Below are 72,089 nucleotides of genomic sequence, written 5' to 3'. Positions count from 1 at the left end.
TGCAACTCATGTAACATATTGTTTTCTGTGACAAAGGTTGGAGTATTGGATGAAGAAAAAATTCTACCACTTGGTAAAGATATAACCGCTATTGGTGTTTGCAGCTCAAAAGATGGGATTTTGGAGATCAAATCATGTGAAGACCTACCCTATTTCTTGTAAGGAAGGTTTACAGAATAGTTTTCTTAATAAATTGATAAAGCATGACACTCAGCTCTTGTTCTAAAATTTGGGTGATCTTTTATTTCCGAATTGATTTATTTTGTTGAAATTTGTGAGTGTTAATTTTTCACTTTGGTAGGTCTGATATGACCAAGGATCAAATGCTGGTAGAGCTTGCCTTCAAAACAAAAATTCTGATGTGGAGTGGAGTTTTATTTGGTTCAGTTGCAGTTGGTGTCCTTGGATATGCTGTTGTGAGGTAAACTAGTTTCATCTCTCAAACACTTGAACTTTTTTTGTGGATATCATGCCTTCAAGATCTCACTGTGACACTCTATTTTCTTCTTTGTCCTTTTCGCTCTCATAGACTGTAGTTGACGTGAAGTCTAGGTAGGGACAAAATCCTTAATTGTTTCATATAGTATTTTATGATTCTGCTTACCGAGCATGAGTTAGGGTTGTAGGAACCTTCTATTGAGTGGTTACCTCTTAAATAATCAAGTCATCCACATCTGCTCCCAGATTGATGGATTCCTTTCCCTACTTCATCTGCAATTTATCTCGCGGCTGCATCAAATGAGTCAACTTATAAATACTATGACATGAACTTATAACCCTACTGGGTAGAAGGCTGGTTGGTTGATTTGGATTACAGTTGTTGTCATTTCGTGTATGCAATTATTTGATGCATATTACTTTAGGGAAGTTGTGCGATACAGACTAGTGTACTTGTATTCTATTGAATTGAAGGAAGTATAGTTTTATCTCTGATGCAATTGATGTTTGAGTAGGACCATCATCACGTGCCAAAAAGAATAATGCAGCTAGCTACCTTTAAGCATGAAAGAATCATGATGGGTGCATATTTCAGATGAGCGGAACCTTGAAATTGGCTTACATATTCTAGACTACACTATCCCAGGAAACCTAAGACTGAAAAAACAGAAAAAAGGGGAGATATGCTTGTTTGAAAGGAAAACAGGGTGAAAAAGTATTTACTGTAGTGGTCGCATTTTCTCATTGGTATTTATATGTTTTAGGAACTGGAATCGATGGAAGCTGTGGAGACACCAGAGGCAGGCTCAGCAACAAAGGGATGCTGCAAGCAATGACGATGATGTGCAGGTTAGTGCTGATGAGGAATCTGGAGATGTTCCCGATGGTCAGTTGTGTGTGATATGCCTTACGAGGAGGAAGCGCGCAGCATTTGTTCCGTGTGGACACCTGGTATGTTGCCAGCGCTGTGCCTTGTCAGTTGAACGTGATTTAGCACCCAAGTGTCCTTTATGTAGGCAGACAATTCATAGTTCTGTAAGGATATATGATTCTTGACGAGCAAATAGTTACGAGTTATTTTGAGTAGCTGATGCTGGGAAGGTGGTTGTGCATTTGTAAAGCATGTGATGAAAACTACATTGGACTGTCTCATGGGAGGATGGTCGTTGATATTCCGAGGGGATTAGATACTAGAATTTAACATGCATATTTTTCGTGTCTGTACATACATTTTTTGCTGACTCATTATTGTACCCTTAAAGACAATATTCATTACAATGCTAGGGAGTCATTTTGCTAAAAAAGCTTTGAGTTCTAAGCACTCAGTTATTTCATCAAAACACACAATAATTACACATCTATATTCTTATAGGTACATGACCACCTTGCCTAGAATCAAATTCTTAAGGAATTTGATAATTTTTTTGACTTGTTGCCTTTGCAAATGCACTATCTGAACCTGTGTCAAAGCACAGCTAATGAAAGATTCTTCCAGGCTCTAGATTTACCGGTAGACTTTTGACTCTGTTTGTGCTTAAAAGCCTTGTGCATCTCATGTGTTGTGATCTATCTTCCATAATGAACAAAATGAAACAGGATCTCCTTTCCACCACAGTCCAACACAGCCATCCTTCTCATCAACTCTCATCTCCCAGTTGTTGTCATACTTCTTCAACAATGCACGAGCTCTATCAATAGCATCATCTCCAAACATCTCCCATACGAAACCAACACTCCTCATTCTTTCACACCATTTCTCCTTTGTCTCATTCATCTCTCCCATGTTTGTCAAAGCCTTTGCTGCTTCTCCTTCCATCATCCTCCTTCCCTCGCTCTCACGTCCTTTGTATGCTACACTGGTAGAGTCCAAGAACTTCCACAAGTACTCCACTCGCCTTGAGAATCTTGTTGTGAAGTCCCCGCAACTGTTGCAGCTGCAATCCATGTTGTTCTCACTCAAAACCAGTCCTTTTGGCTCCAAACTCTTTAGTCTTCTCAACAACTCTGTCCTGTCGTCTGGATTGTTGTGTTTCAAGTTATGGAGTCTGAACTGTGCACAAATAACCAAGATTTCATCTGGGGATGTATTTATCACTTGCGAATCAAGATTCTGAAGTGGGTAATTCTCCAGTCTGTTGATTTGTAGATTGATGTTAATCGCCTTGGCAAAGGCAAGTAGTTGCACTGAAAAGTTGTAACCACCTGGACCAACTACAAATGGACTATTTCTTTGTTGATCATCTTCTATTGTAGGTGTTATAACTGTCAGACGAACCAATGGTGGTGGACCTCCTGCTCGATGGGTCAACTCCTCGAGCAATGTTGGCCATTGAACACCATGAGAAACTCCAATATCAACAATGTGTAGGTTCCGGGATGAATCATGTTTCCCTAGAATTTGGAGTATAGAAGAGTTTGCAATGCTATTGGGTATGCGGAACCAGGGACTGATCTCATTGAAGTTGATCAGTGAGTTCTTGAAGAACTTCGGATTTGTTGAAGCAAAAGTAGCAGCAGAAGCAGAAGATAGTGAAGTTGGGCATGGAGTAGAAAGATAATACGTCAGCGCCTGGAGTCCACGAGCAGCCAACCGATGGTTGGCATCTCCGTTTAGTGAGGAGAGCTCGCGCAGAACGTACAACAAGTGCTGCACACGGTTCAGATTTCCTGCTGTAATTGCAGCAGCACAAGGGTTAAGTAACTGCTCTGCCCATCTTCCTTCTCTGTTGTTACCATTATTTCCTGTACTAGACTTGTGTGTTGCTTTCTTGTGTCCTGTTGTTCTTCTTGTATCTGCATCATTGATCCTACGGTTCTGATTCTTCCGGGACGCCTTGGGATTGTAACCAGAATCATTCCCTTTCCTCTTCTTGGATGAATCCAATGGCGGAAGATGACTTGAAATGACCGGCTCCAGAGAGACAGTGCTCGCGGTTGTGACAGGGAAGCTAGTATCGAAGCACGGTAAACTATTATCGTTATTGTTATTGATATGTATTTCTTGGTTTATGCTCTCATTAGGAGCCCACCATGAGTCCTCGTAAATATCATCGAGGCTATATGACTCATCGAGTAAATCATCGATGCTATATGACTCATCATCGAGTAACGACGGAAAGTATGATAAGGGACTATCCAGCCACTCTGAGATGGGATCAGAAGTAGTTTCATCAATGGTCATTGTATCACAGATTGAGGAAGAAGGGTGGTGGGGAAGTTTGATCATTGACTTAATAGGAAGTATATGCAAAGATATTTTTGTTAATTGTTGTAATGGCTCAAGTTTCAAAGTGCTAAAGCTATAATAGTTCAAAATGGAATCAAAAGGGATTTTGCTTTGGGAAGAGACACAGCATGGCATATTTAAAGGGCAGAAGTGTAGTACTGTTATTTTGGAAGTTATGGTGTTTCATTGGGATTCCTTTAATAGCCTAATCATTGACACTAAGTGAGCGTTTGGACACGTAATTTTTCATCACGTGATTCGAAATCATGAGATAGAAATCAACGTTTGAACATATAATATAATTTCATGATTTCAAATCGTGAGATGAAATCTCAAATTCTCCAAAAAGCTTGATGTGAGAATCTTATATCACGATTTTATACTTTTCAAATATAAAAATCGACCATATTATTTTGTAAAAGAAAAAAAATCTTGTCATTTTATGTCTATTAATCATTTATTTCATACGTAAATAAAATTTGTAGTTGATATTATTACTCTTCAAAGTTAAGATAATTTATATCGGTTATAACTATTACTCTCAATGATCAAATTTATAGTTGATATTATTACTCTTTCAACATTTAAACCATTTATATTAAGAAATGTCTGCACAATGTGATGAGATTGTTTGTAATATTTGGAAGGATATGTTCAATTTTACTCTCTCTTTTATTTATTGAAGTAAAGTTTAGTCAATAAAGTTGTATCTTTTTAGAACAACTTTGCGATAGTGTATCATTTTTTTGGTATGAACTAAGATTGTAATAAGAATTGAGATAATTGTCATAGATTTCTCAACTTATGAAGTTTTATGTTTATGAGCATAACGAATTTCATCATTTAAAGAAAATGATTTTCCTAATGGAACCAAGAAAAACAAGTTGCTTAATAAGTGGCATTACAAGTAGGGGTGTACATGATCGGGTTGGTTCGGGTTTTTCAAATATCAAATCAAATCATTTGTGTTGGATTTTTAAATTTATAAATCAAATCAAACAAATAAAACTCGGGTTTTTTAACTTCGGATTTTTTCGGGTTTCTTCGAATTTTTTGGGGTTTTTTGGATTTTTGGGTTTTTCGATAAAGTTTTCATACAAACATATAATTTACTTATACTTCAAATATTTCTTTACTCCTACCAAAATGCAACTATCCGAGTTATTTCTCAAGAAAATAACAAAAAATATGATATGATTAATGACACTAAAATATCCAACAAAAAATAATAATAAAATCGCGTAAAAAAATATTGCAAATTAATAAGTCATAATGAAATTGATCATTATTTAAAGGACTAAATCATGCTAAAATAAGTTTAGTAAGTATTAATTACATGACTAAATATTAAAAGAAGTAAAATTAGATCATGTATTTTAATTGTCTAAATCTATATAAAACTAAAAAACAAAAATTCAATATTATTGTCATTCATAGTGTTGAATTGATTTTCTTTTGCATTAGTATTAAATTAATTTTTATTTAAACTTTGTTATAATTACCAACATGTATGGACTATAATCTTTATTATATTATTAAGAATTCTAACTTACAAACATCAAATAAATATATTAAAATATAAAAACTATGAAAAAGTATAAAAGATATTTTAAAATTATATCAAAATTTTACGTATAAAATAAAATTTTAAAATTATATATATAATGTCGGATTGGTTTGGTCTCGGGTTGATTTTTTTACTTGAAACCAAACCAACCTATATATAGTTGGATTTTTTTTTTGCAACACCAAATCAAGTCGAACCAAACAACTAGTCGTTTTTGTTTTTTTTTTATTTGACTCGATTACAATTTGGTTCGATTTTCGATTCGATTTTATACACCCTAATTACAAATTTATTGTCTCCTCATCACCATCTATTTCTCAAATCCCCACTCCTTGATAATCCCACCCCAGCCCCCATAAACTTTCACTTTTTATCCCGTTTCGTCTCCATAATATTTTGCTAGATAAAATGTTAGTGAAAAAACTTACAAGATAATAAAATTGCAAGATTACAATTGAAAATAAAATGAAGAAAGTAATCTCTTCAGGCTGAGACGCGGATATCTCGCTCTCTTTAAGGAGATTCAAGGCCACTGCAGCAAATGTTTTCACCGGTCCAGCAGTAGTCCTCTTTTATGACTTGTCCCCTCCAGGATACAACAACCTTCACAAAGTATAACTCAATTACTCTGGACAAGAGTTGAGTCCAAAGCTCCACAAAAAAGAACACCTCCCTTCAACTAATAAGAACTCTCTTTTAGACTAACTCTTTCACTCTTTGTTTTCTCTTGTGTGTTGTGTGTCTTAACCAAATGAAGACCACCACTATTTATACTACAAGAAGTCTTCCTAGCAATGAATAGGAAGATAATGGAGATAGTAAATAGTGAAGATAATGGTCTTAGGAGTTTCATAGGTTACAATGGGAGTTACATAGGTTACATAGGTTACAATGGGAGTTACATAGGTTACATAAGTTACAATGGGAGTTACATATGTTACAAAGAGTAATGGAGGAATTAAGAATGAAATACATTGATGGATAACCAATGCTAATGGATGATGTAGAAGTCATCCATTCCAATATTCATTCTTATAACTCCAAAATAAAGCAATTTAATATGTTAAATATTAATATTAAAATGCTAATAACCTAACATAAAATATAAATGCACATGGAATAAAATTTTCTTGCTTACTTAACAAATACTAAAATACAAGTAAAATTTTTTTTACTTATTTTAGAAAAAGTTATTTTACGTGAAAAATATTTTTCTTTATATCGAACACATCCTTATTTATTTCCTTGTAAACAATATACAATAAGTAAACAAAAGATTATTATTTCAAGAACATTTATATAGTATATTTAGATAACCACTTAAGTTTGAAGTAATGTAGGATGGTTGGGGATAAGAGGTGAGTTGGGGATGCGGGTGAGGGGTTGGTGGAGACGTGGAGTGTTCGGTGTAGGGAGACCATGAACATAGAATGACACTTGTTGAACTGATTCTTTTTCTATTTTTATAAACAAATATATCTTTTTTAAACTTTAATTTTTTTTGAGAAAATATTTTGAAAAAATAATACAACATAAGTTCGTAGGAGTCATTCGATAGCTGATTTAGATGTAAGTTATGTAGGTATTAAATTTTACATACACAAAAATGCTATGTTTTGTAGCTGATTAAGAGGTAAATCATTCATGTATACGATTAATAAGATATTTGATTTACATATTAAAAATCTGCATAACTAATACATGCATAAATAAGTTATAATGAATCTATATATTATTTTTCATAATTAATTTCTATATAAAATAATATATAAATTCACTAATAATTTATTTCTACGTTACTAATATCTACGCTACCAAACAACCCTAAATTTTTGTTATTTGCATCTCTGATTGACTTATTCTGTGGAGGTGTCACAAATGTTGGAGTTTTACTAGACACATTTTTTCTTTCAAGAACTTGGGATTGTGAAAGGTTTGAGTTTCAAATTTCAATAAGAAGATGGCATTCTCTTTTTCTAATAAATAAATAAATTATTTTATTCAATGTTAGATATTTGTTATAAAGCTCAATTAAGTAGATTTCTATTTGGAAAAAAAAATTATTAAGAATTTTTTTATATTTAAAATTCGATTTTAAAATTTTTAATTAAGAAAAGAATAATTTCATCCATAACAGAAGACGTCAACCTCTTCATCATTGTGATTAAAATATTTATGAATTTTTGTCTTACGAGTGTCTTCATCTTATAGGTAATTTGATGATGCATTTTGGCACTTTCGAAGAACCAAATGACTAACAAACGAACTAGTAGTTGTCAATTCCGATTTGGTCTATGCTTTTTTTTAGAAAAATATATATGATCAAATTCCTCAAAAATAGAGAATGAAGAAAGTAGTGCATATATATTTTATTTTCATATGAGAGGTAGAGAGTTGTATTTTTGATAAATTTTTTGTTGATTCATGTTTTTTATAAGAATATACTTTATATAATTTCATAAAGTGAATTTTAAGAAGAATAAAATGTACATAAATCTTATTTTTATTTAGAAATAGAAAATCTATTACCTATAGATTTTTGTTCCGTTATAAAAATATACGACGTATATTTTCATAAAAGTAAAAGTTGAGAAAGATAAAGTGTAAATAAATATTAGGGAAAATGCACAAGTACCCCCTCAGCCTATGTTCGAAATCTCAGAGACACTAAGGTTCTATTACTCCTAAACTTATTTTATAAGTAATTTTCTACCCCTTTTCGTCCTATGTGGCACTAACTTGAAACAAAAAGTCAACCAGCGTTGGACCCATAAGATATTGCCATGTAGGCCAAAAAGGGGCATAAAATTACTTATAAAATAAGTTTAGGGGTAATAAAAACTTAGTATAGTATAAGTGTGTCTCAGAGATTTCGGGGGTAAATTAAGGGAATACTTGTGCATTATTCCTAAATTTTACTTTTATTTAGAGATAGAATCCATTTTTAACAACCCTCAACTGGTCTAAGCTTGTTTTGCAAAAAATATATTAGGTGTAATTTTATCAATATAGTTCAAAAATAGAGTATACTCATATCTTACTCTTATTTTATAGGCAGAGAATCTATTTAATAGACTCTTGGCTAATTTATATTTTTTGTTTCTTAAATAAAACAATACATACATGAGCTCACTCCTCTTAATTTATGTAAAGATACGTGATTGAGTGAGTATAAAGGTTAATAACGAACTCCAAAATAAAACATAAACGTTTTTGGCTAAATCATCTCATTTTAGTAATATAGGAAATTTAAGGTCAAATTACTAGAACTAAATTAAAAATGCATCATTTCTTTATGTATTTTTAGTTTAACACGACGTTTATCATATACAATTATAGTTTATGATATTGCATTTATCATACACAATTATAGTTTAAAAAAATTATAATTCATAATTATAGTTATGATTTTAAGTGCTTATCTCTCATCTCTCCCTCTTTTCTTTCTCTATGTCCTTTCTCGCTTGCATCTATCTTCTTCTCTATGTATTTTCAGTCTAACACGACATTTCAAGTTTCAAAAGAAGTGTATTTTGCTTTGTTGTGCTTACCAATTATATCCTACTAAATATAAGTTTGAGATTTGTACTAGGTAAGCGATATTGGAAACCTCTCTTCATCTTTTTCTCCTTTTCGATTTCATACTCAGACTCTCACTCTACTAAACGAAAAAGAGATGTAGCGCTGATATAATATTGTAGTAATCGTACTCTCAAAAAGTATGTATACACAACACATGATACAGAGTCAATAGTACACAAAGAACAAATACACTTGATAAAATTGTATTCATTAATATAAAACTATATTCATTGATACAATTTGATGTAATTATATTCGTTAATACACTTGATATAATTGTGCTCATTTATAAAAATCAGTTATATTAAATATATTCGTGGTACTATAATATAATCTTCTATCTCGTCTCTCACTTTAAATCTCGCTCATTTTCTCTTTCCTCTTCCAATCTTGCTCACGTTTTTTCTCCCTCTTCGAGAATTGAGTCTGCCACTTGGGCTGTAATCATTACAAGTGTTATGTAGGATCCAAAAACAATACTGTGTATTACATGTCCAATTATATGCATGATTTTATTTTTTTAATTGCACGTTGCTCTATTCAGAGGTAAAAAAAAACCTTATCTTTAAAAAGTGACCGACAGATGCAATCTGTGTTGATTTATGATTGGACATTTTCTAGAAAAAAGGTTAATCATAGGTCCTATCGTATGAAAAATGACTCATACAAATATTTTCATAATTTATTTTTACTTACTCATCAGTATAATATACGTGACTTTAAGGGGTAATAAATAATTTTTATCTCATCACTTTTTTAATACGGAAAAGGACCTAAAATATTTTTGAAGTATTGAAAATGGTACATAATTATCCCCATCCACCTATTAGCCCCCCAGATATTCTTCACATCCACCTTTGGGTCCAAATTTACCCCTTCATTAACGGACAAAAATTTAAAAAAATTAAATAATAATTTTTAATTACGTGGCACTTAACCATTGGTTATAATTTAATTATTTAAAATAATTTTAAACCCACCCATTTTAACTAAACCCGCCCCACTTGACCCAATTTTTTATTTAAAAAAACCATCTACCCTAAAACCTTATTCCTCCAATTTTCACAACTTCCACTTGCGACTCCATTGTCGTCTTCTTCTTCATCCTGCAACTTGAAGAAAATTTGAAATAATTTGGCTACAAATTATTGGAAGAATCAGAGTTGACATCCTGTGAAAACTGGGAGCATGAAACTGAAAACTGGGTATCCTTAAGCAATGGAGAAATTTTATTTTTTAGGGTAGATGGTTTTTTTTTTAAATTGGGTCAAGTGGGGCGGGTTTTGTTAAAATGGGTGGGTTTAAAATTATTTTAAATAATTAAATTACAATCAATGGTTGAGTGCCACGTAATTAAAAATTATTATTTAATTTTTTTTTTAATTTTGGTCCGTTAATGAAGGGGTAAATTTGGACCCAAAGGTGGATGTGAAGGGTATTTGGGGGCTAATAGATGGATGGGGTAATTGTGTCCCACTTTCAATACTTCGAAAATATTTTAGGCCCTTTTCCATTTTTAATATAATTAGTTTATTATGTTGAGTAAATTATCTTTTAATTTTCTCAAATAAGTAAAGGTGAACCAAAGAATATCCTTCATTGATTTTTTGATCTAATTTTTTATTTATTTAATTCAAGAATACTCTTACAACTAACATCCTAAATTTGATGATTTTTTCTCCTTTTTTTAAAAAAAAATAATAAATCGTTATGTAGTCAGCAGTAGTTTATTATGATTGATCATATATAATTACTTCATTTAAAAATCAAACCCATCAATTTCTTTAATCAAAACCTACCCCTAATAATCTGACCCAGTTTTTTGAAAAAATCTAAACTAATCATTTACTTGATATTGGGATGCTATTCACGTGAGCAAAAGGTCTTTCGAAAATAGTTATTCTCGATCTCTACCAAGTAATGATAAGTTTTACATACGCCTCCTCAAATTCTATTTAATGAAATTTCACCGAATATGTTCTTGTTGTTATTTTTGCATCATAAAATTACGAAATCATTTGATAGTTAATTTGAAGATAAGTTACGCCAGATATTAAATTTATACAGAGGTAAGTTATAATTAATATAATATTTTGATACAAACTAGCATAATCAATATATATATATATATATATATATATATAAGAAATTTTATGTATTATTTTATGCTAGAAACAGAATGTGAGAATAATAAGTAATAACTAATACAAAGACTAATTAATACTCTCTGTGCAATTTGTCACGTAGTCTAGTTGTTTTAAAGTGTCTAACGAAAATGATTATTAGCCATAAAATAATGAGAGGATAATTATTTTAGCACAAACAACACTATAAGAGAATATTTGTCTCTACCATAATATTTGTCTTTTTCCATTTAATTAATAAAACTACTTCTTATCAATCATAATAAATATTTAAATTATGATGAGCAGATCCATTCTATATCTTAGATTGTAAAAAAACTGTAGGAGTATAATTTCTGAATATGTGACATAATCAATTATATATCTTTTTTGCAATTCGATACGATTAGGATCGTCTCAACAAATTTAAGAATTTAAAATCACATTTTATAAAAGAATACAATTAAAATATTTATTTATTCTCAAAATCATTATTTACTTGTTTTCAGATCAAATTTAAGGGTCTAAAATCACATTTTATAAAGGGATACAATTAAAATATTTATTTGTTCTCAAAATCATTATTTACTTGTTTTCAGATCAAATTTAAGGGTCTAAAATCACATTTTATGAAGGGATACAATTAAAATATTTATTTGTTCTCAAAATCATTATTTACTTGTTTTCGGATCAACTTTAAGTTGATGAATGCTTTTATATGATATAATATTAAAATATTATTTTCTAATTAAATAATGTTATGTTTTTTTAAATTATAATTTAATTAATTTATTACTTTCTTGAAAATAATAATAGTATTTTGAGGATCATTACATGTTCTTTAACACATTAAATTATATGTCCAATTGATAAGGAGTTTCATATGATATAATTCTTCATGTTTAAATAGTGCTTAGTCTCTTATTATATTTAATTGTTTTTTTTTTTTTGCTTTTTTAGCCAAATAATAATGTTTTTTTCTTTCATTAGATCGTGTGTCTAATTGATGGGGGATCTCATATGATATAACTAATGGTTAGTTTCATATTTAAATAATATTAGGTTTTTTTATTGTAAATTAATTAATTAATTTTAGCCAAATAATAACTTAGCCTCTATGTATATACCAAGTGATCGGTTATTGACAAATAATTTAGTTAGTTGAGTAGATAATATATATATATATATATATTTTGAATAATTGACATGAGTCAGATTATTATATATGAAATCTATAATTCATTAACATAGAGTATTGTCGATAATAAATAGTGAAGTGGTTGAACTTTTACACAAAAATAAGAAATAAATTGAAGTTGTTTTTAGACAAAAATTAATTTAAGAAAATATAGAAGAGTTTGTGATCTTAACATATATATATATATATATATATATATATATATATATATATATATATATATCTTTTAATTTCGTGATTTTAAATACGTCATGTCAAAAGTTAAAATTAACAAATTACCTAAATATGATGACACATTATTATTTCTTAAGCGAATTGAAAAATAAATAAATAGGACAAATATATTGAAATAAAAATAACTGATTATATCAATCTAATGTAATTTTATTACAGCAAATTTAAAAATATGTCATGCATATATTGATTTGGTGTAAACACCCGATGCGCGATAAATTTTACCCCTTGTCAGAATACTATTAGTTCTTCTCTTTTTTTTTCACAGGAAAGCTGGTAACTATGGTTTTTAGTTTACTTTTTATTCTCGCGGTGAAGTCAGAAATTCATTAAGAATATACAAAATTTAATATATATTAATCTCTTTATTTTATAAAAAAAATGGTCTGGTTTGACTTGGCACAGAGTTTTAAGAATATAAAGAAGACTTTTGAATTTTGTGGTCTTAAATTAAAGTTAGATCAAATGTACAAAATTTCCCTTTGATCTTGTGGCCTTAAACATGCTACGTGAAAAGCTGAAATTAAAATGTTACTCCCTATGTCCCATTTTATGTGGAACTTTTCATTTTTCGAGGAGAAAAGACATAAAGTCACCCCTAAAGTTGTCCGGTATTTTCATAAAGACATCTTAACTTTGGAAGTGTCCGATCACCCCATGAAGCTATTTAATATCTTTGTAAATGGGTCATTTTGACCCATTTTCTCGCCTGGGTTGTAATCACGCAAATGGGGCACGTGACCCAATTTTTTTACTGCCATAACCAGCTATAAAGTGACAGGTGTCATTGTAACGACCTGTTAGTCGTTTTGAGCAGTAGAGTTTATTTCGGGTAATTACAGTCTGAGTCGACGGATCCCACGACGGACCGTCATGGGCACGACGGACCGTCAAGGGGGTCTCGTTCCAAAACACTTAGAATTCTGAAATTTGGGTACTGAAATCGACTCTCTGAACTTCGTGACGGAATGGCAGGACGGGCCGTCGCAGGCAGGACGGGCCGTTACAAATCCTTTAATGAAATTTAGTCTCTGAACTTTGTGACGGAAGCAGCAGAACGGACCGTCGCAGGCACGACGGGCCGTCACAGACTGCGTAATCCCAGGCTGGGTCGGATTTCTGTTTAATATTTTAAGGGGCGTTTTGGACTATTCCTGCTATAATTATAAAGTTAGTGGTTGAATGTTAATAATTCAATTACTTGGGGGTTAAAGGAGATAACCTTGAATTAATTAGTGGGCTACTTTTACCATCTTTGATACTTAATTATATGCTAATTAGGATAAAAGAAAAAGGGTTGGAATAAGAAAAATAGAAAGAACAGAGAGAGGGAGAAACGATCGATCAAGAGAAGACAACGAAGAGGAAAGCAAAGCATTGAAAAAGTAGATTTCTTGACTTCAATTTTTCGGTGGAGGTAGGTTATGGTTTATGTTATTCGTAGTAAACTCTTAATAGCGAATGATATGTATTGGGTAGTGTTGTAAACTCTTCTATATGCTTAATTGTATGCTTGCATGAATGTGATTATATAATTGTGATAAAGTAAGCATGATGAAGCTATTGAATCTTAAATCTTGAAAAACCCTAATCTACTTTGTTAATGATGATGCCTTGGTATAAAAGAAGGCTTGATGAACGAAAGTAGTGAGATTAGGGGATCGGGTGCCACGTTCCTCACGTTCCGACACCAGGATAGTATATGGATCGGGTGCCACGTTCCGGTATCAGGATAGTATATGAGGATCGGAGTGTCACGTTCCGACACCAGGATAGTATATGGATCGGGTGCCACGTTCCGGTACTAGGATAGTATATGAGGATCGGAGTGTCACGTTCCGACACCAGGATAGTATATGGATCGGGTGTCACGTTCCGACACCAGGATAGTATGATGAGGATCGGAGTGTCACGTTCCGACACCAGGATAGTATATGAGGATCGGAGTGTCACGTTCCGACACCAGGATTAGTAAAGAGAATGAATCTTGAAATATGTTAATATACTCAATTTAATGAACCTAATTCCAAAATGAGTATGATGGGGAGGCGTGAGTCCTCATTGATGTGCTTGGTGTTGTGACCAAGGGTTATGGTAATTGTAAATGCCGCATGTTGAGTATTGTAGTTGATTTTATGATATTATCTGATATATACTATTTTCTATTTTGAGTTGGCCAATGATATCTACTCAATACCTGTGTTTTGTACTGACCCCTACTTGTATGTTTCTTCCTTTGTTATTTGTGGAGTACAGCAAACGTACCATCGTCTTCAACTCAATCGCAACTCTAGCCAGTCTTCATTACACCGTATTTCAGGGTGAGCTAACGCTTCTAGCTTGGACTGGATCTTCTTCTTCATGTCTTGATGCCTTGAAGTTCCGACATGGACTAGTTTTTTATTTATTCTAAGTTTTCTAGATACTTTTGGAATTAGTAATTTGAGGATAGATGTTCTTGTGATGATGACTTCCAGATTTTGGGGATAATGATAAATTTTGAGTTTTAGAAGTTATTATTGAGTTTTAAGTCTTCCGCATTTTATTCTGTTTACTATGTTCGAAAATGTTGGGGTTAGATCGGTTGGTTCTCTCACATAGTAGAATAAGTGTGGGTGCCACTCGCGGCCCGTTTTGGATCGTGACAGTCATTATATTTCTTTAATATTAATTATTTAATTAATTTACATCATCTTCCCCATTATCTTCTTCACCCAAATTCAAAAATCCAATTACCTTTTCTTCATCTTCTTCAACTTAGAAGATCCATTTATTTCATCCATTTTTATCACTTTTTTTTCTTGTCTCTTGCTTTTCTTTGTTTCTTTTTCTTCTTTTATCTTTTATCTTTTTTTAAAAAAAAAAAAAAGTCCATTGATTAGAGAATACTATGAAACTCCATCTTTTTTTTTGTCTCATTACCTTGCTTTAGTAAATTGAGAGTTGAATTGATTTTATTTAGTGATCTTTTGATGACGAAAATAGTGTTGTAACATGGAAGCATCATGGAGGCTAGATTGAAGGTGACTATGACTGCTACTTTTGGAGGATTTACAACAAAGAACAAAAGATTTGAATAATGAAGATTTAAGAAAAAAGAGGAAAAAATGATAATAAAGTTAATAAAAATAAAAATAATAAAATGAAAATGAAACTAAAAATTAAAAATTAAAAAAATTTAATATGTGTCAAACGACTATTGGTGCGTGATTGCACCTCTTTTCTTGCAATTGGGGTTGGGTAAGAAATGAGATATTTATAACACTCTTAAATTGTTCAATGGGGAAATAGGACACCTACAAAGTTAATGTCTCTTTTTGAAAATTCGAGACAACTTCAGTGATAACTTTATGTCTTTTCTCTTTTTCGAGAGTCAAATAGTTTAACTTTGACTTGACATTTGCATATGGAATTTTCAAATTTTTTGAAATGAAATTTATATATTTGTAAATTATGTAAAGATTACTATAACTCACAATAATTGATAATTCAAAATAAAAGGATCTATGAAAAAATTACGGTCAAAGATACATTTGTTTGAATCTCAAAATGTGAAAAGTGTTACATAAAATGGAACGCATGGAGTACTAAAAAAGGAAAATAGTCGTTCTTTTTGAAACAGACTAAGAAGGAAAGGAGTTTATTCTTTTTAAAACGTAGGGAACAATATATATATATATATATATATATATATATATATATATATATATATATAGTTTTTGATATATATTTCATACAATTTTTTATATACATATAATAAAATTTTTTGATAAATAGTATCTGATTAACCACCTTGGACTATATCTAGCTGCCCTCCACCCTCAACTCTCCAAGGAACCATGAAAGATGATACACTGATATTTATTTATTTTAATATTAAATTAAAACATCAAATGTATATGTTAGTGGATATAAATTGGAAAAGGTGTGAATTGTTTTTTTTTAGCTCAAATAATCACTATTATCTATCACTAATTACCCACTAATTTCTTGTTCCACAATAAAATTATTTCACTATTTTGTTATTTAATCCATAAAACAATTCTAGACCTTTCGTTGTACAGAAAAATATTGTAATATATGTAGTAAGATAAGTATAATATGTGATAGTGAAAGTATAAACAAATTTTGTAATTAAAGGTATAACGGGTTACTAAAATTTATGTAGAATATCAAAATTAATATTTTAAATAAATGGTCATGAAAGTTCCACGTATATATTTATTATTAAAATATGTGTTGGTGATAATACAAACAAATTACATAATTAAGGGTAAAATTAGTTGCTAAATTATAATAGTTTTTTTTTGGAAACAACTAAGATAAAACACTATGTATAAATTAGAACAGAGAAAAAAAAATATGGACCGTGTGATTATAGATTTCTCAAATAATATCTGGAGAAAAATTTTGGAAATAGTGTTTGTCCATATATTTTGTCATTATTTGATAAATATTTTTGATAAATATCTCAAATTTTCAAATACTAGTTTCTTATATTATTTGGGTCAAATCTCATTATTTGAGATCTTTTAAAAATTGAAATTTCACCTCAAACTTTTATCTTTTACAAAAATACCCTTTATAGTTGTTGATTATGTTGTATTACATAATTTTGTACGTTAATTCCACAGTGGTGATGAAATATTCGGTGAATGTCAAATGATGATATGGTTATTGATGAAATGATAAACAATCGCTCAAGATAACAAAGTTATATGTTTTGTCTACTTCACGATGTATGAGATGATGCTTGTTGCACTCACTCCAAATTATCACATTGCTCTAGTGTCATGGACACTATTTATTATTGTTGTAACAAAGATCCAATTGACTTGTAATACAAATTTATGGTTAGTTTTGATATTTTTAAAACTTATGAGTGTAAATCATATTTTCTAAAAAGTGAAATATATTTTTTTAAATACTATGGCCAAACAAATGGTGAAATTTTACATAAATTTCCACCCAAATAATATTTACCAAGAATAATTAGAAATCTATGACAAAACGCTAGCTATATATACCAATGCTAGTAGCCTAGTACGTATGGCAAAAGAAAATAAAGGGATGAATAAAAAGGTAGAAAAGAAATAAAATATTGAGTGATTTTTTATTTAAATAATTTTGAATAAATAAAATTGTTCGATATTTATATTAATAAATAAAGAAAATATGTATTAATAGTAGAAACACCTTCATTATAGGATATAAAACAAAGTGTGTGTTTTGGTACCAAAGAAAGTTTCTTTTTAAAAAAGTGATTTTTATATTTATATATTTATTGTTATTTGGTATGGAAATAAAATATTTAGGTATAATATAAACAAACATATGAAAAATAAAGTTGGGCAATATCAGATAAGGGTTTGAGAATAAGTATTATTTGCGGAATTTTTTCTTCTCTGTATATTTTTTTGATTTTTTTGTTATTAATTTTTCATTTGATATTTGATATTCATAATGAAATCTGATAAAATTCGAAATAACATTGTTTATTTTTATCTCATTTTTTTTGTTATTAATTTTTCATTTAATATTTGATATTCATAATGAAATCTGTAGGACTCGAATACAACACCTTTGATTAAGAAAAACAAGTTATTTACTACGTTAAGGATGTCACATTATCATCTTCTTATTTCCTTTTCTATGCTTTTTTTTTTGTTTAATTTCCTCCTCTTTCATTTTCGTGGTCTTGTTCTGTTAAATTATCGTAATATTATTCTATTAGAAATTTATTTTCTGAATAAGCGGTTTTATATAGGCTTTCTTCTTTGTTTTACAGTTACATCATCTATCTCAATTTATATAATATTAAAATGTTACTTTTCTATAATTGAAAATAATTATACTTTAAAACTTTTATTTTACCTGTCACCAGAGCATTAAAAATCACAAATTTCAATAGTCTTACTTACTTTCTTAAATTTTATGTCAAATCAAACAGTTTCACGTAAATCAAGGTAGACGAAGTTGTATACTAGGTAGCATTGCCATACATTAAAACTAGAGACTTCTTTGTTTAGGTAGCATGCAAGTTATTCATTAGAATTAAGCTCAAAATAACATTGTATTGCTAGAAAGAAGGATCAAAGGCAAGAGAATTGCAAGTTCTAGCTAGTGCCTCCAAGCACACCCTTGAGCTTCTTGATTTGTGCTTCATCAAGGAATGTTGTAGCCTCAACCAACTTAGTTGTCAAGTAGAATGTTTGTTAGTTTCCTCAATACTACTACTTGTAAACCAATTCAAATTTTCAAGTTCCAAAATACTATCTTCCTCTTTTCTTTGTTCAATTGTATTGCAATAAAATGTTGTAATTACTATAAGATTACCAACAACATTTTCACCTCAGTCTCAAACAAATCGAGATTGGCTATATCGATCCTTATTGTCCCATTTAAGCTCAATCATGTAATTACAAGTATTAGATTAACAATATATATATAAATGAATAAACCATTGCATAAACATGCATGTTTTATATGACAAAGGGTGCATTGAGTTAAGTGGTCCTAAAAGGCACATGGTTAGAGAAAGTGACTACACTAAAAGAAGATAGAATGACAACTAAAAACCCCAAATTGGTACTCCCTCCATCTCAACTACCTGCCACTGTTTGACTTGACACAAAATCTACGAAAGAAAGACATTTTATGAAGTTTATGGTCTCATTTCACTTGAGGTAAAATAAGAATTCTAAAGTTATTAAATTATTTCCAATATATGGGAAGATTACATTCTTTTTGAGACAGACTTAAAAGAAAAATGCGTCACATAAATTGGGACATAAGAAAAATTGGGACATAAGAAGTATAATTTCTTATATGCCTTCAATTAGCTAAAATCGATGGCAATAGGCAAGCTATTGGAACAGGAAAAAGTGGACTAGAGTAACTCCCCTTCCACAAAGGCTTTCAGTAGTGCAAGATATGGTCACTAGTGCCTCGTCATTGACACAAATGTCTATTCTACTGCAACAGAATTCTAAAATGGATTTAGCATTGGTAGAGAGTTAATGTGTGTCCTTACCATGGAAGAACTAGGACAGGCTCATAATGCAGCTTTCGATATCTACTTTGGGAGTCCATTTAGCTGGATTCACGTTACATAAGGCCCGTTATAAGAGGAAGTGACCCCCTAGCGTAGAATCCGAAACCTCTGATTAAAAGTGAAAGGATTCGATCCATCGTACCACAATCCTTGACAAATGGATATTGAACAAAGGATGCAACACAAGGACTTTCCATGGGGTTAGCACAATGTAGTACTCGATATCTAACTTTAGGAGCTCTTTTAACTGAGCACAATCAAATCCCAATATAGAGATGAAAGTTACAAACAAATTTGAAATTACACACCAATGAAAGAGGATTGTTAACTTTACAGAATTAAAGGGTGGCAATTGTGAGAGTTGAAAGGAACTCACAACTTCTCATACGAATATAACAGATATCCAAGTCTGAACTTTGAAGAGCTGGTGAATAGTACATAAGGAGACTACTGAAGCACAAAGCATCGATATAGAAATCATACGAGTAGTTATATACTGAACAATCTACAGAATAACAATCTGACTAATCATTGATGTTGGGTTTCTATCTTACATACTATCTATTTACTCATGTATGGAGGAGGCTTTGAAGCTTTGAAGCGTTGTAGCGCAAACAACCAGGAGTTCTCAGCCCCACGCCATGGAGCATGCATAATTGACCACCAACTTACCATCAAAACCAAAGTTCTGCGAAAAAGGAGAGAAAATAGATAATATGTCAATAATACGATGTGAAAACAAAGTTAACAGTCTAATCAAGTTTAGTAACTAGACCAGCTCAAGAAAAGGAATGAATAGTCAATGACATCAGCAAGGAGAGAAGAGACGAGGCAAAAATAGGAAAACTCAAAAAGAAACATATAATTTTCTACCGATTGTCCATAAATGCATCGAGAGCTCATGTATGATGCTGAGTTGTTAAAATTTGTTTTACTTCAAATAGCAAAGAGAACCCAAGGCAAACAACAACTAAGTGCCTTCAAAAAAGAATGATATATTGGTCTCTCTTTGACTGTCTAGAGATTGTGGACTGTTGGTCGAAGAAGATATTTGGTTCATACTGTAGTTTATAACAAATACTTGAAAAAATACAAGTTGTGACTTTCTTTGATTTTTGAATCTTCAAAGATTGTCAATAAAGGAAATTTTATCATGCGTCAAAAAATGTATGTTGTGAAAAGAGAGGGAACAAATAAATTATGTTGCTCGGACTCTTCAAAAATGTTAAAGGGCGCATGTGGGATTCTCCAAAAGTAGTGTATTTTTGGAGAACCGGACACGGGTGTGGCATAGAAAGAGAAGAGTCCACGCAACTTAGCACATAAGTGTCATGAGAAAACAATTATTTTTTTACAAAAACAAAAACTTCAAATGAAAGTAAAATGTAAGATCACCAAAGGACATCCATCCTAAGAACACCAGTACAAAACTAAAGCCTGGTGATAAGAAAGGGAACAGTATCCATCTTCCAGTCAAAGAAAATAAGGAAAAGAAAAAAAACACTATATCCATCTTCCAGTAAAGTGGTTGTCAAACGAAGGTAAAATGTCTGGTCAGTAAAAGACATACATCTTGAATAATTACATGCAAAAATAATATAAGCATGAAACTTACATTGTATAGATCAATTACCAACTCATCTGGATTTGGTGAGAAGGCGCTGTTGACATACACAAACTAGAGGGGAAACAATATATCAGTAATCACAACTCTATTGCACAGTGCTTCAGAATTTCAACAATTTAGAGCAATTCTTTCTTCTGTATGTTAGAATTTCAAAAAAGATAAAGGGCTTACCAATGTCTCCCTATGGAGTTGACGGCGCAAAAAATCTATTACTTTGATGAATTTGTCAGTACCTGCAATCTATGTTGGTGTTTATATACAATTTGATAATTAGATAAACGCATGACAAGGAAAAAGAGGACAGAAAATTGAAAAACCTATTTTTCAAATCTAGGAAGTACAGCTTTGTATCTTTGATTGGATGCAATAACATCTAGAAAATTACTCCAAATCTATAGTAGGGGAGTATCTCAAGCCTGGTTCCAGCGTATAAAAGTAGAAAACATTAATAAACTAGATATCTTAAAAACCCCAGGCATTGTTCAAGTGGCAAAGGTCGATGGACTTGGTACTGAGGTAACAGGTTCAAGATCTACTGCATGTGAACTAAGCTTTTCGTATTAGGTGGATAAGGTTAAGAGGGGTGGACCTATTATCCCCGAGTTTCGAAGGCTGCGATTGGTCCTAAGGGCTGGCTCCGATTTCTCAGTCAATAAAAAAACAATATATCTTATCTGGTCAAATGTTGTCAAACATTTTGGGACCGATGAGAGGTATAATATTGCATTAGGCTAGCCAAATATGACAATAAAGAGAGTGTGCAGAGTCTGTGCCAAAGATGGCTCAAATGTCTTGTAAAACTCTATACTTGAAAACATAGCAATTATAAATGTGCAAATTTAAAAGCATAAATTAATTATGACTAGTTACCGCAGCAATTAATTTTAAACAAATTATAATTTTTTAATTTATTATAAAAAAAAGAAATGTTGGTGTTGCCCTTTCTTCTCCCAAGAAAGCCCTCTCTTCTCCCAAAAAAAAACCTTTAGCCTTCCCTGTTCCTTTTCAAGAAAAAAAAGTTTACTCTCTTCTTTTTCAAGAACAAGATATTGAATATATTCTTCTCTCCCATGGAGCCCTCACCTCCTCTCTATTCTTGTACAAGAATTCTTTTCTATGGATCAATCAAACATTGTGACAACTTCGTTGGAGAAAAGTCATCTAACTTTCACCGGCCTTGAATTAGTATTTTCTTCCCCATTTTTTTCGACTCTGGTCAAAGCATCCGGATCGGATTGACCGAATCCGACCCGCACCCCGCACCCGTCAAGACGGGTTCGGCTCCAAAACTGAAGAGTCCGCGCAACATAGTTCATCAAAGGATCGCAAACTATAAGTGTCCGGATAATATCATTCCAAAGTGTGCAAAAACAGGATAGTTGACAACTTTTTTCCCCAAAATTTTCTTCACAAATCTACTTGAAGTCCATATGGTTGGGAGGACCAGAGTTCTCAAGTTTTTCCTTTGTACATACGTAGTTTGGAAAGACAACAAGGCCGTTGCAAATTTTATCTCGACCAGTTTCACCAAATTTCTTACATTGATGAATTTTCTTATCAAGTTCATCAAATGATCTTTGACTAATGCAAAATTGATCTTTCTTAAAAGTTGTTGAAGTAATATTATAGTAATTAGTAGCTAAAAAGTACCAACTATAAATCAATTTAGAGGATAGGAGAGAAATTACTTAAAGCATATGTGTTAAACTTGAACATGTCACTAAACATCAAAAATTGATGCAATGAGTAGCACATGGAGTCCAATAAATGTGTGGGTACACACCTATCATCATGTCACCCGCTTTAACATTCTCACAAGCAATATCGATGAGAACTCGTACAACATGTTCCAATATGATTCTCTGAATAGTGCTCTTGAAAAGTTGTACATTTTGGTAGAATTGATAGATTTGTTGCTCACATCAATAGAACCAAAAAGCACACTATCTATTGGAGAATTCAACAAAATATTCATGATCATTTTACCATTTTGTGTTGTCCATCATAATGGAACATGCAAACTTTCTCCATAACACTTTATGCTTATCAATAATTTTGTCCACTTTCGTCACCTCTTTTTTTAGGTAAATAACTCTAAATTCATGAAAGGTGGCTTCAACCCTGGGCCCAAAACAACATTTGATAAATTCATTGAGGTCGTAGGATAACAAAGTCCAGGATGAAGTCTCCTATTTTTTCTTTCATGAAGTTACAGCTACTCACCTAAAAAAAGTGAAAGAAGTGGACAAGATTGTTGATGACCATAAAGTGCAATGGACAAAATTTGAATTTTCCATTATGATGGACAAATGAATGGGAAGAAATGATCATTAATATTTTGGATAATCCTCCAAAAGGTAGTGTCTTTCTTGGTTTTGTTGATGCTAACGACGACTCTATCGATTTTACCAAAATGTACAACTTTTGTTTGAGAGCACTATTGAGAGAATCAAATCGGAAGATGTTGTAGGAGTTTTCATCGATAATGCTAGTTTGTTAAAGCAGGTGACATGATTGGATCTATACCCACACATTATTGGACTTCACGTGTTGCTCATAGTATCAATTTGATGTTTTGTAACATATTCAAAATTAACTCATATGCTTCAAGATAAAATGACTTTCATATCCTCTAACTTTCTTAATTAACTACTAAATACTATAATATTCCTTTTACAGCTTTTAAGAAGGTAGTCAAGATCCATCTTACATTAGTCAAAGGTCGTTGTTGAACTTGATGAGAAATTCACTAATGAAAGAAGTTAGGTGAAACCGGCCAAGATAAGATTGGCAACGGCCTTATTGACTTTGCAAGTTATGTACGTACAAAAAAGAAACTTTGAGAACTTTGGTCCTCTCAACCAAATGAATTTGCAAAGAAAATTTTAGGGAAGAAAGTTGTCAACCATCTTATTTCTACATACTTTCGGAATGATATTGTTCATACACTTAAAAGTTAGCAATTCTATGACGAAAGTGCTTTGTTTGGTGGATGGGGAAAAACCCCACCAATGGGCTATATTTATGAAGTAATGGATTGAGCCAAGAAAACTATAGAACGGGCTTTTGGTAAAGTTCAGAGGCAATATGAGAAAGTGTTTGAAATTATTGATGCAACTCCATCGGCCTCTGCGGCACGCCATATTTTGAAGTCAGGGTTGTTTTATATTGCTCTAGAAAATGATATCTTAGATTCAGAAGTGTGGATGGATTATCATAGATGTGTCGAGAAGATGAACCCCAATATAACAACAGAAGATAACTAATCACTGAGCTTTTGAAGAATAAAAATGCAAATAGGATGTTTGGTTGTGGTCAATCCCAAAATACCCTTAAAGTCAACAGGTAAGTGATTTGGTTTAGTTCACTATAGCTTTACTTAAGTTATTTGACATAATTATACTTATTAACCTAATAATTATTTTTCTATTGTTTGATGGTAGTCGGTCTCCAATGTTGCAAAAGTTTGCTATGAAAGTATTAAGTCTAATTTGCAACTTATCCTTATGTGAGTGAAGTTGGAATGTGTTTGAACACATGAGAAGAAGACTTATATCCTAATTTCTAAATTATATTATTAGTAGTATCTATTAATTGATCACTACAACTTATAGGCAGATTCATTCGAAAAAGAGAAATAGGCTTGCACTATCATGTCTCAATAATCTCGTGTACAATAAAACATTGAAATGTCGTCAAGATGCTCGTGATACCATTGATGTGATTGTCTTGGATAATATTGATGGGAGGCAAATGAAAGTTGGATGCCCCGAAGATAAAGAAGATGAACCAGTATATGAGGGAGGTGATCTTGATTGAGGAACTATTGCTACGACAGTTAGAGCTAACGAGAACATCTATTGTCTTCTAGGGGAAGTTCTTCAACTTCAACGTTACTTGACAAGGGTAAAAGAGTCCATACTACATCTACAAATTCAAGTCTGACTCGACCCTAATCGATGAAGAATCCAAGGAGGAAGAAGATGAGGAGCAATATAATGAAATGGATCTTGGACTTCAAGAATTGGAAAATCTTGAAGAAGAATAGACTTTTAGAGTTCTAGTATTGTCGTTTTATGAATTATTGAGAGATTCAACTTCTAAACCGTCACAAGCTACTACCAGTATCTATCTAATTAAGAGAACCAGCAGCTCCTAAATGAAGGATCCGTTTATGCTGAAAACCAACAGCCCCACTTATAACCAGCTCCATCAGGTCACCACCAGTGCTACTGCTGAGAGAAAACCAACCGCTGCATTTATGCCGGTATTATACTTGAGGGTTGATTTACAACCTAACTTGTACGTTCACAAAATCACAATGTTATACACTAGCTCCCTTTTCCAGTTGGATCTCCACAACCTACAAACACTTGGCTTAAGAGAAAGGATAGGAAGCCTAAGGAATAATCACTATAGTGTAGGATGAAGGATGGAGGCAAAAAATTGTAGGACACTCTTGGACTCTTTGCATGACCACCAGAGTCCTAATTTTACCCTTTATGCACTCTACCTATAGGTTGACGAACAAAACAAAGATAATCTACATGAAGAATCACCTACATATATGGAATTCGTTTGGGCACACTCACCTAAGCATTATCTCCAGTAAGGAGAATTGATACAAAGGATTGATATAGTCGAATCCAACTAATTTAGAACTCAAGAATAATTAATTAATTGGTTGACACAAATTTGGACTCGCATTCTCGGTCTCTTTTGATTCATCATCTGCACTTTAGCAACAATGAAAATAAACAGGGATACATGAAAACAATTAAATGGGAAAAAAAGGTTGTCAAACATCCCAATGAACGGTATTCAATCATACTTTAATTTATCTTCTCTCTTTCTTCTATTCATCACATAAGGAGCTGGATGGGTGTCTGTGAAGATTCCATTAGAATACCATCCTTAATAAGACTGTCAATACCCAAGTATGAGGGTCAACACATCAAGCTTGGATTGATTTCTCATAGATACACTTAGCTAATAAGTTAAGTCACCTTTATCAAAATCTCCAGCATAAATTCACACCGATTCCTTAAATATTGTGCTTCCGTTATCTAGAAGGCTTTGGATTATATTTCGTGTATCGGAAACAGCCTTCCTATCTCAAAGTTACGAGTAAGGTCTGTGTAACTCTACCTCCCCAGTCCCCACCCCGTGGAACCACACTGGGTATGTTATGTTGTATTAAGAACTCAACCGTCAAAGGAAAAGTACAATGGCAGTGCAGCAATATATAGCTAGGGTTTAGAATTAGGGGAATATGATCGAAGAAATCAAACCTTGAATTTCGCTTGTTTAAGAATCGGAGCATCGCCAGTGGCTCTTAAATGAACAATCACTACATTACAATCAAAAATCAACAATCAATCAATCTCTACATCATCAACAAAAACAAAAACAAAAACAAGATTAGAAGAAATTGAAGCAAGTAATGAGACCTTTTCGAGAATCGGCAGCCATAGCTATGGAGAATTTGCTGATTCTTTTGCTCAGTGCGTCCAAATTTATAGAAAAATATCAACTCCTTTAACCAAGTTCATTTAGTCTGGACTAATGCTTTTGTCCTATTTAGCTTTAAATTATGCACTTAATAGTTTTTAGTCTTCAAAAATTTATATCTATTAAATAATACATTAATGGATTTTAATCTTTTAAGTATTTTGAAAAGACCAATAACTTCAACTATTTAAAATAAAATTAATGAGGAATAAAATATGAGTTCAAATTTTATTAATAAGATTTAAATAAAGAATACAATTATTGTTAATGACATGAGCATGATGTGTTCCTTTTTTGGCTAGTAATAGTTCATAATCAGCGCAAAAATATTTTATTTTCATACAAAAAAAGTTAGATCTTTATCACTCAAATTTCTCTAGGTAAAATAAAATAAATAAAATAAGAATCAATCTATTCTAAAAATAAAAAAATTGTAAATGTATTATTTTATAAATTTCAGCTTATTAAAATTAAACAAATTTCCTTTAACAAAATCGTTGGAGTACAAAATTTGAATTCAACAGGTAATTATTTTTTGCTTTTTTATAATAAAGTTTAGCATTTTCAAGTCATGAATAGCATTAATGCGCTTCATTTTAAAATCTGTTGAATAAAATTATGATTTATATTTTCTTTTCTCGTAATTTTATTTTGAACAGTAAATATTAAGATTCTTTACATAAAGGTAACTTAGAGTAACAGTAGAGGAGAGAAAGAAATAATTGAAAAATGGATAAAGTATTTAATTTCTCGAGACATGGATTGTGTTTTTACAAAGCTAAGTTATTTGTATTTCCTCCGTTCGAAATTGTTTGTTATGTTGCGCTTATCGAAAGTCAATTTGACTAATTTTTAAAGATAAATTGAATCACATTAACTCGATATTTTAAACAAAAAAAATATTCTAAAATTATATAAAAAGTACTATAAGTTACAATTTTTTGCATATTAATATGATGAAAAAATACATCTTAAAATGTTAGTCAAAGTTTTTATAGTTTGACTCTAAAAATAGAAACTATGACAAACAATATCGGACGGAGAGAGTATAAAAATGGTCAAAGAGTAAACCTGTTAGGTTTTTTATATAGTTTAAGGACTAAAATCGATAAATATATGATTAAAAGATTAAAGTTGATAAATGTATAATTAAGGGACTAAATTCTGATAAGTTTTTAAATAATAGAAAGAATCAATCCGACAAAAATATAATTAATAGATCATTTTAAACATACTCCTATAGTTAATAAACTATTTGTAACATTTTCTTTTCAAACTTGTATCAATGCTAATGGTTTCCAAGATGAATAGTCAATTTGTTTATCTATCTTATTTTAGTTTGATAAGAAATAAAATGGTGAACTATTTAAAATATAGGAAAAATTACGCAATAAAATAAATTTATACTATTTAATTACTTATCAAAGCTAGTTTGCTATAATCTTGTGTCTAGCATATACATTAATTACGTGTGCTAAATTCAAGTTTGTATAATTAGTCACTTTTTTATATGTATAATTCGCCAGAATATACAAATACATATGTATATTATACAATCGTTTAACCTATATACATATACAATTCACCTCTATCCCACTCTCTTCCCTCTCTCGCTCGCCTCTCTCCTTCCTCTTCCAATCTCGCTCGCCTCCCTCCTCCCTCTCCCAATCTGGCTTGCCCTATATACAAATGTATATGTATAATATACAATTATATACATATACAATTCACATTTCTCCCACTCTCTGCCTCTTTCATTCGTCTCTCTCCTCTCTCTTGATCTCACTCGTCTATCTCCTCCCTCTCCCAGTCTCGCTCGCCTCTCTCCTCCCTCTCCCAGTATCGCTCACCTCTCTCCTCCCTCTCCCAATCTCTTTTGACATATATACAAATACATATGCATAATATACAATTATCTAACCAATATATATACAATTCACCTTTCTCCCACTCTTTTCTCTCTTTCTCTCGCCTCTCTCCTCTCTCTCCCAGTCTCGCTCTCCTCTCTCCTCCATATAACATGTAGCTACAAAGTTAATTATCAAACTATACTTATGAAGAGTACTAATTATTTTTAAGTGACTATATGTGAAAGTTCCTCAAAAATATATACGCTATACGTATGTATTTTTCTAAAGTGGTATAAGGACCCCACTTTTCAACCAACTTTAGTGATAATTTATTTATTCTCTTTGCAAATCACCATCTCATACAACTTAACTTGGCCCTTGTTATATTAAGGGTGTCTAAAATAGGTTATTTAATTATTTTATATATTGTTTTATTTGTATATGTGTTAATTTTTTTTGATAAAGGATGTCCAATTAGAGTATGTGGTTACGAACATTGTTGTATAATTGATAATCAAAGTCATTCGTTTTATTTTGTGTTTTAAAAATTATACAACTTGTTCAATAGATTTAAAGTCATTCAACTTTACGATTTATTTAGGATCAATTTATTCTAAATATGATTTATTTTTTAACATGACTTAGATAGTTTTAACTATATAATGGATACACCTCTATAACATTCAACAAAAGGAATATATTAGTTAAATGTCATTATTGACAATTCCAATGTTTAAAATGTTAGAAATTGAAGAACAACATATACTTTTAGTTAAATGTTATTAAGAGTTTTTCTTATGTAGTCAACTTATTTTAAGCTGGTTGAGTAAATGAGTTAGGTTTAGGATGGATTGAAATATTGATTTTTGAATTTGCTGTGTTGTACTAACCAATTTGAGTACAACTTGTTTGGATGGTTGATACCAATTCTATCGTATTGTATTAGTTTTATCGAATCGTATCACTATATTCATTATTATAAAATGATGAAAATTTTCATTTATGTAACGATCTTTTTGGTGTGATCGTGTTGTTTTTTTCTTTCTTCTCATTTTGTATTCGATTATTACATTCTCTGTTCATTTTTACTTGTTTGATATTGACTTGGTATATCTTTAAAGAAACAAAAATTTAAATGACAATTTTATCATCACCTTTTGAATATCATAAATTCAACACTTTCGAAGATGATATTATATATAAATAATAAGGATAAATTAGAAATTAAGTAATAAAATATTGTATTCATCAAACAATATATACAATACATCATAAAATAATATGTAATGACCAACTAAATAAAGAATTAAATTGTTATCGTCCATTTTCTCTTGCATATCTTTTGAATATTTAATAAAATAATACGTAACGATCATCCAAACAAAGAATTAAATTTTGTCTTCCATTTTTTCTTGCATATTTTTGAACATTTTTTGTAAGAAAAAAAAAACTATGTGATTGTCTTCTATGAAAATAACCTTCATGGAGTATTTATTACAAAGACAAATATAGTCACATGTTGCCAAATTTGCTTTAGATGCCTTTCTCAACTAAGTAAAAAATCAACCCTAATTAGAAAAATAATAATATTGTAAAAACTCAGAAATCGAGACATTAAAGGAAGAGGAACCAAGAATTGATGTGAGACCAATTTTAGAAATATTTTTATTAATAGAGACCTGACTTATTTGTCTTAATTAATTAATACCATTAAGAAAGATAATCTTGAAAGGTTTGCCAATCCCTACAAACATCAAATACATTAATCAATTCAAATAAACTATATAAAGCAATTGATTTCTTACATGATACAATTGAGTGGCCAATTACATACAAACAACCGAATTCATTGATTCTAAATTTTGAATTTAATATTAACAACTGTACCTTATGATTCGATGAAAAAGATAATGTTGAAAGGATTTTCAATTTCTATCGATTAATAGGCTATTACATAGTGAGAGTTTACCCGATGTACATAAAGTATTCACCACAGAGTAATTTGCACGCTATTACATAGTCGAGGTTTACCCAATGTGTATAAAGCATTCACCACATAGTAGTTTGCAGGCTATTACATAATGGAGGTTTATCCAATATGCATAAAGTATTCATCATAGAGTAGTTTGCAGGCTATTACATAATAGGGATTTATGCAATGTGCATAAAGTATTCACCACAACGTGCTTACTCGAAGAGCAAAGACGGTGACGAGATAGTAGCGGATGTAGGTTAATTATTCTGTGGTACCCAAAAAAAATAACCAACAAATGGTGTGGTGTGGTAGAGTAGCAATTTCTCATCCATCCTTAACCTAATGTCTCGGATTCGAGTCCTACTGGATATAGAGTCACTTTTGTTAGGAAACACTTTACCCTTCTATGAAAAACTTTCTGATGCGAATTTAAATTTAATCGACTCTAATTAATATAATATCAAACACCGAATAATTATACATTAATTCAAATTAACTAAAAGTATTAGTACGTACGATACATCAAAATTCAAATACATTAATTCAAATCAACTAAAAGCATTTATTACATATGAAACAACAAATACGTTAATTCAAATCAACTAAAAGCATTTAGTTCATATGATACAACTAAGGGGATAGGTGAAAATAAATGAAAATAATTACATATAAACATCATGATTTACTGATTCAAAATTCTGAATCTGACACTACTAACAACTTTATGAGTGCATATTTATGAGTCATATCATCAACCACGTACACATTTCAAATAATTAACAAGACGAGAACCCGTTAATCCAAAGTTCCAAATCGTTGTGTTGCGTCTCTTCTGAGAAAATTGCAATTTGACTAGAACTTGAAGGAAAATAGCTCCTTTGCCTTTCATTTTTGTTGGAATTATTAATGTCACCATTAACAATAGTACTACTAGTAGTAGTACTATTTTCCAAAATTTGGTCACGTAAATCAGGTGCATTAAGAAGCTCAGCTAGAAAAGGATCGTCAACATCGAAACCAAACATGAAATTGAAGTTATAGTTCTCCAATTCAAAAGACAAATTTGTTGGCGAATATGATTCAGATACTGGTTGTTGTTGTTGTTGTTGTGGTTCTTGCTCGGACAATGATGAAATTGAGAATGATGATGAAGAAGGTGTTAAAATATTAGTTGTCACGTTTTCCTCTATCATTACCTTGTGATCGTTATCATGTTCAGTAGTCTCATGTGTGTCTACTACTGAATTACTAGTAGTAGGACTCATGAAAACTTTAGTGCACCTGATTGCCTTTGTGTGGACAACCAAACACGGGGAGGAGGAGGACAATGATCCCCCGTGTCTAATGTCCGTCAGCAAATATTGTGAATCCTGAGGACTTGCATGTTCTTGATCATTTGGTATGGTTGATTTTGTATGAATAGAACGATGACGTTGACGATTTGAAGATATTACACGATTTGGTTGACCAGAGCGTGTTCCTTCTTGAAGTCTTCTTCCAATGTTGGTATTCCAATAGTTCTTGATTTCATTGTCTGTTCGTCCTGGTAGCCTTCCAGCTATCAGAGACCATCTGCACTAATTATAAACATTCATATATATTACATCGCATCAAATGAAAAATTACAACGTATTTTCATTTTCCTCTTCGTAGAAGCAATATGATCTATGATTCTGAGTCGTAAATGTATAATGTCACACCCAATGAATAAATTTAACAAATTTACTCTTTGCTTGTTCTTTTTTATTCGTGTAGAAGCAGAACAATCTAAGATTTTGAGTCAGTGAGTGCAAAATATGTCACACGTAATTTTTCCCATGTAACAATTCAGTTAGCTAACTATATACTAAACAAATGACTAAAAAAATTGAATCTTGAAAGAATAATGACCTGTTTCCAAGAAGCTTATGTAGTCTAATTATGAGATCTTCTTCATCTGGACTTATATTTCCCCTCTTGATATCTGGCCTTAGATAATTTAGCCACCTCAGTCTACAACTCTTTCCACATCTTTTAAGACCTGTCAATTTATTATAAAAAATCATTTTAGTAAATATTAAACGGACGGAATCAGAAAAAATTCCAAAAAAGAGAATCAGGGGTGATATAACAAAATCAAACAAGTAAAAAATCACGAAGCTGATTGACAGTAATAATGTATGATCTTTCGCGGAAAGTTAGGTCTAAAATGTAACTGTTATAATTATCCTAAACATTCAGGAGAAAATTTAGTTACTTTATAGTAGATTAAAAGAAATAACAGACTCTCCCATCTGACATATCAACAACAAGGGGTGCATGGGAGACACACAGACAAGAGAGCCGATTTGACCACGCAGACCAAATGAGCGGTTAGTAATTTTCATATACATGAATTATACATAAATATACAAGAAGAAAATAGTACTAACTTGAAGCTTACCAGCTCCTTTGGGAAGATTTCTCCATTTTCCTTCACCATGAACTTTGATATAATCCATTAAAATTTTATCCTCCAAAGGAGTCCATGCCCCTTTGTTTAATCCTTCTTTAGAACAACAAGGCTTTCTACCCATGATTTCTATACAAATAATGTATTATATTATATGGTTATCTTTTATGATTTTGTGATCTTTAGAGCTTGGCAATTGTCAAGTTTTCAATATGCATATACTTATAGTATGACAATTTAATATCCACACCCCACCCCCTTGCTAGGGGGAGGGGTAGGTAAAAATTGGAAGAAGTTGTCTCCCAAAATATCATTATCTTATATTAAATGATAAAACACATATACACAAGTTTGCTAATATTTCTGCAGTTTACTTGTACAAGTGGGACCATGTCTTTCTCTCATATAATTCCCTTTTTTAATGAAAGTTACTTGCATCTTTTGCCTTCTTCTTTGTAAGAAAGGTAAAACTTAATTTTACCACTAGTTTCACAAGTACGGTCTGGAGAAACGAAAAAAGTGAGATAAGGTTGTTTCCCAAAAATTCTTAGACTTGAGAAACTTATTTTTAGTTTTCAAAATAAGTTTGAAAGATGTGCAAGAGTAACAAGCTATACGATGTAAATATCGATAAAATAAAAAATTTTGACAGTAAAAAAGTAAAGATAACCAAAATAAAAGAAACACTAGTAGCAGTAAAAATCGATGAATAAAATCAAGCCAATAACCTTACTCACCTCTACCCCTAAAATGACAGAAAACACTCGACTATTTACTAATTGTCTATCCTATTAATTCTCAACCTTTATGTTCTCTTATTTAGGATCATGTATTCAATAAGTCGAATATGTATGATGATATTTAATCAACTAAATCTCAATTTTAAACTAGCTGAGTCAGTTATACACGAATGTAGACATGATAACGAAATAAATATTAGGTATAATAACGATACTGAATATTGTTCAAAACCATATAAAAAAACAAATTACCCAAATTCCAACCGAAATGAAATTTAACAAAAATGTCTAAGTGGGGCTTACACTTCACCATATATACAATCAACCCCAAGTAACCCCAAATGATTTTGATATACCCCGCCTCGAAACTCGTAATAATGCATACTATTACGTTCCCTTTAATTTATTACATAAAATCCGTAACAAGAACTATACGTACGTCTCATTGATTATTTATTATCCAGAAAATGCAATATTATCTGTCCAATATTGTTTGACAATCTGGCAAGTTTGTTGGAGATAGTTACTGAAAACCTACAATTAATTTAATGATAACATAAACATTAATACACACTAATCTAATTTTACGTAATTAGCTAGATCCCACCAGTGCTCTTAATTGTCTAATTAATAATAAAAATAGTAGCATTATATTGTGTTACATAACTGTATAGTATTTCTTTTTTAAAAGTCATATTACACCTGGAAGAAATTAAACTTAAAAGAGAAATAGGAGTATTATATTCCTTTTAGGAGATTCCTTATTTTTAAAAAATAAAATTGACTTTTATTTTTCCTTGATGTTACGTGTACTCTTTCTGTCCAATTATATTTATTGTGTTTCAGTAATTTTCGAATTTTATTAATTTTTTAAAATTAAATTAAAATAGATAAATTTATTATTTTAAATTTAAATATTTAAAAATTATATAAAATTTTTGAAATATTATATTAATCAAAGTTTATATATAATTTGATTCTTGAAATAAGAAACATAACGTAATTTGAGACCGACTAAAAGAGTAATTGTCAGGCAATAGAAATTATGGTAAGAAAGAATCGTAAAAGGAAAAATAATTGAACAACTAAAGAAAAAGCACTAGGGATGCATAGGAATGGAGCTAGAAACTCAGATACGAAAACAATCAAATATAATAATTTTTGCTTTAATAATATTTTTGTGTTAAAAAAATTATAAAAATATTTATAAATATCTAATTTAATATCCAATTATTATCATTTAAAAATTTCATAACTCATAATATTGAAATTCTAGCTCTATCTTTTTGAGTACTTAACATTTTTTTTAATTTAGCCATTTGATATCTGAAGTCTACTTCATTAACTAATCCTGATTTGTGCAAAGTATGCATACTAAAAGGATAAACTGTTTTTTATCAAGAAATTCTTTATTTTTTAGAATTCAAATTCGATATTTCAAATTTCAAGCATCTCATTACATTCCTTAAGAAGTATGATACATAGTAAGTCGTTATTGTAATCGTTGTAGATATTCGAAATCTATTTAGAGCTGAGATAATATCTCAGATAATCATTAATTTATAATAGTTTTTTATAAAATACTCAACTTAATTACAATAGTTCACTTAAAAAGTCATTCAACTTAATTATGATAGATCGCTTAAAAAGTCATTCATTTTAGGATAGTTTACTTAGAAGTTTACTATACTCCGCTTGATTAAAAAGTCACTCTCAACTTCATTTTATATCTAAACAATTACTCAATTATTAATATCTTACATAGAAAATCACTAACCTGTGTTTTTCTAGTTGATAGTGTATCCTATACCAAAATATTTCAATAATTAATAGGGTAAAATAGATAACTCACAATTATTTTCTTAATATATGTGTCAATTTAAAAATAAACAAGTAATTAGAGATAAAGAAAGTAAAATATAACTCTTTTTTGTTGTTCGTTTCCTATTTAGTGGCGAATATCCATATTAGTGCGTTCAATATAATTTTCTTCATATTTATGATTCAAAGTCAAAAATGCCCTTAACGTATTGAAAATGGCTCAAAAATGCCCTACTTCCATCTATTGGATCAAAAATGCCCTCTCATCCACCTATTTGGATCAAAAATGCCCTTAGAGTCAAATTTAAGCCTAAAATTATCCTTACCTTTAACAGAAGCTGATGTGGCAAATATATATCTTTTAGTTAAATGTGTGGCATTATTTTATTGGTCCACATATATTAGATCCACTTTCATTCATAATCATACCCATTAACCCAAATCCAAACCCATTTCCCCCACTTTCTTCATCTTTCTTCTAAAAAAATTATTTGGAATATTAATAAAATAATATCAAAACAATCAATACAAGAACATGATGTTCCAAGCATTTCTCTAAAAAATTCAAAGTCTTTTGTGAGCTAATTGGAGATTGAACTCCTCCTCAACTGTTAGATGCTCCATTTTTTTTAAAAAAAAAAATGTGATAAACAACATGGCTTGATTTGATGAGTGTCTTGCTTCCATGGGAGATTGAATGTATGATTTTTTTGTTCCCATTTCATCAAATCCACTCATTCTTTTGATACGTTTTGGGATTCAAATTAAATTGCACTTATCTTCACTACCAAAAAATTAGTAGGTCAATTAATATTTTTTTCGAGAGAATGATAATGTATAGAATTTTTTATAACCTTTTTTTAAAGATTTGAATTTACCGAAAGAATTTGATAGTATTTTATTAATCCTCCAAATAATTTTATAGAAGAAAGATGAAGAAAGAAAAAGTAGGATCTTTTAGAAATGGGTTTGGATTGATGGATATGATTGAGAATGAAATTGGGTCTAATTACATGTGGACCAATAATTATAATGCCAACACATGAAATTTTAAATATTATTTTTGTCACATTAGCTTCTGTTAAATGGAGGGGTATTTTATGTTGAAATTTTACTCTAAGGGCATTTTTGAACCAAATAGGTGGATGAGAGAGCATTTTTAATCCAATAGATGGGGCATTTTTAATCCTTTTCCCATGTTTGTAATGAAATATAACTCTAAAATCTCTTGTCTTGTAATAAAAGCACAAGGAATATGTTTATTATTTTAAAAAAAGCATTTTAAATCAAAACTAATAACCATACTATTAACATAAGACATTTTAATTCAATTTTACATAATTTAAAAATATTTTAAACTATTTTTCTGATTTTTTGTTAAAAAAGAAATGTTACACTAAAGTGGGTATAGATTATGGCATACAAAGAGAAAAATGGTTGATTAAACTTAGAAGTTAATCAAACTAATTTATAAATATTTTTTTTGTTTATTTATATGTTTTGCAAATTGAAAAGTGTTAATAAGTCACAAACAATAATGTAGTCATCCCTACCTATGATTTTTCAACTTATAATAACTTTTAGTTTGACCCAATGTTTTATTCTTTAATTCTCTCCTTTTATTTTTTTTTTAAAATATTCAAACTTTACTTGCAAAAACTAAACTCCTAAATTCCTATTCACACCGTATTAGTCGTTCCTCCTTTTCTTACGCAAATACCTTTAAATTATAATGTTTTTTTACAATTTGTTTTTAACAATATTATAATTAGGGGTGTACATGATCAGATTGGTTCGAGTTTTTAAAATATAAAATCAAATTATTTGTGTCGAATTTTTGAATTTATAAACCAATAAAACTTCGGTTTTTCAACTTCAAGTTTTTTCGGATTTCTAGGTTTTTTCGGATTTTCAGGTTTTTTTTGATAAAGTATTCATACAAACATATAATTTACTTGCACTTCAAATATTTCTTTAGTCCTATCAAAATGCAACTATCTAAGTTATTTCTTAAGAAAATAACAAAAATTATGATATGATTAATGACACTAAAATATCGAACAAAAAAATAATAATAAAATCGCGTAAAAGGAATATTGCAAATTAATAAGTCATAATGAAATTTATTATAATTTAAAGTACTAAATCATGCTAAAATAAGTTTAGCAAATATTAGTTACATGACTAAATATTAAAAGAAAGTAAATATGTATTTTATATTGTCTAAATCTATGTAAAACTAAAAATTAAATATTCAATATTATTGTCATTCTTAGTGTTGAATTGATTTCTTTTGGCGTTATTCTTAATTTGATTTTTATTTAAACTTTATTATAATTACCAACATGTATAAAATATAATCTTTATTAGATCATTTAAGAATTCTAGCTTCCATACATGAAATAAGTATATCAAAAGATAAAAACTATGAAAAAGTATAAGAGATATTTAAAGATTATATCAAAGTAAGTATTTTTACGTATAAAATAAAATTTTAAAATTATATATATAATGTCGGGTTGATTTGATTTTGGGTTGACTTTTTCAGTTGAAACCAACCCAACCCAACCCAAATATAGTCGGGGTTTTTTCCTACACCAAACCAAGTCAAACCAAATCACTAGTCCATTTTTTTTCGATTTAACTCGATTTGCGATTTGATTCGTTTTTGTACACACCTAATTATAGTCATGAAATACTGTTTGTGTTCACTTTTATTTGTTATTATTTGACTTGATACATCGGTTAAAAAAATAATCAGTGTTATAAATATTTTACCATATTATCTTTACTAATTAATGTTTAGTATTGCATCTTGAAAAATGATGTGAAAAATAATATTCCCTCCGTTTTAAAATAATTGAACTGTTGAAACATTTTTTCATATTTCAAATTAACTTGGTTGTTCAATTTTCAAGGCCACTTTTAGAACATTCTTCCATTTTTGCCCTTCATTTGAATTTTCTATCTGATGAGTTCAAGAAACTTTAATTGCTTTGAATTATTCTAAAGATTAATTTAACATATTCCCTCAGTCTATTTTTATTTGTCATGTTGCACTTTTTGAAAGTTAATTTGACTAATTTTTAAAGTTAAATTAGATTACATTAATTTAATATTTTAAACAAAAAATTTAGATATTCAAAAACTATATGAATAGTACTATAAATTGCAATTTTTTGCATATCAATATGATGAAAAAATACATCTTAAAATGTTAGTTAAAGTTCTTATAGTTTGACTCTAAAAATAGAAACCATGACAATTGAAAGCGAAGGGAGGGAGTAAATAATAAGGATAAAAATGAAAAGTAATGTCTAATTTGTATCATAATCTTCTTTTCTTAAAGGGTGTGAAACACCTCCAATAATTTAATTATTTTGAAGTGGAAGGAGTATTTAATAGTAAGGCTAAAACATTACAAAATACCTGTCTTTTCTTGATAAGTAAAAAATGACAAGTAAAAATCTCTTTTAGAAATATGTGATAAGTAAAATCGAAAGATGGAAGTACATATAAAATAAATGAATTTTACTAATATTAATTTGTTAACCTAATACATCAATTCGTAAGTACTCCATCCGTCCCTACTCACTTATTCATTTTTGACTTGACACAACTATTAAGAAAATAATAATTAACAAGTAAGTTTATCATTTTACCATATTAATTAATAGAATTCAACAATCAATTTACTCATTAAAGAGTTTCTACCATTTTCAAAAACATTAACTCTTTAGATAAATAAATTAATCATTTAACAGGTAAAAAAACTATTATCTTTTCTTGATTTGTCAAAGATGATAAGTAAAAATAAACCAATACAAAAATAAAAATTGAACAAATGAAAAAGGACAAAAAAGTTCTCACTCCGTTTCATTTTATGCGACATCTTTTCCTTTTTGGTCAGTCCAAAAAAGAATGTCATATTTAAAGATACAAATTCTCTTTTGACCTTGTTGGTTTCCTCTTAATTTTATAAATAATCCTCTAATATACATCTATAAAAAGAGAGAAAATTGAATTTACTTTTTAAGGATAATTTGATAAACATTTTAAAATCTTCATTATTTTTTAAACATTTCAAATGTAGCTACATAAAATGAGACGGAGAGAATATTTATTTAGCTTTAATATGGAATAAATTTTTTTTGTACCAACCCCTATTTTATCGGATTCTAATGTGAATAGCGGATACCAATTAACAAAAAAGAAAAAGAAAGTAGTATTTATTTATCCATTTTTTTCCTCATATGAAATGCCTATATTTAAGTAAACGATTGAGACAATCGAAGTCTTTCATCGTTCGGTCATGATTTGGGATTTCTCATATGTTCAACAATTTTAAGGTAATCCTCTCCTCCTTAAACTTAACTTCACAAAAAATTTTATGAGTTTTTTTATAAGAGTTTATTTATTCTATAAATCTCTAATTCTTTGAATTTCTGCATTTACTACATGGGTAAAATCAAATTTTTGAAGTCTATGGTTGGTTATCTTGTTGTTTACATAGGTATTGAATTAGGTTTTTTTTTCTTGTCGGAATTTGGATAAGGTTTTGTTCCATTCTATTGCCTTAAATGTTTTCAATTTTTTTGATGTTCAAATTCTTCCTATACATACAAAATTAGATTTTAGCCCTAGGTTGAGTTTTTCTGTTTGATTGGATAATTGTGGTGTTTGGACCAACTTGGGTGCACTTCGTTTGTAGTTTCACGGAATACATGTCATCTTGCACTAGTATGGTTACTCTGTATACCAAGGCTAGGACAGATCAGAAGAAATCATTTAGCGTTATAGAGTTTGTTAAGAGATGGATTGCGATAAATTGATAGTCTAGATTAGTTTTTTCTTCTTTTTTTTGGTTTTTCTTTTGTAGTTTCTTGCCCCTTTGATCTATGTTAATATTATTTGTTGTTTTTTATATTTCGATTATTGTTTTATGTTTTGTTGTAGTTAGTGTTTATAGAATGTTTCGTTGTGTTTGCTCTAGATAGCATTTCTACCTCCAAGGTAGGGGGTAAGGTCGGAGTAAACTCTATCCTCCCCAGACCCCACTTTATGGGATTACGTTGTGTATGTTGTTGTTGTGTGGATCTTTAAATATTGAATTTCTTGGAACTTATCCGTAGCGCACACTATATTCAATAGTGTTGGACATGTGATGGACCTAATTAGCCAAACTAATTTGGTATTGAAGCTTGCTAGATTGGCAACTATGATATCTATGTATTATTAGAACACACCTAGGTGAATAGATAGTGATTGTTTAGACAGGAAAAGGGAACCACTAATAATTGAGGTATGAAACTCTCGAAATGGTGATGGTTCGTGTGTGTTTTTCACCATTAACTACACAAAAATTCAAGGGTGTTTTAGTTGTTTAATTTTATGAAGCTTGTGCCTTTTTTGCTTATGATTTTAACGACTTGTTGATCTAAGGCAACTTTTATGTTTCTATATGCAGTATTTGATAGCCGTTTCTTATTTTATTGAGTGGTAACTGAGATGGAAGATGTTGTATTCTCGTGTACCGGTAATGGAGTTCAAGTTGACCGTAAAGTAGTTCAGACATTGCAAAAGAATTTTGTGCAAGTACAGAACATTTTGGATCAGAACAGGTTGTTAATCAACGAGATCAACCAGAACCACGAGTCAACAATCCCAGATAACTTGACTCGAAATGTTGGTCTAATTAGAGAGCTAAATAACAATATTAGAAGAGTAGTTGATCTCTATGCTGATCTTTCCAGTTCTGTTACCACATCTATGGAGGCTTTCTCCGAGGGTGAATCAAACAATGCTAATCAATCAGATCAAAGAGACGGTCAGAAGAGAATAAGGTCCAGCTGAAGTTCAACTTTCTCCGTTTGATTGTTTCTAAGTAAATCAGCTCTGTTTAAAGAGGTTTGAGTAGAACAGCATGGATATATATATATATATATACCGAGGCTATAAGCTATAACGCTTTGAAAATAAATCCTATCTGGTCATGTGTTCCTTTGTTATCTTTCTATCTGTTTCTGCAATTGGACTCAAATTCATAGTTAGCAAGTTGTAGTTTTCTCCTTTTATGTTTGTTATAGTAGAGTTACTTGTTCTGTCTTTAGATGTTTGAGTGGGCGCGAATAAGCTAGACATATAGCCCCACTCGTAGTTTCTCGTTTGAGTATATACTTTTGTCCTTTGTTCTCGTCTTTGGAACTCCTCGTTGTATCATGAATTTGTTTCACTGTTATTTCCAAAATGCTGGTGTTCGGACTCGTTGAAACCTCGAGGGGTGCTTAGTATAACACCTGTTGCCATGCCTTTTCTGGAATCACATTCATGTATTCTGCATTTCACTATCAGACACCGCCTTTTATTCGTTTACAGTTCCTTACAAACTAGTCAAGATGCTATTCTTTTGACACAATTACATACACAAAACAAGCAATTTGCATTGTGATTAAAGCTTTTAGCTTGATTATATCATGGTGAAATTTTCTCACACTATTAATGTATACATCACTTATTTATCTATCAAGGTTGCAAACCACTCTTTCCAGTCCATGACCTTGTCCTCACCATTGACCACCTGTTATTCGACAAACTTAAACTTGTTAGCTTTTTAACAACAACCTAAGAATAGCGGAAGTGCATTCACAACAAGATAGCTGATACAACTGCTGGAAAATGTTTCACTGTGCTCATGTTGACCTCTATAAGATTTGAAGCAGAAACTAAAAAACATTGGTTACTTAAAACGTGATACAAAAAAAGATTGATTTTGACCTTGAAAAGTTCCAAATAGGCACCACTGCAGATTGATTAGTTCATTCTGGGCAGCTATAAATCTTAGAAAATTGAAAGCCACAAACCTCGAATGTCAGTCCTTTCTGTGGGACAGTCTCAAGAGCCTCTACACAGATGAAAGCAGCATCCTCCTTGCTCAACTTTCCTTGTGATGCACAGCCCTGGCATGAAGATCGTAGAATCGGCTAATTTAATAAAACAAATGATTTTAAGTGAATGACAAAGTAGGAAGCCAAATTGCTTTAAAACGATGGAAACCAATCACCGGGACACATATTCTGTCATAAATTTCATGTGAGGAATTTCTGATCCAATCTTGATAAAGATTCCATTGTTCTATTCTAATTTGCTCTAATACAGAACGGAATACATTTTCAAACCTTAACGCAATGATTGGAAAGGTGGTAACTGGAAACTTTGGATATTTAGTAAGCATCAACAAAAAATAGCTATTAGACCATCATCTGTATATCAAGTCGATGGGTTCGTCATGGGCACATTACTTTGTGTTTGAACGAAATGTAAAAACTTAAACTTGAGTGGACAACTACTGTGCTGAGTAGCAACAGTAAGGAATTTGCTCAACATGAACAATGAAAAACTGATATAGTCGTTTTCTATTCGATTTGTGAAGAATTTTGATTTATTTTGCACAAAGGAACACCTAATACTTCATCTGCTGGTGGTTTCAACCTAGGAAAACACAGTTGTATGACGTTATGCTCGTTTGGATACAACCAATGACATATACAAATTGTCATTGTGGTTTTGACACCATCTACCTGATAAAGAAGCTACACATATATAACAATTACCTCTTTAATGTTGAAACCTTGATTTCCACCCGGTGCATTTACCAACAAGCCAGTTCTAATAATGGTGTAAGGGATTCCCGAAGCCATAACCAGTGATTCATCTTGTTCTGCCTGTTTTCTTGCATTGGCAGTAACAATTGCTTGTACCCCGCTAGAACCTCTATAAACAGACAGCTGCAATGTCATCGTATCATAAAATCAAAACATAAACCGTTCGAAGATAGCCATTGCCTAGACATGTATGAGAGAGGACTACCTGAGATAATAGGATTACATGTTGTAAACCTTTCCAACTCTCTAAATTTGATATAAAACCTTCCTACAAAATGCAGCTCAAGTGTAAGAGAACTTCTGAACAAATTGTGCATATAGAAAAGGAAGTGCCTAAGTAAGCAACGGAAAAAATAATTAGCTAACAAGGATAAGATGCAGCAAAATTACACAATAAATCCAAAACAGATGTATCATAGATTCATATGCAGATGTAATGCTACTCGTTAATGTTTCTTTGAAAGTGTTTTTGTTGGGGATCATGGTAACGAAAAAATGATAGCGGAGAATGATGATGAAGCGAGCATACATTTGGGCATATCACTGCACGAACACCACTTAGAGCCTTCTTTAGCAATGACCTGTCCCGTGCATCACCTGCTATTGGCTTCATAGCAGCTTAGGAACATTAAGTATTAAAATACTACCAAGTGTATGATAATAAAAATCGTATAAAAATTCCACCAACCTCAACATAAGTACCAAATGCTTCCATTGCAACCCGCTTATCCTTTACCAGAGCTTTGATCCGAGTTCTTTTGATTATCAAAGACAATATAATCATCTGTCCAAGATCACGTATAGGTGAAGTTGACAAAGGATGAGACAAATTAAACATTGACCTATATACTGAATCACTGAGGTAGGGCATTGTTAGCAAAAACTGAGCTATGACTATATCATTACTGTTGAACTTAGATGACGTTAGTAAAATTCTTCCCCCTGCTTGAACATGCACATATTCTAAACAACAAGACATAAAGATTCTAGTACAAGATATTTGATGCTACCATATACGAACCTGACCAATCTCATTATCTCCATCGGTAACTAAAACTGCATCTCTGACTTCATCTTCTTCTGTTTGTGAGAAAAAAGGAACACATTGTTGACATGATATTTTAGAGAAGAAATCACATGCAAAATGATTACTAAATTCAGCTACCCGAAGACATATCTTCTTCTGAAAGGGATCCATCTTTTGGGAGGAGCTCGGGTGCCCCATACCATTTCCTTAACTTTGGACCGCCTGAAATCAATGGCATACATGGATGAAAATGTCAATGATTAAGGAAATGTTATTTGATCAGCATTCTTTGAGATGCATTAGAATACATCATATCACATAATTTTAGCGGGAAGGATTGGCGTAATAAGCATTTATGTTTCGTGTGTTACTTTTCATCAATTTAGGGCCTAGCAAGTTTAAAGATTTTCTCATTGAAATCATGAATGTTTATGATACTAATGATATTTAAAACCTTGGAGCAAAAACCGTTGTATGAAACTATGACTTGCCGTCATCAGCCAGTAGAAATATTAAATTTCCATCAATGAAAGGTATTCATCAGTAGCTTTAACAGAGACTGATAAATCAATAATGCAGAGGGGACTTGCACCAGACGTTTTGCACTGCACCAAATGTACTGGTAAGGCAAGATTTATACTATTACTAACTACGGAAAATGAGAGTGATATAAATCCTAAATTTAGATATACTAAAACCTGTCGTTAAAGTTCAACCAGACAACTTGCTGTTCGTCATTCATATTTCTCACAAAAAACATAGAGCAATCGCAACTAGAAGCAGATCCAGGATTCAAAAGGAGTAGGTTCACCTTTTTAGACTTATTATATACATAAGTGAATACCTATGTGCATCAACTGCTCATTATATGCTGAACCACACCGGCATACGCAATCAGCTTAAATTTCTACCTGACAATCTCCAGTTTAACATAAACTATTCTATCCGCATTACTATAGCGTTTGACAGAAGAATCTATTAAATTCAGTCTTAATAACTACAATTAAACCTCGATCCCAAACAAGTTAGGGTCAGCTATATGAATCTTGACGAATGTCCACACACCCATTTAAATTTCAACAATCAGATATCATAGCGCAGCACCCAATTCATTACTCTACTTCACACAAATCAGTTCCTTCACCCAACCCAAAAAACAAAAAAATAAAAACATAATTCAGTATCGAATTTCCCCAGTTTCGTCAAGCACAAATTAAACTGTTGAACCATTCAAAATGAGTAACTGTATAATTAGGTCTAATTAACAATAAATTGAAGTAAAGAAGTGAAATCAAACCTTCAATGTAATCTAGAATTTGGTCCATAAAACCTATTTTCTTCTGAGAAGAAAAGCAAGTGAGAGAACGCTTATTACTCTTCCAATTCAAATTTCTGCACCACAATTGTCGACATGGAGAAGAAAAGCACAACAATTTTGAAGGTTCATTCACACAAATAGATAAACTCCCCATAGACTCCACAAACGGTTGGTTTCTGTTATGTCTTGCACAAATTACTATAAGTCACTTTATAACATAGTATCGTAATTGGCATAATTTTACAAGTAAGGTATGAAAATTGTTTATATTAATTTAAATTTTATAATTACGTTAAATCGACTCAAAACTCAACAAGCAAAAAGTTATATAAACATTAAAAAATTCTACCCCATCTTCTCTAACAGATATAGATAGTGTCATTTGAAGCTGATATGTCACTTGTTATGAAAGTAGTTTATATAATACCGTCATTATTATACAAACGATTCAAATATATGAAAATTACTTTTTTTTTACTATTGTTAGAGGAAAAGAATATATGTGAGCTATCTGTATAATAATTGGATATATATAAATTAATTTCATAACAAAAACTATATCAACTCTAAACGATATAATTAAATGATATATCAGACTCTTTTTATGTCCGTTCAACATTATTGCGTGAAATATGTATAGTGAAAAAATTAACTATAATGAAATAATTACTATAATCTAAAGTATTGGAAAAAACCAAATAGTAGTTAGAAAATTGAAGAATAAGAAATCAAAGTGTAATTATCGAAACATTAGTGTACAAAACTAAAATTTAAACTTAGGTGCTCTAAGTTTTAAAACTCTTCATTTTGATCCCACCTTATTTGCACCACCCTTGTTTCTCCATTCTTCTAGTCGAGCATACACTATCGTCTACTTACACACGACCCGTCGCATATCATCGCCGGTACGGTCACCGGAGTTGAAAATATCTTCTCGTCTTTCAGGTATGTGCCGATATCTACGATTAAAATTAGCTATTGTAGTGTTTTGACCTTGTAAATGATTGGAATCCTAAATTAGCTCGTAATTCTCTGATTGACGCTTTGATTTTTCACATTAACAACAGTTTCAAATGCATGATATGTTGCATTTTGAATATTGCTCCTTAATTGAACGATCACCAGTTTTATTTGATTATCAGAATTTTACTCTGAATGGATTTATGTGTGATTAGCTTCAACTATGATTTCTCGTAGTTGTTTATGAGTTAATCCAGAGTTTGTTTCGTATTTGATGACAGAGGATCATATGATTCATATAGCGGATCACAATTGGGTTGTGATTGAGCAAATAGACTATCTATTGGTTGATTGGTAGTGAAAAGGTTCAACTTGGATTCATCATAGTTCTCGTGATTTTTTCAAGGAATAGTGGATTGATATAGTTGATCCCAACTATTTTGGGATTCAGGAGTAGACTCATGATTGATTGATTTGTTTGTCATGTGATAATGGCTTACAAAGTTGTTATCGTTTCGTATCTACCTTTAGTATTACAGAACAATTTGCTGAATATTTCTCTGGGAAAAGAAATTATAATAGAAGGGCCACAAGTTCAAGCATGCGAAGTTGATTGTCAGCTATTTCATCATCCAGTACTTTTTAAATAGAAGGTCCATGTGAATTATTTAAACTTACAATATAGCATGGTATTTTTTTTCCGATGAAGACAATATAGCTCGGTATCTTTGACTCTAGCTGGTAGCTGCTCCCTCCATTTTTTTTATGCGTCTCTTGAGGGCAAACATGATTTTCAATTTTTTTTTCTGGTTGATACTTCTGTGAGTATCTAATGATATGGTTTCTTGACTATAGTTCATCTTTCTGTGTTTCTTATTGCAGGAAAACTAAGGAACCATGGGGATCGTAGAAAGGATTAAAGAAATAGAAGCTGAGATGGCTCGTACACAAAGGAATAAAGCAACTGGTAACTGTTTACTAAAGCCTTTTTGACAGTTGTGTTTCTACCATCGTTATTTGAAGTGCCATTCACGTTACTATTAAGCACAACCTTGTGAACAGATACATTACCTTTTCTTTTTCTCCAGAGTCCTCCTAGAACCTTGTTAAAGCGATCTGCTGTCTGGAGGAGCAACTCTTGTTACTATCTTTAAAAAATAATAGAAAGAGAGAAATATGTGTGGATGCAAAGTAAATATTATCTCTGCGGTCTACGGAAACACCCCCCCCACCCCTCACCCCCCAAATGATGCATAATTAACTCCAATCATTACTTACATACTTCTACAGTAAGCCTAACTCAAATTTTAATAATTTATAGTGACACACCCCAAAAAACATTAAAATGAACTTATTTTGACTGATAGGACAGGCCCGAGAACTCAAATGTTATCGGAAGCTCTTATCAAAGGATTTGAGCTGTGCTGGAAATGCTTATTGTTGTATCACAACCACCATAATGTGTGACCATGATGAACTATTTTAGGTAATTTAATCTATCTTCTCTAAACAGTAATCATGCAGATGAATCGACATAAACCCTCAAGAGTCTCTAAAGGATCTGATTGGCAAAGCTAGAGCTAAAATTTAGAGTTTCTTAGTCAACCAAAGGAGATTAACCTCTTGTGGGAGTACTATTGGATAGTTGAAATTCAAAAGCACTTGTGCTAGAAGTATGAACTTTACATGGATCTTGCAAGAATAAGAACATCCCTAATGGTTTGGCATGGGATGATATTAATTTGAGAGCAATTATTTTAGAGCTTTGTAGTCGCTCCTGATGATTCATTCTTCTGCCCATAATTCCTCTGTACATGTATTTTGTTATGAGTACAGGCTTACTCCATGTGTCATCTCACATACAAATTAACATGGTAAATTTTATTTATATCTTGTATCTGTGATGAATAAACCTGTCTGTATGTCAACCCTCTCCTCAAATTTCCTCGGAAGCTTAGTGACGTACTGTACCTTGGAGTGCAGAGTATCATCTTGGTCAGCTGAAGGCCAAGATAGCAAAGCTGAGGACACAACTGCTGGAACCCCCTAAAGTATGTGAATTTTGGTGTTTTGGACTGTTAATTGGTGCAGTGAATTCTCCCTGAACTTAAGTTTCCTCAAGATTTTATGATATAAAAGTTCACGTTCAATCGAAATCGGCTTTCTCCCATCTGTCTTTTCTTCTTCTTTATTAGAGAGATAATAACAATCTTCTGATTATGCTGATGCAACAGGGTTCCAGTGGAGCTGGAGAGGGTTTTGAAGTCACAAAGTATGGCCATGGACGTGTTGCACTAATAGGATTTCCAAGGTTTGACATCTCCTCTCTTGGTTTTAGATGTCATTAATTTCATCAGAAGGGAAAAGAAGATATAAGTCTGTACGGGTTAATTTTACAAAGTAAAATATTTTTGAAGCATTGTGTGCTAGATATGGAATTAAATCACTTTTTGGCATTTGCTGATCTTCTACATCATATGTTTTCTACCCTAAAAACTACAACAGCAACAACACTTGGTGAAATCCCACAATCGGGGTCTGAGTAGGGTGGTGTTTACGCAGCCTTACCCATACTTGTGAAATAATTTGAGTTAATAGCCTAAAATTCTGAAGATTTGTTATGTGAGATTTCTTTTGGCGAGGCCAAAGATGGGAATCTAACTCGGTGACAATTGACTACAGCTGATCTGGTAATTATGGAAAAAAGTGGTTCTCAGTGTTTACCTGCTACTGTGTATTTGCCTTTTCCCTTTGGGTGTCGTAAAGAATTTCATTTTTCAGTTATGTTAGCTGCTACTCTTGGTCCCCTAAAAACTTCGGGTTTTTTTCTTTACAGTGTTGGAAAGTCAACACTCCTAACGATGCTGACAGGAACACATTCTGAAGCTGCATCATATGAGTTCACTACACTTACTTGCATCCCTGGTATTATACACTACAATGATACCAAAATTCAATTGCTTGATCTTCCTGGTATCATTGAAGGTGCATCTGAAGGCAAAGGGCGTGGTAGGCAGGTACTTGTTGATACTAATTTAGCAATTTGACAAAAATGGATAAAATACAGTTCCTGAAGCTCATTGTCTTGATTTTGAGAGCCTCTGAAGAATTTTTCTTTGATGACAGGTCATTGCTGTTTCCAAGTCATCAGACATTGTTTTGATGGTTCTGGATGCTTCAAAAGTGAGTGTTGGTCACGGTAGCTGATACTTTGACTGTATAGGTTTATTAAAGCTCTTCAAAAAGATATCCAGGTCTATGGGCTTTAAGCGCAAAGTACAATTCACTGTAGCTGATACCTTGATAATATAGGTTTTATTAAAGCTCTTTAAGACGAGAGAGAATCCAAAAAAGTCAAAAAATCATTATAATCCGATAAAGAAAGAGTAAGGGCAAGTCCTCGTACATCAGAGTGAACTAACTCAAATAGTACACTACAATGACTCACTATAGGAATATTACTTTAGAATATGCTTAGCCTCTTACATATATAAGACTGCAACTCAGACATCCAGGTCTATGGGCTTTAAGCAAAAAGTACAATTGTAAAGGATGTACTTTTGTTAAAATGGTGCCATGAAGGAAAAAAGTAGATCTGTAAATGCAAGAAATAAGGAACAAATTCATTCATAATATTTTCCTAACAATTAATACATCTCTTTGCTGATTAAAATTATCATTTCGTATTGCTCGATTCAAGATAGAATTCATGGGCAATGTGGTGGTTGCCTTAGTGCCTTGCCTATAGAGAAGCACCCTTAAGTGAGACAAAACGCCCTCCTAGAGCTTTTCTGAGATTCGGGGATTAAGCGTGCCTAAAATGAGCCATTGACAACATAGGTTTTCATTAGATATAAATCGTACAGTAGATGTCTGTTTTGACAGAACTTGCTAGGTACTGTTGTAATTTTTCTGTGAATGGGTGGTTTCGGTTATGATATTCTTTCAAAACTTATTTTTTAATATGATAACAAGGTTATGATGTTATTTATTTATATTATTTCTATCAACAGTATTCTATTGCTTTCTCTTAATCCCTCTAACATTTTAGTGTGTCAGGATCTAACATGTACTTTCAACCCCCTGATACTTAAAAACTAGAAATTTTCAAGGTCTCATCTTATTACTTTGTGATTTTGATATTGTTCGGATAGTTGTAGATTATTCATATTTTGAGACTGGTGGATGAACTTAACAAGTCTGAGATTTTTTCTGGAACTAAGGCTCTTAATTGTAACAGTCTTGTGATTTACAGATAGATTCTAGTTTGTGAGAGTCCGCGTATTATAAGAGGGTCTCCTACAAGTTAGATCCATGGAGTGCGGCAAGAAAAAGCATTATTACCAAATTGCTGTACCTATTTAATATGATAAACTTGCCTCTGATATGCTTATATGCTTACCGAGTCAAATGTCTAGTACAGTGACCTTGATTGTGTCATGCCCATATTAGACTTGACTAATTGCTTTGTGGAAGAAATAATAGCGTACGTTGTGCTTGGACCACAACAATTACTCGTGAAGTTAATACTGATGAAGCAAAGCTGTAACGGCTTGTCTCTCTGTGTATGTTGGGAATCCGGAAATTTGGTGGTTAGTTGTACCTTTTGTTTGTTTCCTGAGGACGTCCTATAACTATTAAATTCATCTTGTTCCCCTGGAAGCTGTTCAAAAAACTATTGACTTGGCTGTTAAACTATTGTTGATTAGAGTTTTTATATTCTCTCACTTCCTATTGAGAGGTGACGCACTACTTCTCAATTCAGAGTGAAGGCCATCGACAAATTTTAACAAGGGAGCTGGAAGCTGTGGGACTGCGATTAAATAAACGACCTCCTCAGGTGATCTATTATGTGCATAATTTATGTTGTCATTTTAGCTCCTTCATTATGATTACATTATAATTCTTTATATCCTTTGTCTCTCTGTTTCTTTTTTTAAAAAATTTGTGAAGATATCATTTGTTCTGGAGGATTTTCTCAATTATTGGTACCACAAGTACTGTTTAACATTATATGGGATGACCTTATAGCAGAGTACACCTTTACATTCGTCCTCAAGTTATTAGGTGGCAGGATTCTTTCTTCATTTAATTTCTTTGTTTGATATTATGAGACACTTATGGAGTTCATGCCCTAGGTAACCCTGCTTCAAAAAGGAGTTTGAGTAAGAATGGGGATAAGAGAATGCTTTTATCGTCTATCGCAGTGGTTGGCAAGTCTAGTTTGAAAATGTTTCTTCCTCACAATATTTTCTCTGGAAAACCTGAGATCGTCTTTTAAGTGCAGTTTAATTTTTTGCACGCATGCATTCATTGGCAATATGCTCCCCTCAGATTTGACTTCAAAATATGGATTTAATTTACATTACCAAATGGTTGCAGATATACTTCAAGAAGAAAAAGACGGGAGGGATTTCTTTCAACAGCACGTTGCATCTGACACATATTGATGAGAAGCTCTGCTATCAAATTCTTCATGAATACAAGATTCACAATGCTGAGGTACTCTTACCATGTTAGCCTAATATGCTGCAGAACATCATGTGGGAACTTTTATTTTCTCACAAACAAAAGTGTGATGATTCTACTAACGTTTTGTGGATTCCTGTTTGTAAGGTTACATCTGCCTCTTCCCGTTTTATACGTGCAAAATCTCTGTACCTTTATATTCTTTGTTCACCTTGTTAGGTTTTATTTCGTGAAGATGCAACAGTGGATGACCTTATTGATGTTATTGAGGGAAATCGTAAATACATGAAGTGTATATATGTCTACAACAAGATAGATGTTGTCGGTATTGATGATGTGGACAGATTATCCCGACAGCCGAACTCCATTGTCATTAGCTGCAACTTGAAGGTATTTTGCACAATAGTTATGTGAAAACTGAAAGAAGTAACTTAACAGCTATGACAAGTTTTTTGATGAATCATAAAACATATTAATCTAGATTCTAGTTTAATGTTTTAGCAAGGTGCTACCTTTATTACAATTTACTGTTTCTTTGGATTTGCATATTGATATTTAGTGTGGCTGCAATGAAGAGCATATTTAAGCGTCTGGGATGTGCAATTTTGGGATTGTCCACTAAATACAGTTGGGGGTGACAATGTCACTTGAAGTTGCAATCTTTTCTTTTTTGTGGGTTCTGTATCTAGTGGCGTACGCAAAATTTCAGTAAGCAGTGTCTATCATAGAAAAAAGGACAAAATTTAACCACATTTATAAGTGAAATATATCCTTGATGCACTGGTTTAGCTTAGTTTTAAGCTAGAAGAGGTCTTGGGTTTAATACTACTTGACCAGAATTTTAAGCAATATAATGTGTTATATGTAGCAAAAATATGCTTAGGAGGAAAACCGTACACTGAAACAACACGCCAAGAGACATCTTCTGTCAATCAGTGTCTCGTTCATTATATCTCTTTATGCATCGTATTAATATGTATATCTAGTAAAAAAATTCCAATGAAGTGGAATCGCTTGACAACCCTTCGCTCAACGTGGGTCTACCCCCTGTCTGTATGACTTCCAAGGCCTTGTTTTGTTTAGAAATATTTTCTCTTGTAGTTTGAAATAGTAAGAGCATTAATTTTTCTGAGATCACTAAGATCTTCCAAGGTTGGATTGCTTCATTATGAATATGGGTTCTAGGATCAGTAATTACATTTACTTCTTTTTTCTTTGTGAAATTTGGCTTAAAGATCCGAAGGGAAGTTGAAGACCGCGGGGCATGAATCCCTGGGAACACGTGAAAGCCCTGATGCTTGCGTTGGAATGGGGTCAAACTATCCTTACAAGTTACATGCTAATATGCTTTTCCGAAATCTTCTAACCCATTGCCTTGTCTGCATATTAAAATTGCTTTCGAATTTGGAACAGCTGAATCTGGACAGACTACTTGCAAAAATGTGGGAAGCAATGGGTCTTGTCAGAGTTTATACAAAGCCTCAAGGCCAGCAACCAGATTTCGCCGAGCCTGTGGTTCTCTCTGCTGTATGTTGTATCACTTTATGCTTTTAATATTTTCCACTTGTGTGCTGTTACTAGAGAACCCCCCCCCCCCCCCCCCCCCCCCCTCTCTTATTTTTTGTCACCGTAGCTTTGTTGATAAATCTTTTTCATGTATTTATGATTTCAGGATAGAGGTGGCTGTACTGTAGAAGATTTCTGTAATCACATACATAGGAACCTTGTTAAGGACGTGAAGTATGTTTTGGTATGGGGCACGAGTGCAAGGCACTACCCTCAGCATTGTGGTCTCAGTCATCCGCTTCAGGATGAAGACGTGGTTCAGATTGTCAAGAAAAAGGTAGTTAATTTCGCTTTGGTTTCAACGTATTCTCATTATTATATTAATATCAGCCATAGCCCGTAGGACCTCTTTGCTTTCATAACAGTTGTTTCTCGAACTTCACATATCTTTGATCTTTAGAGAGATGAGGATTTGACATTTTCACATGGCAACATGTTTGTTGGGAGTAGTTTTCTTACTTTTAAACTGAATTTGGGCCTTAAATATTGTGTCAATATAGCTGCAAACAACCAACCTTATCTTCCTGCTAAAAGTATAATCAAACTTATACTATGATTTCTTCACCATATCGGCTTTGGGAGTTGTCTCACTATGTGCTTCATGAAGATACACTTGATGCCTATGACATTCAAAGCGTTTTTTTTTGTGTTGTGCAGGAGAGGGAAGATGGTGGCGGCAGAGGCCGATTCAAATCACATTCTAATGCTCCTGTTCGGATATCTGACAGAGAGAAAAAGGCTCCACTGAAGACGTAGTTTAATCAGAAGGTGAAGCTTTTATTTATGTGCTAATCGTTGAGACATCAATTTTTGATCGGAGAGTATATTGCAGGAAAGTAATGAGCTATTCTAGAGGTTTCTTCAGCTCTACGGTGTGAAGCTAATCATAATTATGATATCAGCACTATGAAGTGTAAAAAAATATGGACATAAGCCTTCCCTCCGAAGGTAACAGGTAAGGTCTGTGTAGATCCTACCCTACCCCGATCCTACTCGTGGGATTGCACTGGGTATGTGTTGTTGCCTTCCCTCCGAAGGCAAGATATGGTGTTTAGAGTTTCCATATGTAGCCCGTTATTGGAACTTTAGATGTCAGCTTCCCACTGGCAGTATGTCTTTGTGAGAACTAATGTGGTTGAAATGTTAGAGGCCCGAGGGAACTCTGATACCCAAAATGTTTCTTGGGTATCAAATACTAGTAAGAAATTCACTTATTTTCCTTTTAAAAAATATAAAATATCCAAGCTTTCATAATGAACATACCTTAGTTTTAACGGTGAAGTTTTTGTCATGCTTCATTACTATCGTTACAATTTTTTTCTTTTCCTTTGTCTTTTTTTCATGTTACCTAGGTTGGTAATAATCTCAATAATTAATATGGTTTGTTGTTAAGGATCAATTTTGATTAGTGTGGAAAAGTGACCTTTATGTCCAATCCATGTAGTCATATCTCAAGTCGTTTCTAATTTACTATTGTTCTTAAAGAGTGAATTAAATAAAGAGGAAACAAGGCACGAGAGTGACATATTGTTGTATTTATTTAAGAAAGAGATATTCTAATTTAACAATAAATTAAACTCAACATTGTATGTACCAAGTTTTAGATGTATGCCTTACTTTGTACTCCCTCCACCTATTTTTATGTGTCCAACATTAATTGGAATAACAATAAATCAAATTTAATATTTGAAAAGAGACCATGGTTAATAATAAGAATAAATTTAAAATTAAGTGATTAATTATCTATTAATTTCTAAATTGGACAAGTAATAGTGAATCGAAAGAATAGTGTTTATAATAATGATAAGATATAATAGTAGTATCACTTCTCTACATTTCAATGGACTCTGCGACCTTTCATACCTTATTTTTACAGTTATGTCCTCGATAAACTTAAGAAGCATCATGTTATGTCAAGTCACCTTCCGCAATACTTTTCAGCCTACTTCTACATGAACCAAACACCAACCATTAGCCACCACTCATACCTCATCACTACGTTATCTAGACTACTCCGCTTCATATGTCCAAATCATTTCAAATCTTGATACTCATACCTCATCACTAGGTTATCTAGATTACTCCGCTTCATATGTTCAAATCATTTTAAATATTGATTCTTATCTTGTCCACCACATAAGTTACTTCCACCTTGTCCCATCTCTCTGATATGTCTACCCATCCATCTCTCCATCCTTATTTTTGCAATTTTCATCTTTTGAACATGAGAGTTATTGACTAACTAACATACCACACCATACAATATAGTCGGTCTGACCACCGCCTTGTGGTGAATTTAGGTGGTACTTTCTTATCACACAAGACTTGTGAGATGGACTTATATTCTCCCCATCTCGTATCAATATGATATGTGACATTATTGTCAATCTCCCCATTATATTGAATTAAAGACTCAAGATACTTCAAGCATTCTTTCTTGTTGATGACTTGAGTATCAAGCCTCACTTCCACACTAAACTCCTTTGTTGTATCACACTGAACTTGCACTCCTACTATTCAGTCTTTATCCTTCTTAGTCTGAACTTTCTAAACTACGTAGTTTGCCTCCAGATTTCAACCTATCGTATTAACTGTATTACGAGTCTTGTCAATCGATACTATGTCATGCAAATAACTACACCATGACACTTCATCTAGCTAGTATACCGCGTCAATTCATCAATCACCAAGACAAATAAAAACGAACTAAAACCTGATCCTACTTGTAACCCCATCATGATAAAGAAAATGCTCCAAGACACTTCTCACTATCCTCTAGTCTTGGATCCATCATACATACCCTTAATCACTCCACTATAAGCCACTAATACACTTCTAACATCTAAGTATTTTCATAAAAGTTCTCTTGAAACTTTATCGTGAACCTTCTCTAGGTCAATAAACATCATATTTTGCATTTGATAGAAGAAGGTAGAATTAGTGTTTCGTGTATTAGCATCCGACCACACTATAATTCAAACATTTTATCTTCCCTTTGCATTATGAGCATTGAGTGCTAAATGTTGAGACTTGAGTAAGTAGAGAAAATAGTGAAATTAGGTATGGGAGATGTTGCAACTTGCAACAAAGGAAATTCAACCAATACCATGCAACCAATAGAATTATAGTAGAAGTCATTCAAGCAACATGTCATTTCCTTTTCAAATAATGAAGGAAAAAATTGGTGATCCTATGATGTATGGTCTAATTTTTCAAGAAAAAAATCAAATAAAAACAAACATGTGAGTCCAATAAAATCAAATAGTAGTATAGTCTGTTGGTAGGATGGTTTGTGACTTTGTGTACCAAATGAATTGAACTTATTGTTAGTGCGGTGATTATAACTTCATCTCTTTTTTTGTTGTTTCCTTTTGTTCTTTCACAAGCATTGTTCCTTAAAACTAGCTTAGATTAAGACAAGTTTAAGCCACATGTTATGTACTTTTTGTTGATTTGTCTGATTAATTTTTTCTATGCATCCCATGGGGTCCAATACTAGAACAAAAATCGAAACTCATGTTCTCCATGCATGATAATCATCTTTATATTCACGTAGGCAATTATTAAAATGCAAACACCAATTTATAATACTTCTTAAATATCATAGCAAATGATGAAGGTTATTTCAATGTTCACTATTGAGATCGTGAGTATATTTGCTTAATCTACTAACAATATAAATTAAGTTATGCTGAGAACACATTGTTGGAATTAAATTGATTGGGCCATGTCATCGAGAAACTAATAAGGGAGAAAGTATAAATATACCAATGAACTTGTTTCAAAAGTTAGTTACATATTTAAACTATCATGTTGATCTACTAATACATTTTTATTATTTCAAGTTGAATTTATTTATCTACTAAAATTGACGTGGCAAAAGAAAATGTGTTGAATAAAAAATTGCTCATTCTGTCCAGCAATAGTTGTCCACTATTGACTTGACGTGTCCTTAAGAAATAACAAATGATAGAGATAGTATTACTATTTTATCCTTTGACTATATAAACTGTAATGCTTTGAAAAATGTTTAGATGATAAATGATATTTAATATCAAGAGTAAAATAGACACAAAAGGTAAATTATCTCTTGATTTTCTAAATTAGACAAGTATTTTTGGACATTTATTTTTAATATAGTGAACAACTATTATTGAACGGATGGAGTATAAAATAAAAAAAATTAATCAAAATCCTTTTTCCACCAGCACCCTCACCCCCACCCCCACCTCCATCCCACACCTCTTCTTCTTCTTTGCACTCCACTCATGTCTATTTTGTGTGCATTATTTCAAATTCTTTTTATCACCTTTCATATGCGATCGTTCTCTTCGACTTTGTTGGTAATTGATAAAATTAATGATTGAATTTAAAAAATAAAATATAATGATGAATTTGTTGGTGATGGGTGACAAAACAAAAAGGAAATTTAAAGGTGACGAAGAAGAAAGAAATCAATATTGATAATGGTGGTGGTGACATTTGGTTGGTGGTTTGTAGATTTTGATTGCGATCGATGATGTGATTTTGGTGATAAGTTTGAAAACGAGTGTTGAATTTTGTGGTGGTTCTTTATAATTTTGTGGAGATGATGGGGATAGTGTGATTTTGACAGTGTGTATGATCGCAGGTGGTGAAATTTGTGATAGCTATTTTAATTTTTGATGGTGAAATATATGTATTTGGTATTTATATGGTGGAAATAATAGTAGTTCAGTGGTAGTGTTCATTGAAAAAGAAGCAATTGAATGATATGAAGATTATTTTTTTCAAAATCTGACTTTGAGTAGTACAAATATATAGTAGGTCGACATGATAGTTTAAGCGTGTAATCGACCTTCCAGAATAAGTTCAAGAGTGAAATTATGCATTCTCCCGCCTAATACTTACAAATCTTAATAGCGATAAATTATGCAATTTGATCAAGTGACCTACATATTAAAAAAGCATAAAATCAAATAAAATAATAAGAATAATCTCTTCCCAAACAAAATCCTTTTATGTATTACTATATAGTGAATACTATTGGTATAAGATCTTCCATTTACAAAAAATCAAAACTTCTTCTCTAAGAAAAGATAGATATAGGCAGAAGTCCAAATCTTCTCCAAGGAAAGGTAGAAATTCAATGATCTTTCAATTTTTTCATGTAAAATTTTTGAAAATATTTTTTTTTAAGAAATAAGTTTCTTAAATGAAAAAAAAAGTTTTTCTTAGTGAAAGTATGAAAACAAGTTCTACAAGTGACATTCTACGTTGGTTTTACTCTCTATCCTCACCAGGTTGCATACCTCAACCCACACCCCTACTCTCACATCCAATAATATTTGTTTTAAATATATACAATTTTTTTAGAATTATATTTCTTATTTATGTACCAAACACAAAAAATGAAAAAAATCACTTATTTTTCTTTTTTAAAAAAATTCCAAGCTTTCATACCAAACAGTCAAACACACCCTTAGTTTTAACTGAGAAATTTTGCTCATGACTCATTACTATTGTTACAACTTTTTTGTTCTTTTTTCCCCCCCTCTTTTCTTCAATTTGGATCAGTGTGAAAGTGGCTTTATGTCCAATTCATGTTGTGTCAGTTGCTTCTAATTTACTCTTTTTGGGTGAATCAAAAGGGAAAGAAGACACAAGAGTGGCATATTGTTGTTTTATTTATGAGATATTCTAATCTAACTATAAAATTTAAGGTTTAAGTTATAGACAATCTCTTAAAACTGTCTTCATATTTCATTTTAACATTTTATTTAAGCTTTGTTTCTGTTGAAAATTATCACTATTCAAAAATAAATATTCATTTAACACTTTTTATTAACATGACAAGAGAAAGATGCAATATAATACACATATGTCCATCGTGTGAGAATTACTTTTTAGCTAAAAAAATTTGTTATCTCTTTCTTTCTTTTGTAGTGTTAGGATCGAATCCACACACACTTGATGAATTAAGAACACAAGAACTTGCAAGAGAAAGAGATGAAAGATCTAGAGAGAGAAAGAGAGAAACCAATATTTCGTGGTAATACCCACGTGAGTAAACTTTCTGCCAACCTCACCGCGGAGATTAAACCGCGTAAACATTAATATATGACAATTCATCAAATATTAATCAGGCTCCACGACCTAACACGTAGTCATAACTTCTTCAAGCATCATCATTATTTTAATTGTCTATATTATCACCATTCACCCTTCTCATTTGTTCATTTTTTTAATCACCTCATCTTTTCCTCACCACAATATATTATATTTTTTCCTCCATTTTTTTAAAATTGATCTGACAATCATTACCAATTTACCATCTTAATTATCGAAAAATATGGAAACCTATTTTATCATTAAAATATTTTTCTCTCCCTCTCTCTTTTCGATCTATAATATTATATCGAAACTCAAATAATTGTATCTAAAATTAAAAAAATGAATCACCTCATTCTCCCTCCCTCCCTTTTTTTTCTCCCATGTTTTGATTGGATTATTATGTAGTTAAAGGAATGTACATGAAATTAAAGGGGAAAGAAGACACAGACATAATGTTGCTTTATTTAATAAAGAATGATTCTAATTTAATAATAAATTAAAAGCTTAAATCATATACAATCTCTTAAAGCTATTTCTATATATTTTTTTCCCTTTAAGAATAAAATGAAATGTATAATCATCTTTTTGTTGCGACATATTCATCAAATTTACGAATTTGTAGGGAGCCACTGACCCTACTTAGTTGACATTTTGATATCTTATAATTAATACTTATTTTACTGAATATTTATTAGATATCTTTTGCCAATATAACAAAGAAAATGCAATGCCGTATATTTAACACATGAACGATATTTATAATTTTAAATATTTTTTTTATTATCTCTTTCTTTTATATATATAGCCATATCTTCTTCCAACATCATCATCATTCTTGTTGTCGCTATCACCGTAGTCACTTTTGGGACCAAAATAAGCAGGTGTAAATACGGAATCTAGCAAAGCAAACCTCGAAAGATCACGAGTAAGAAGACAACGAGAAATATACTAAAAGACACAAAGATTTAACGTGGTTCGGTCAATCGACTTACATCCACAAAGGAGATGAACAATCCACTATAAATATGAGAGTACAAAATACAGAGAGAAACAACCTCTACCAGTTCACTCGTAATACATGGGAGATTCACACAAGTGATAATGTATCAAGCTTGTGACCCATAAATTCTCCCCTAACCAAAACTCTCAAAGTCCTTAAAGACTACATTGTGAATGCTGATTAAGTTAGAAGGAACATTCCTCTATTTATAGAGTCCTAAACCTTTTCTTACCAGAAAAAGCATTAGTCAATCCAAAATCTTTTCCTAAAAAAGAAAACCTATTTATAATAAAAAATCAGGGCAAATAAAATCTAACAGTCGCTATTCTCATTTCTCTCTTTTCTTTAGTCACCTCTCCCTCACCACAATATATCATTTTCATCTAAAAGCATTATATTACAATTTTATCCTCTATAAATTGATTTGACAATCATTATCATCTTATTCCTCGAAAAATATGAAAATTTATGTAAAAAGATATGGTCGATAGTGGGTGGATGCCGGCTTAAAAATAGTTTTTCCTTTTTTTTTTTATTTTTTTTTATGTCTCCTATAATTTTTTAATTCTTATTTGACTCAAAATGTCACATGTATATTTTAACTTTGTCAATTAGCAATGTTATGGAGAACATATTACACATATTTTATATTTTCAATTGATGATTAAAAAATTAAAGTATAAACGATCTAAATTGAAATTGGCAAAGTTGTTTAATAAAATACGAGGTCAGATTGAGGTGTCTATATATATATTAATTGCTAAATGCAGAGAAAAAAATATGGTGGAATATATTAGGTATGGAAGATCGATGTTGCAAGTTGCAACTAATTAATTAGGAAATTCAAGATACTATCAAGATTTTGTTTTTGAACAATGCTAATTATCATATATCCCATTGTTTAAGGGGATAATGGTCTGAAAAATATTTTAATTTAGTCGAATTTATTATTGTGATACTAAACTTTTATGAGATTCTGTTACCTCCCTAGACTATTTAATGCCGTATTTTAAACATATATATTTGCTCACGTGGACATAAAAAATAATGTAAAATTATAAATAGTAATGTGTCCACGTGGACATATATATATATATATATATATATATATATATATAATACACTATTAAATAGTTCAGGAGATAAGATACACTATTAAATAGTTCTGGAAAGTAATAGGTGAGTACGGAGTCTAAAGAATATAAATTGTTAACAAAAATTCTAAAATGATACATAAGTTTTTATTTCAAAAAGGCAAAATCACTGAAAAAACAACAATTTCGTTTGCCAAAAAAAATAAAATCTCTATAATAACAACGATTTACAAAATTTGATTTTTTAACAAGTTAAAAGTTAGGTCCATGTCCCCTCTAACTAATTGTAACTTTTTGTTATGGATATACATGGTAGGGGTCAAGCCTAACCATCTAGACGTCAGGTCCACAACCTAGGTAATGACTTATTTAAAAAAATTAGGAAATTCAATGTGGCAATGCAAAAAAGAATTTCAGTCTGGTAAAAAATAGGGAAAATGCATAATTATCCCCTCAACCTATGTTTCAAAATTCGAGAAGACACACTTATACTATATTAAGGTTCTATTACCTCTCTGAACTTATTTTATAAGTAATTTTCTACCCCTTTTCGACCTACGTGACACTAGATTGAAAAAAAAAGTCAATCAGTATTGGGCCCACAAGATAGTGCCACGTAGGCCGAAAAGGAGCAGAAAATTATTAATAAAATAAGTTTAAGGGGTAATAGAATCTTAATATAGTATAAATATGTATCTGAAATTTCAAGCGTAGGTTGAATGGGTACTTCTGCATTATCCTAAGAAATATAACAAGTGAACTATAATGGAAATCATTTGTGCAACATGTCAATTTTTTAAATAATGAGAGAAAAAAAAGTGGATATAATATTACACTTATATATCATCAATCAAACAAAACGATTGTATGGTTTATTTTTTTTGCAAGAAAGAAATCAAATAAAAACAAACTATAAGTTCAATAAAATCAAATAATAGTATAGTCGGTGGTGTGATGATTTGTGCATCGAATGAAGTTGAACTTATCGTTAGTGAGGTGTTATATGGCTTTATCTCTTTGTTGTTGTTTCTTTTTGTACTTTAAAAGTAGATAAGATTAAGACAAGAAGCTACGTGTTAACATGCTTTGTTGATTTATCTGATTAGTTTTTTTTCTTTGTAATCACGTTTTTTGGTGACCATACCTTTACATTTACGTAAGTAATTCATTAAATTACAACATTATATCAATCATATATGATACCTCTCAAATATGTTAGCAAATAATGTGGAACATTTTAATGTTCATTATTGAAATTATGAGTATATCAACTTAATCTAGAACATCCTATGTAATAACTTAGAATCTAAGATCCCTTACCTATGTTTTGGTGTTTGACCTAGATAAATACTAAAAACTTGAAGGTTTTGGCTTGAATTCCCCCCTCGACTCAAGCTCATCATACATAATTATACTTTTTCTTCTTTCCCTCATGTCGTTTAGCAATGATGGAGCTAAAATTTTTAATGAGTGTTCTAAATTTTGTAAATCAAACTATATAACTTAAATAATTATTAGTTTTAATCAAATATACCAAAATTTTTAAAATTAATATTTAGTTTGAATGTTCATGTTTAGGGGTGGGCATAAATGCTGAAAAACTGAAAACTCGAATCGAACAAAAAAATTTCGATTCTTCGGGGCATCGATTCAGTGTCGGTTTTCTTTTTTCAGAACTTCAATTCTTCAATTTGGAATTCCGTGCAAGGGTCCTGAAACTACGGTGCACCGAAGAACCAAGTTTTATTTACTAATATAAAAATATTTAAATTATATTGCTTAATTGATAATAGTAAGACACTTTTGAATTTTAACTCAAAATAATTGCATGACCCATTTAAATTTTTAAATTTTAAATGACAACAAATATAATGTCAATAAAGTGTTAAACTATTGTTGTTTATGTACAATTGTACATTGTGAGTCCTTATAGTTTGGTTGTTCGAAAGTTCATCGTGGCATCGTGCTTGCTAGGCTGCTTGCTCTCTTCTTTATTCATTCAGCATTCAGGTATGGGAGAATGCCTTTAGGTTTTAGCAAAATGGCAGTCATCTATGCTAAGAAACATAAACAAATCCTTTGGCATCTTCGCTAAAAAATCATCTATTGCCCCTCTTTATTTTTATTAAATACATGATGAAACTCTTAACACTTTATTATATTCCCTCTTTATTTTTATTTACACTGAAAAATCGATTTAAAAACACCAAACTAAACCGAATCGAAGTAGAAAAAATCGAACCGAACCGATCTAATTTGATATAAACTATGGTGCACACTTTTCTAAAATTGAATACCGAAGAACCGAATCGAAATTTGATTAAACCGAATCGAAGAACCGAACGCCCACCCCTATTCATGTTTATTTAATTGGAAGTGAGCAGACAAAAAGAATTTCAGTTTAGAGTGAAAACATTTATACTTAAAGATTTCACTGACAAATCGAATATAAAGAGTAGAATCAAACGAGATTTTTTAAAGTTTTTTTAATATGAAACCTTTTTTCACTTATAATAGCTTTATAGAAAAAAGAAATATGATTTCCTAATTAACTTTAAATTTAATAATTTAAATTTTATTTAAAAACATAATGAAAAGAAAAAAAAATCAAAAGTCAAATTAATTAAAAATTTAATTGGCTACTAATGCATAAACAAATGAAAAAAAAAACTCAAGATGAAATCAGAAAATATAGGAATCAATTGAATAAAAAAAGAATACATATAACTTGGTACATTTTTTAATCCTGCCATTTCCCATCTCTGGGTGATGACAAATTCCTCACCACCTCAGGAAGTTAGATTGGATGGTTGGGTTATAATTGTTTTTCTTTTAAAAATAAACTCAATTTTCTAACAATATTATAATCGAAATCACAAGACATCTGACGAAAGTTAATAATTACAAATCATGATAAATAAGACAACAAATAAAAACTGTTTGTGAAAAAACATAATATTTGATACAACTAGATAACTATAATAGTAGTGCTAGAACCAACAATAGGGTTAGCACACTATAATAAAAATAACTTTTAGCGGCAATAAATATTGGCATTAATTAAGAGTGCTAAGGTCTTTACCGATATCAGTTAAGCATCATTAGAACGAACCAATACCGCTTAAGGCTTTAGGAACATATACAAAGAGTGTTAATTGCCGCTAAAAATACTTATTTAGAGACAATAAAAAATTAATTGCCACTAATGATCATTTTTGATATAGTGACAAAATCAACATTAATGTTAGAACCATCAAGTGGAGATTTATCAAGCAAACATAATCAATTTCTAATTGTTCAAAGAAAATTAGTAATTTTAAAATTAATATTTAATATTATTTACATCCAAAGCCTTCACCTTTGATAAATTAGGTGGTGTTTTGTTCAAAGAAGTAGCCATTTGATCAATATTGTATGGATGAATTCACTTTCAAATTGTTGGCAAAAATGGTATAATATTATCCTTGATCAGGAATGAAAAATAGTAAGCAAATTATCATAAACTATTATGACAAGTCACTAATGTCTTGAAACTTGAAAATGATTCGATTTGATTCCGGTACAAATCTTTAATATCTTTAATATCGGTCACTCTCTAAGGTTCCATATTTCTTTGAGACCCATGCACAATCATGGCTAGAAGTTTGGAGTTGCAGTATTACAACTATCCAAATATTTACCAAGAAATATTCACAATCTTAAAAAAAAAATCCTCTACTTAATTAACTTAACTAAACTTATATACAACATGAAACTCTTAATAAAAAGCTGAAAGAATTATTGAAAGTACCCCTAAACTTAAAGAGAATTTAGGGGTGTATTTCACTTGTATTGAAAGATCGGGAGCGTACTTAGGTTCACTTAGCCAAGTAAATTTAAAATATGTTTTAAGGCTGTCAATAATTTAGGGATAAAACTAATAATTCACACCAAATTTAGAGTTGTTTTCAATACTTCTCTTTTATCTTTGGCATAATACATAAATATGCCATTTAACTTGGCTTCAAATCAGATTTACGCCCTTCAACTTTGGATGTGCACAAATAGACACTTAAACTTGTATAAAATTGAACAAATAGACACACATGTCCTACATGTCATTCTACATGTCATTTTTTGTCCTACGTGGTGTCCTGCATGTTTTGTGCCATGTAGGACTCATGTGTTTATTTATTTAAAAGTTGGTTAGTTAAAGTGTCTGTTTGTGCATTATGAAAGTTGGGGATCAAAGTTAAAATTTGAAGTCAAGTTTAGAGTCCAATATATATATATATATATATATATATATATATATATATATATATATATATATATATAAAGTGTCTGTTTGTGCATTATGAAAGTTGGAAATCAAAGTTAAAATTTGAAGGTCAAGTTTAGAGTCCAATATATATATATATATATATATATATATTATGTCTTTTATCTTTTGAGTATTATCTTTGATAAAAAGAAAGACACCAAAATATGCCAAATGTAGCAAAATCAACATTTATAATGTGTAAATAAACAACAACCCATAGGTTATGAACAAAATAAAAGTTGAAAAATCCTCATTAAGACGATAACTTAGATTTCTACACAATCAATTTTATACAATATGAATATGATATTTTTTACTTTTGCATCCTCATTCATTAATAACTAAATATAGCAACAACAACAACAACAATAATAATACAACTTTACAAATTTGTTTAGAGTTACATAAGAAAATTAATTGCCATTTGCATCAATGGCTTGATAATTAGAACCAAGATTTGTTGCTTCATAAATAGGCAATCCCATGGAAGAAAAGATATCAAGCTCAAACAAATCAGAACTTGCATAACTTGCACCTTCATCAATATCATCTTCATCTTCATATTCTTCATGCACATAATTTTTATTAATTCCATTTATAGCTTCCACATTTTGTTGGTCCATATCATAATTATTGTGTTCACATGGAGTATTAATAATATTTTTGCTTAAACTTAATCTAGTTGATACATTTGCTGATTTTATTTTCCAATCCTCATCATCATTTGAGGAACTTTTTGTTTTTTTCCCATTTGTAAAAAGTGAGTTCAAGAAACTTGATAATCTACTTCCATGAGAAATAGGTTGCTTAGGTTTCTTAAAACCTCTTGACTTTGCCTTCTTAATACCATCTTCATCATGTTTAGATTTTTCCTTTGCTAGAGAAGAATCTGTTGAAAATTTAAATAGAGTTAGAGAATTTGTTTTACTAAATATAACTTGATATTACCATAAAAAGATGATAAATAGGATAGGAAAAGAACAATTCATAGACGAGACTAACGGGACCAAATCATTCTATTATATATTTTCTCTTTTTGTTTCGCCTGTCGAGGACCTATGTTTTTAAAATGAGCATAAATGACTATCTATAAGCTTATATATTAAAAAAAAAAAACCTTAAGGCTAAGCTACTAGCATAATTTCATTGAGCACTACTTGATTCTTGTTTTTGATTAACAAATTGTGAAGATTAGAACTATAGTCTTATGAATTTAACTTTACATACCTCAATAATATACACATTTAAAATTTAATACTATCGTATCATTCAAAATATATTTACATAGTTTATCGATAAAATAAGTGAAATTTGTAATTTTGAAAATATTACTAAACGAATTAATATTTGATGAATTATAAGGTGAATACAATAAAAGTGACCAAATAGAATAAAATAGATGTGATTATATATAATATATGAACATATATACTCACCATAAAAGTTGAAGTCTTGGGGATATTGGTCATGCTTGTGAAACTTTTTTTGGTTAGTTGAAATACTAGTTCTAATTGGTTTTGGCCTATTATTAAAATAATAACTAGAAGAGCCACTACTTGAATTAAAGTTTCTTGATTTCTTCTGTTGGCCAGTATGGTCAATGGTGTGGAAAATAGGCATATTATAAAAGGGTTTGGCAAAAAGAGGGAAAGAGCATAGCATAATGAAATATGGATTTGGATACACAAGTAACACCTAAGAAGAGGAGTGAGGAAAATAATTGTGAGTGAGTTTATTCTTCTTATTCCACTTTGGTTTTTATATTAATAATTGTGAGTGAGTTTATTCTTCTTATTCCACTTTGGTTTTTATATTATCTCCCAAGTTCCTATTGGAAGGGTAAATGAGGAACAATGGATAATTGATTCAAAGTAAGGCGGAGATTTATGCATGTATTTGACACATTATTAATGTAATCGTCACATTATTGAGTTAAGATTATATATCTAGTTTTATTAGTCTATCTAATTAAGTGTATATATATTTGATAAAATATACACATATATTAGAAATTTACACATCGATTTGACATATTATTGTTGTATCTAACACATTATTGAGTTCGATTATATGTATCTATTTTTTTATCTGTGTATCTGATTAACTGTATATGTATGTGATAAAATATACGTATATCTGAATAAGATTTCATGAATCTGAGTTAAGAGGGTCTAAAATTTATTGAATTGCCAATTAGAAATATGAACTTCGATTGTTTTATTCTTTTAGAAGTTGTGATATATATCATATCATCTGAAGTGGTTACAAGCGTGATTTTCTCCTTAATTAGTGAATTTTAGTTATATCTCTTAATTAGAATACTTCTTAATTAATAACTTTTAGTTATATTCTTTAATTAGACACACTAAACAATATGTATATGTCTCACATATATTTAGTGGTGGATCTAGGATTTTTAATATTGGGATTCAAAATCTTAAGAAGAAAATCACGAACTAAGTAAAGGAGATTCGACATCTGTTATATATATGCAAAAAAATAATTTTAACCGTGTATGAATAGTAATATTTTCCGTCAAAGGGGATTCGGATGAAACCCCTAACTCTATTCTAGCTCCTCCCTGCATATATCTCGGTCTCATGTATTTGGAAGAAGCAAATACATGTATCTGAGACCCAAAATATAATAAGGAATATGATATTGTAAATTAGCGTGAATTTAAGTAATTAGCTCTTACAATAATAAAATTTAAGTAAGTTATCTTTTTAAATACTCCTTTCGTCCCAATTTAAATGGATTATTTTCTTTTTCTTCTCCAAAAAGAATATCTCTTTCTAAATTCAATAAGTTCTCTAATTTCAATATAGTAAATTTTAGACCACAAAATTTAAAATATCTCTGTCAATGGCATCATGCACATGGACATATACATATTTTTTTTAAAAATGAAATTAATTTATATACTAAGTTCATAAAATACAAAGTGAAGTTTACTTGTCAATGCCCTGTGTTGCCCTGCATATTCCACCTCTAGTCGTCATCAACCATAATGGCTACATGTTCAGCAGTATATGAGGGATTCAACCGAGTCAAGATCGTCTCGACAAATTTGAGGGCTTAAAGTCAAATTTCATAAGGGTTTTGTAAAAGTTAATATATATATATATATATATATATATATATATATATATATATATATATTAAATCTTAAATAATTAATACATACATAATATAATCCTATAAATGAGATTTAAAAGGGTTGGATTACGCGGATATTAAAACGGTTCAGTAGTTACCATGTAACTGTTTCCATCATTTTTAAAATTGTGTTTATCTTAATTTTTCAGGAACTTTATCAGGTTGAGTCAGTTCAGATTGTGTCCACATAGACGTTTCATAATTCAAAACTTACCGTAAAAAATATAAAATTTTAATAAAAAATATATAATATAAAGTTAAAATAATAAAATTTGACTCAACAATTTAAAATTACATCACATTGAATTGCATTATTTTTTAAAGATATTTATTAAGGATAAGTTGATAAAATACTATGAATTAGCAATTCTAGTTGTTTGTCATGATAAGACACATATCGTTATTTCAAAAAAGTGAAGTTGATGTCTTCTTTTATGTCTTTCTATTTATATATTTCTCAAGTGGAAGGACACTTGTTATAACGAGGTCAAGTGGAAGGACACTTGTCAAAAATAGTTTTATCTTCCTCTTTCGTTATCAAGTACATGTTCAAGTAGTCAATAATACTGCACAAAATCAGGCCCTACGTCCAATTCTACATTTGAAAATGAAATGAATCAACAAGAAGCATATATATGTGGTTGTCTAGATTCATTCGATCACTTAATACCATTCATATGAGTTATATTATTCAAGTTGACCATCCTTTTCATAAACCTTATATAACAGATAGTTGGTTCCTTATACAATGAAACCTATGATTCCTTGAATAATTATAAATTGACCATTAACTATAATTAGAAGTCATTGCATGTTCTTATCGGAAATAATACGGAAAATATATTTTTTCATGAACACTGGTAAGGAATTTACCACAGCTTGAGGTATGTTAGTGCCATTCTTAAGGATATTTCTTTTGATACAGATGTATTTTTAGAATTCAATAAACTCTTCTGGTAGATATTAAAATTAGGAGTCTGAATCTAACAAAGATTAAAGAAATGAAAGAATTAGATGAAAGAATTCGCGTGTCAAGAGTAGGTCTTTGGACTGAACTTGTTACTACCCTTGGTATATGGGAAATACCTAAAACCAAACTTGTTGTAATCAAGTTGCTCACAATATAACTTAACAAATTGAGTCTCCATCTTCAAGAATGAGGAGGAGAGTCTACTAGTGAGGAAAGTAGGACCAACGGAAGACTAGCATGGAGTAGGAGAGTTAAGTCAATCTCAATGAGATGTCTATGCTTTCTTTTTTAAGAATCCGTTTTGTTCATATTTGTTAGAAAAATATGAAATGTTCCTTGCAGTATCCATAATCTTCTACATGTTTAATGAAGTCTGTTTTGATGAATTCACCACCTCCATCACATTAGATATATTTTAATCTACTTAAAAAAATTATTTTTTCACCATTTTCTGAAATTAATATTTCAAAATATTCAAACTTCCTTTATAGTGGATGCAACCAAGTATATCTTGTGTGTTTATCTACAAACACTACATAATATCTCATATGCTTAGAAGATTCAAGTGGGGCAAGTCCCCACCATTCACAAAGTATTTTTAATAAAGGTTATTTCTAAATTTTATTCCTCAAGTCAAATGAAAGCATATAACATTCAAATTAGGATGGTCTAATCTAGTATGTCAAATGTTGTTTGATGTCTTCCAGTCTTGTGTAGCAGTTAGAGAATAGAGATTGTTATCTTTCAAAGCATAGAGTTCACTTCTCTTAGATTCTTTAACGAGTACTATTACCCTTGTATTCTTATTCTTTACAACAAAGTTAATTTCATCAAATTCAAGAGTGCAAGAATTGTCTATCGCAAGTTTACTAGCTGGGAGTAGATTCTTAATAATCTTAGTCCAAGAACCTCTTGTAATTTCAGAGTTGATTTAATTGTATTTTCAACATATGTTATGGCTAATTGTGATACATTCATAACAATGATTTTATCATATTTACTATAGTGTTTAAGGTCAGATAAAATATTTAAGTTATTTTTCATATGACTACTGTCTCTTGAGTCCACTTACAAATTGTCATCAGAGATAGATGTAACGTGTAAATTGATAACAATTAATGCTTGTGGTAGTTCATCTGTAAATTGGTAAGAGTAGTTTTTCCTATAAAAAACACTTAAGAGCAGTATGATTATTTCTACCACAAATTTGACATGACCCAGTAGTGTTCCTTTCCTTATTTCCACTTGGTGAACTTTGATTATGTTGAGAGTTTGTTCATTTGTAGCAGGCTTGAAGCCTCTTACTCTAGAGTTGAAGTTGTTGTTTACCCTTCTCTAAGAGTAGTGTCCCCTTCCCCTACCCCTTTAAGCAGAAAATGTCATGTTATTTCTGTTATTTTCTTACAATAATCTATATTTATAAGGTTAATAAACAGAAACAGAAATAAGATGAAGCAGAAAAAATATAAAATACAAGAATTAATCCGAGTCCACAGAAATTACTGTGTGTCCTTAAGAAATTTAATCCCCTCACTGTACCCAAGGTTATGGGTTAATTTCTGCCAAGATAAAACGGATTAAACCTGTTAAAGAAATAGCGGTACCTCAAACTTCTTTAACTTCAACGAACTTAAGAACAACAACAAGTCACACAGACTCAGTCGATCGACACTTTGATTTTTATTTGAGAGAAAAATAAATGCAGAGAAAGAAAATTTTTCACTGTTTGAAAAATAAAAAATTGACTTCCTTTTATAGCCATTTTCTGCAAGGAACATGTCTGTTCAGTGAAATCTGTTCAGACCCATTTTATCAAGAAAGTTGTCTTTTGGAAAAAATAACAACTTTTCGAAAAAATGTGTCTGTTAGGAAAATAACTACTTTTTTGGAAAGTAACGACTTTTCGGAAAAGTAACAACTTTTCGAAATGTTACTGTTACCCGCAAATTTATAAGAGATAATATTAACAAGATTTATTTGATTTAACAAAAATTGATTAAATAAATTTTGTCCAAAAAATTTATCAATCAATCACATCATTTGCCAAATCCAAATCCAAATCCAAATCCAAAGCCAAAGTAGTTCCCTTACT

General features: G+C 31.1%; 7 protein-coding genes and 1 non-coding gene across 10 annotated transcripts in view; 3 read left to right on the top strand and 5 right to left on the bottom strand.

Moving 5' to 3' along the window:
• The window catches only part of LOC101259919 (E3 ubiquitin-protein ligase SPL2), a 4,100-nt gene extending 2,149 nt beyond the window's left edge, over positions 1-1,951 (top strand). Inside the window, exons 4-6 of the mRNA XM_004252348.5 lie at positions 37-158; positions 302-421; positions 1,203-1,951. Of these exons, the coding sequence (XP_004252396.1) occupies positions 37-158; positions 302-421; positions 1,203-1,494 (534 nt within the window). The 3' untranslated portion in view covers positions 1,495-1,951. The remainder of the gene's footprint in view (positions 1-36; positions 159-301; positions 422-1,202) is intronic.
• LOC101265210 (protein NODULATION SIGNALING PATHWAY 1-like) lies at positions 1,730-3,799 on the bottom strand. The gene has a single exon (XM_004252469.5). It carries the CDS (start codon positions 3,797-3,799, stop codon positions 1,991-1,993), a length of 1,809 nt encoding a protein of 602 aa, XP_004252517.2. The 3' UTR covers positions 1,730-1,990.
• A 15,905-nt stretch (positions 3,800-19,704) lies between these two features.
• On the bottom strand, positions 19,705-26,685 carry LOC101259616 (ubiquitin-like protein ATG12). Its single transcript, XM_004252347.4, has 5 exons — positions 26,500-26,685; positions 26,341-26,399; positions 21,221-21,289; positions 21,038-21,100; positions 19,705-20,110 (listed from the first exon to the last, which is right to left on the bottom strand). Exons 1-5 carry the CDS (start codon positions 26,519-26,521, stop codon positions 20,051-20,053), a joined length of 273 nt encoding a protein of 90 aa, XP_004252395.1. The 5' UTR covers positions 26,522-26,685; the 3' UTR covers positions 19,705-20,050.
• A 4,164-nt stretch (positions 26,686-30,849) lies between these two features.
• LOC101264905 (myb-related protein 308-like) lies at positions 30,850-33,098 on the bottom strand. Its single transcript, XM_004252468.5, has 3 exons — positions 32,808-33,098; positions 32,276-32,405; positions 30,850-31,957 (listed from the first exon to the last, which is right to left on the bottom strand). Exons 1-3 carry the CDS (start codon positions 32,938-32,940, stop codon positions 31,162-31,164), a joined length of 1,059 nt encoding a protein of 352 aa, XP_004252516.2. The 5' UTR covers positions 32,941-33,098; the 3' UTR covers positions 30,850-31,161.
• Positions 33,099-39,659: 6,561 nt separating this feature from the next.
• LOC100316888 (ELF4-like protein) lies at positions 39,660-41,648 on the top strand. Of its 3 annotated transcripts, NM_001306181.1 has the most exon segments (3): positions 39,660-39,725; positions 39,919-39,932; positions 40,845-41,648. In NM_001306181.1, a coding segment is annotated over 1 exon segment (345 nt). In that variant the 5' UTR covers positions 39,660-39,725; positions 39,919-39,932; positions 40,845-40,885; the 3' UTR covers positions 41,231-41,648.
• A 38-nt stretch (positions 41,649-41,686) lies between these two features.
• LOC101259317 (uncharacterized) lies at positions 41,687-45,614 on the bottom strand. The gene is made up of 9 exons (XM_004252346.5): positions 45,363-45,614; positions 44,204-44,287; positions 44,060-44,118; positions 43,727-43,822; positions 43,568-43,645; positions 43,244-43,306; positions 42,988-43,161; positions 42,238-42,333; positions 41,687-41,954 (listed from the first exon to the last, which is right to left on the bottom strand). Exons 1-9 carry the CDS (start codon positions 45,535-45,537, stop codon positions 41,889-41,891), a joined length of 891 nt encoding a protein of 296 aa, XP_004252394.1. The 5' UTR covers positions 45,538-45,614; the 3' UTR covers positions 41,687-41,888.
• A 524-nt stretch (positions 45,615-46,138) lies between these two features.
• On the top strand, positions 46,139-54,659 carry LOC101259030 (developmentally-regulated G-protein 2). The gene is made up of 13 exons (XM_004252345.5): positions 46,139-46,328; positions 47,226-47,310; positions 48,327-48,394; positions 48,578-48,654; positions 49,180-49,360; positions 49,470-49,526; positions 51,109-51,183; positions 51,726-51,845; positions 52,032-52,202; positions 53,226-53,339; positions 53,485-53,655; positions 54,036-54,146; positions 54,211-54,659. Exons 2-12 carry the CDS (start codon positions 47,241-47,243, stop codon positions 54,132-54,134), a joined length of 1,203 nt encoding a protein of 400 aa, XP_004252393.1. The 5' UTR covers positions 46,139-46,328; positions 47,226-47,240; the 3' UTR covers positions 54,135-54,146; positions 54,211-54,659.
• Positions 54,660-66,107: 11,448 nt separating this feature from the next.
• Positions 66,108-68,591, bottom strand: LOC104645031 (uncharacterized). The gene is made up of 2 exons (XR_011213231.1): positions 67,305-68,591; positions 66,108-66,757 (listed from the first exon to the last, which is right to left on the bottom strand). It is a non-coding gene; the product is annotated as an uncharacterized protein (transcript).
• Positions 68,592-72,089: the final 3,498 nt, after the last annotated feature.

The sequence above is a fragment of the Solanum lycopersicum genome, chromosome 12 (assembly GCF_036512215.1).
Source record: "Solanum lycopersicum chromosome 12, SLM_r2.1".
Taxonomy (NCBI): domain Eukaryota; kingdom Viridiplantae; phylum Streptophyta; class Magnoliopsida; order Solanales; family Solanaceae; genus Solanum; species Solanum lycopersicum.
Note: the sequence above shows the minus strand (reverse complement) of the source record. Positions and strands in the feature narration are given on the sequence as shown.

What these genes read in the sequence shown, in the direction of transcription:
- LOC101259317 (XM_004252346.5), bottom strand. Translation starts at nt 45,537, where the DNA reads ATGGGGAGTTTATCTATTTGTGTGAATGAACCTTCAAAATTGTTGTGC. An exon ending in GAGATAATGAGATTGGTCAG is followed by an intron (nt 43,823 to 44,059) that starts GTTCGTATATGG and finishes GATCTTGGACAG; the next exon opens with ATGATTATATTGTCTTTGAT. An exon ending in CATTTGGTACTTATGTTGAG is followed by an intron (nt 43,646 to 43,726) that starts GTTGGTGGAATT and finishes GCTGCTATGAAG; the next exon opens with CCAATAGCAGGTGATGCACG.
- LOC101259030 (XM_004252345.5), top strand. Translation starts at nt 47,241, where the DNA reads ATGGGGATCGTAGAAAGGATTAAAGAAATAGAAGCTGAGATGGCTCGT. An exon ending in GCACTAATAGGATTTCCAAG is followed by an intron (nt 48,655 to 49,179) that starts GTTTGACATCTC and finishes TTTTCTTTACAG; the next exon opens with TGTTGGAAAGTCAACACTCC. An exon ending in TCATTAGCTGCAACTTGAAG is followed by an intron (nt 52,203 to 53,225) that starts GTATTTTGCACA and finishes AATTTGGAACAG; the next exon opens with CTGAATCTGGACAGACTACT.
- LOC101264905 (XM_004252468.5), bottom strand. Translation starts at nt 32,940, where the DNA reads ATGGGTAGAAAGCCTTGTTGTTCTAAAGAAGGATTAAACAAAGGGGCA. An exon ending in AAATCTTCCCAAAGGAGCTG is followed by an intron (nt 32,406 to 32,807) that starts GTAAGCTTCAAG and finishes ATAAATTGACAG; the next exon opens with GTCTTAAAAGATGTGGAAAG. An exon ending in CATAAGCTTCTTGGAAACAG is followed by an intron (nt 31,958 to 32,275) that starts GTCATTATTCTT and finishes TAATTAGTGCAG; the next exon opens with ATGGTCTCTGATAGCTGGAA.
- LOC101259616 (XM_004252347.4), bottom strand. Translation starts at nt 26,521, where the DNA reads ATGGCTGCCGATTCTCGAAAAG. An exon ending in TTAAACAAGCGAAATTCAAG is followed by an intron (nt 21,290 to 26,340) that starts GTTTGATTTCTT and finishes ACACCAACATAG; the next exon opens with ATTGCAGGTACTGACAAATT. An exon ending in TGGTAATTGATCTATACAAT is followed by an intron (nt 20,111 to 21,037) that starts GTAAGTTTCATG and finishes CCTTTTTCGCAG; the next exon opens with AACTTTGGTTTTGATGGTAA.
- LOC101265210 (XM_004252469.5), bottom strand. Translation starts at nt 3,799, where the DNA reads ATGCCATGCTGTGTCTCTTCCCAAAGCAAAATCCCTTTTGATTCCATT.
- LOC100316888 (XM_026028457.2), top strand. Translation starts at nt 40,886, where the DNA reads ATGGAAGATGTTGTATTCTCGTGTACCGGTAATGGAGTTCAAGTTGAC.